This window comes from Enhydra lutris, unplaced genomic scaffold (genome assembly GCF_002288905.1).
Source record: "Enhydra lutris kenyoni isolate GAN:26980312 unplaced genomic scaffold, ASM228890v2 scaffoldscaffold12, whole genome shotgun sequence".
NCBI lineage: Eukaryota > Metazoa > Chordata > Mammalia > Carnivora > Mustelidae > Enhydra > Enhydra lutris.
In genome coordinates, this window is record NW_019154096.1 from 49,073,683 (window position 1) to 49,144,151 (window position 70,469).

The following is a 70,469-nucleotide window of genomic DNA, read 5'->3' on the forward strand; positions in this document are numbered from 1 at the left end:
AAGTTGGAAGAGAATATAAGCAAGAATGCAAAAAAGAATAAAAAATAAAGACAAGAGGGGCCTAAATGAATGACTGAATGAATGAATGACTAATAAATGGATAGATAGATACTAACATGGGAGTAAAGATGCTTCCCTACCTTCCTCATGAGGTTATTCTGAGGATCTGGTAAGATAATGCACAGGAAAGCAAAGTTAATTTACTGTTTCCATTATGATTTCCACATTGAACAAATGAGCTAGACAGAGATAAACATTCTTCATTGCTCTTCAGCAGGAAGCTGTCAGCAGGGCGGAGCCCAGGAAACCTTGCCCTGAATGAGAATCTTCTAGTACAATGACATCAGAACTCTTCATGAAGGAGGGCAGGCTCTCCCTCACTTCTGGAGACACTGCTTGATGGCACAGACAGAAGCCTCAGATGCCTCTTCCCACGAATCCTTTGCAAATGGTCCACTTGGGCCCTCGGAAGAAGAGGTCCAGGCAAATGGGTGCCTCGATGGTCTGTCCTTCTCATGATGTCAAATTTCAGGATTTGGTCCTCTATATTTTGGAGAAGAAAATGGGAACCACCCGTAGAGCCTTCCTCATGGAGCTGGCACGAAGGAAAGGATTCAGGGTTGAAGATGAGCTCAGGTAGGACATCACTGATTTCACTTTGTGAATAAGCAGGGCTTTTGTGAACAGCTTCTTTGGAACCCAAGGAAATTATGTTTTCTTCCACATACAGGAAAGGTGATACTCCCACTGGGAAAATGGGTTTGAAATCAAAGAACACATTTGAGCCAACTAATTAAGGGCAATAAGATGAGTGGGGACTGATACAATTATACTAAAACTAGTTGGCACCAAATATAGGGTTTGGGGAGTTTTTGTTTGTTTGGTTGTTTTGTTTTGCCTTTCACCATTATGAGATGAGTTTTCCAGGGATGATGACAGAAACTTAATTAGAAAATTTAATGCTGAAACCACTCAATTTTGTTCCTGACTAAACTGGACAAAATCCCACTGAGTTCAATAAAAAAATTTCAGCTACTCTGAGGCAGAAAGAATGGTTTGGGTTCTTGGCAATTAAACTAAATCCCTGGCTATGCTGAGGTGACCAGTGTCTGTGATGGGCTAGGATGAGAGACTGTTGCTGGCTCCCCACAGGCACCCAAATGTGGCCTTGATCATGCTTTTCCAATGAGCTGTCCCAGTGGGGTTCGCAGAGTGAGGAGCACTGGTTAAAGATTCAAGGATAGCTCTGTCCAGGACAGTCAGGGTGCTGAGAGTGACGAGGTCAGAGCACAGACAAAAGGGCAACTGAAGCCACCTCTTGGCCCCCCTAGACTCAATCACGCACAACCCCATTCATCCCAGCAATTAGTCTTATTGTTTTTCTAACTGTTAAATTAGCTCTTCACAGAACAGCCAGGGGCTTGCAACAGATAAAGGATAATCAAAGCAACTGGCTGGCTTTGATTGTCCAAGGAATGGACTGACCACAACTTTCTCAGGAAAAACTGTGAGAATTCTATGTGAAAATAATTTTTTTTATTTTAAAAATAGTCTTTGATATTCAAAAATAAAATTGACAAGCATTTCCTGCTGAAGAAATGCCAACTTCAAATTGCTAGAGAAACGTGTCAAAAGTCAATAATAAGATATGAATGATTTGCAAAATATTCATAATTCATATGAAGATTCAAGATCACAGTAACATTTTATTTATTTATTTATTTTACTAAAATGCCCTAATCAGAAATTCCCGGGTCTCCCATGGTCTCTCCCTCCATCTGAACTTTCTTGGTGTGTTCTCCTTTCCCCACCTCTGCCTCTTGTTTTTGTTTTAACCCCTATCTCATTTGGGATGTTAAGCCCCAAATCATAACATCCCTCCCGTGGAATTGTAGATTTCACCTAACTGTTAAGTCTACCTAATCTTACAATTTACATAAAATGTTGGAATTGGGGAAGAAGAGATGATGTAGGTAAAGAGGCTCAAACCCAGAATTCTAAAAAAGGAAATTTAAAAAGAAGAAATGAAAGCCTCAGCAAATATGGAACTGTTTTTTGTGGTAAAGAAATCTGACAAGGGCCAGACAGGAAAGCAACAGCCAGATGGTCAAGGTACCACTTACATAGAAAGCTCTCAGTTGAAAAGCTCTCGTCCACACCTCCAGCAAGGGCTGACTAGTCACAGGCGCAGTTACGAGTATAGACATGGTGGCTGAGGCAGGTCCTTGGAGAGACACAGGAGGCAAGTTTCTTCTTTTGGCCACAGAGCCAGAGAGGCAGCTCTGTGCATCCAATGCCCGCTGCCAAGGACCAAGCCCAGGGCTCAGGCTACAGAGGAAAGTGGTGCATGGTGAGCAAACGGCTCCCATGTGTATGATGGTGGCAAAGCTCCCAGGCTGACAGCCCAGAAGACACATTAAATACAAATGTGTGTGATGGCTCAAAAAGAAACCACAGGAAGTAGAAGTCCCAGCTCTCAAACGGAATTTCTGTGCACAAATACAGAGTCTTTCATTGGAAAGGGCAATAGAAATTGTGGTAGGGAAAAGTCTTGAGATAAGAAGTCTAGAGATCTCCAATTCTGGCTCTGACCCTTCCCGGCCATGAAGTGTGGAGCCAGACCCTCTCCCCACTCTATGAACTTAGCTTCCTGAAAAATAGTTTGTTCTATCTGAGATAATCACCAAATGTGATGATGGACATCAGTGTGCTCTGGTAAGTTAAAAAACAGTTACACAGATATAAAGTGTGATTGTCCTATTGTTAATAAGCTGGATCCACTGACCCTTACAGCAAAACCCTAATGAGAGGATTCTGTCTCCACAATATGGACTGGGTCAAATGATAAAAACAAACATAACAAAGACAGGAAGGAAACCTATCAAAACAATTTAAGTGGTTATTTTTGTAAGGAAGGGGTTATTAGGAAGGGATTATGGTTGCTTTTATTCTCTGTGTTTTCCAATTTTTTTTATAATAAGTATATATTTTAAATAAAAATGAAGAAAGTTGATATCTAAAAGAAAGGATACTTCTCAATAACAAAGACTATCCCTTCCTTTTCTAGTATATAAGATTCAAAAAAAGAGGAGCTAAAAACATATATATGCTCTGAAAAGAGGTAGCAATCTCCATAATTTCTAGTACATTCTTGGCTGCCAGGAGGATTACATATGAGGAAAAATCTGATGCCTACTTTAGCTGGATCTGAACCCATAGCTTAGAAATGGCATATCTGGGGCGCCTGGGTGGCTCAGTGGGTTAAGCCGCTGCCTTCGGCTCGGGTCATGATCTCAGAGTCCTGGGATCGAGCCCCGCATCGGGCTCTCTGCTCTCTCGGGGAGCCTGCTTCCTCCTCTCTCTCTGCCTGCCTCTCTGCCTGCTTGTGATCTCTCTGTCAAATAAATAAATAAAATCTTTAAAAAAAAAAAAAAAAAAAAAAAAAAGAAATGGCATATCTGAACCCACTGACCTATCTGGAGCTATTTCATTCTCCAGCATATGTGCCCTGTATCCTTATATTTGGAATTGGTTTCACTTATATTATATGTTATATTAATGTTATATCTCATTAATGGGTCAATGGCCCATAGGAAGTTGGGTCTTAAAATAGAAATCGGGGAGATGTCAAGTGATTTGGGGCATTTTGCACATTCATGAAAATGGTAATGAATTTTATTCCATGACTAACATTCTAAATTTTAGAGCAACTTCATAATCCTCAAATTATCTAGGTCAAGCCAGAGGAGGATGAGAATCTAGTGCCTGTCATGTTCTTATTTCATTCCTGGTTTCAGTACTTTGAGCTATTTTAAAACTCTGTCATCAACCCTCCTCTATGAACACAATAGTGAAATCCACTATGTCTTGACCTAAACCGCTGATGTCAAAGAAGAAAGAGCTGTGGCTAGAAAGGGTCGCACCCAGGGTGCCTCTCCTCAGCAGCCTAACACTCGCTCGGTTCCACTGCTGGAGCAGTAGAAACCCAGTGGATGATACTTTTGTCCTGCTCAGACCTCCTTAATTCACCCACAAGGATATCTTTGGAACATATTGTCTGACGTAAGATGTAACCCAACCTTGAATCCCTTCTCCCTACACTTCACTGCGTCCAAGACCTAAGACCCCTGGAAACCCTCCCAGAGGACAGAACTTCCTTCCCAGTACCTGGATGTAATCCATGGTACAGGGCTGGCCACAGCTCTGCCACTACTAACCTCATCCAATTCCTCCTCACTGGCTCCACAAGGGCAAGGGCATCATGGGGGCCATCCTGTAGAGCTCACCCTCAGAACTTTGACATTTTTCTTATACAGAGTAGCTTCAGGAAATATTTGCTCAAAGAATGATTTATCTGGTGAATACAAAACCAGCCAAGGGAACTTGTGATTACCAAGATTAATTTTTGTAATTAAAATTTTTTTCTATGATGCAACAGTATTACTTTTGTAATCAGCAAAATAATAAAGACTTTATAAATTCGAGAACATGCATTGTAAGTTCTAGTCCTTCTCTGGTCTAAATTACTCCACATTTCAAAATCTGTGGACTCTCAGTTAATGTTCATAATCTCATTCAAGGTGGAACCAAAAAAAATCAAGGCAAGACCCTTCGTTTTTAGGTATGTCAGAGCTGGAAATAGAAACCTACCTACTGGTGGTAGTTTAAGTGTGAGATAAAACCAAATAAAACTCTATTTTTCTATGTCAGGGACTCTGAAACAGATCAGTTGCTAAGGGAGGCAGGAGGGTTTTAAAATAGTAAACAGCTCAGTTTAACTGTAAATTATTATTTAAAATTATCATTTACAGGATAAGCCCTACATCAGATGGGAAGAATTGGGGATGACCTCTCTAGAGGGAAAAAAAACCATTTTAAAGACAAAGATAAAAGCAGGTGACCATCCAGGAAGGCTGGGGAAGTCAGATAGAGGGTCAGTCTGTCTCCAGACAAAGAAAGGTGGCTCTCTCTTTCTTCATGAAGAATTTTTCTAATTGTACTGTGAGGAAGGACCAAATAGGAAAAGAAAGACAGGAACAGTGAAGATACAGTTATCAGGAAAAAAAAAAAGGCAGAACCAAAATGGGTGAATTAATTCTATTAACTCAGGGCTTTCTGGACATCTGAATGCCACAGTCACGATTCTTATACTATCTTTTACCGCATGTGTTATTATATACTTACTGTGTCTCCTTCAATTGTCTCTAAGATGAATTGTTAAAAATAATTTAACCTTGTCTAAGGAATCATATAAAAACCATGAAACCCATAAAAACCATGGGTCTGATATGCATAATTTTAACATGTAGGTATAAATACATATGCCTTTTTAGTGTTCTGCTATGTACCTGCTAAAGCTATCTCACATACCTACAGAGGAATGAGTACCATGTTGGAAACATGGCTGCCATTGAGCCCTAGGTGCAGTGTGGGGGCAGTTCAAGACTTTTCTCCACAGCAGCACTTCTCAAAGTATACTTCTTGGGCTGCGGGGTAGTTTGGAAATACAGTTGCTCCCAAGAAGAGGCAAGGACTAGTCTCTGTTCCCTTGCATTTGGGAGGGCTTGTGACTACTTCAACCAATAGAGTGACACTATGTGACTTTTGATGCTGGGTCATAAGGGGCCCTGGGGCTTCTGCTGGATCACTTCCCTGGATCTCACAGCCTTGCATAAGATTGAGTCCCTGAGAGGCCACATGAAGGCGTTTAGGTTGACAGATGCAGGAACCCAGCCTCCCTGCCATCCTCACCAATGTGCAGGCACGCGCTGAGCCATATGGCGGGTCATACCTCCCTGGGCACCATACCCAACAGCTGCCTGAATTTTTGACCCACAGAATTGTGAGGTATAATAAAATTGTTGCTCTTTTTAAGCCATTTTGGGAGAGCTGGTTATGCACCAATGAATAACTAGAACTGACTACATGAGAATTACCAAGGGAGCATATATTCCTAGGCTCTAGGTAAGACTTACTGAATTTGAATCTGTTAATAGGGCCCAGGCATCTGAATTTTAACCCAGCTTCCTGGGTGTCTCTGGTAGACACTAGAGTTTATTTCCCTTAGAGTTATTGATTAATTCATTTATTCATTCATTCCATCAATGGTCTATCTATTCACTGTTGCTCTGAATCTGGCCACATGCTGGGCACCAGGTATAATTATCATCTAGACAATAACTAAGCAGATGATAACATTGTCCCTGCCCTCAGGGACACCAAGGGCCAAGCCAAGCACATTTCAGTTGAGCACTAGTTGAAAGAGAAGACTGAGAATCTTTTTCACTATGAGAAGCTGAGGGACAAATCCTAGTTCAGAATTGTTATAATTGATTCAAGCCCTCTTAAACCTAATCCAAGACATCAGTAATTGGCGCTGGCTCAGAAACTAGGTGCACTTGGGGCACCTGGGTGGCTCAGTCAGATAAATGTCTACCTTTAGCTCAGGCCATGATCCCAGGGTCCTAGGATCAGAGTCCAGGGATCAAGCCCCAAGTTGGGCTCTCTGCTCAGTGGGGAGTCTGCTTCTCCCTCTGATCTTCTCCCCTCTCCTGCTCTCTCTTTCTCACTCTCTCTCTCAAATAAATAAATAAAATCTTTAAAAAAGAAAGAAAGAAACAAACAAACAAACAAACAAACTAGGTGCACTTAAAGAAATCCACTGACATTTCAGGAACAGTCATCTCCACAGCACCCTGGGGTCTTTGGGAGAAGTTTGGGGCTACTGCCTGGGGCTTCTGTCCTCTTTTAGTATAAGGAAAGAACTGAGGACTCCAGGGCCAAGGCAGGTACCACCTCAGCCCCAGACCCAGATTTCGCCCTTAAAAATGACAATCATGTGTATTTTTCCCCCTAAGTAGAAAGTGATGATAGGTGGTTCATGACAGAAAGTGGGAAAATATAGGAAAAAAAAAAAAAAAAACTAAACAACACCTCACTTAGGGGTCTAACCACAGTCTAGTAGAACGTTAAGAGCTTGAGTCATGCACAGCTGGGTTTGAATCCTGGCTTAACAGAGCCTCCACAAGCCTTGGTTTTCCTCATCTGAAATGATATTGCTCACCTCTTAAGACTTGCGAAGACTGAGTAAGAATAAATGTGTGTGTGTGTGTGTGTGTGTGTGTTTTCCTAACAGTCTGGAGTACTGTGGAATATTCTTCTCTGGTCTTTTCTTCCGGGTACACCTGTATGTTATATTGTTGGTGGATCCTTATATAGCATCCCCACACATCCCCAGGCATTCTGGCTGCTCTGCTAGAGGCAGGGATGGGTCTAGAGACATCCCCAGCAAAGATAGAGCAGTGGTGGAGGTAAGAGTGGATGGCGAGGGGCCTGAACTTGGAAGATGACCCCCAGGGCTCCCCCTCAGCACTTTTGCCTTTCTGTGAGGTTTAGGTAAAATTCACCTAAAATTCAGAGCTCAGAGAACCTGACAGTCTCCGTGTGGCTTCTCCATCTTGGTGTGTAGCTGTGGCAACTATTCTTTCAGATTTCCTGGGACAGCTGTCCATGTCCTGCAGTCTCACTGAAGTCCACATGCATTTGGATATAAAATACCAACCACAAATTCCATGTGGCAGCAGCAGGGACAGTATGGCCAACAGGAAGTGTTACTGGTCCTCTGTTTCTGAGTTTTGGAGGGAATCGGGGTTTTTGATGATGATGATGCCCTTCCAGATGTTCTTCCTTCTGCGGAAAGGAGCAGCACTCTCCACCGCTGTGGAAGAAGCACAAAGTCACAGGGGGCAGCTCAGTGTAGCCCCACACACAGGCTGTGGATTAGCACAGAATGGGGACTGAACCCCTGCTCCAGCAATTATCAGCTGGGTGAACTTTTAATGTCTCCAAGGTCTCTTTTCTCATAGTGTTACTGACCGTTAGATGAGGGAATGCATGAGATACGCCTGCCATAGGGTCTGGCACATAGTGATATTCCCATATTATTAATATTTCCAACACTGGCATGCTCAGAGCAGAGAGAAAATTAACTCTAGCAGCAAAGAGACGAAGAGCCACCACAACACGACACTAAGAAATTGTCGGCAGAACACATGGGAGGCAGTGGCTCTCCTTAGTGCTGTTGCTAAGGGCTCAGAACTGAAAGTGAGCAAAGGCACAGAGACTGTGCATGGCCTGCAAAGGGCGCAGGATGAGCCTGGGGCAGGAAGGCTAGATGCAGCTGGCCCCCGGGAGCCCAACTCAGGCAACTCAAGAAGACAGGGGATGGAGACTGGCTAGAGCAGATTATTCTCCAGACCATGTTTCTTAAGTTACTTGTGGTAAAGGACCAGTTTTCAAAAACTTCATTACAAATCAATGCTTTCATCAAAAAACCACCTACAAGAAGCTACTACGATTGTGCTAAATTACAATGAAACTTTCTAAATGCTGACTTTCAATTTCTGTATTTACTGTGTGGGAAGCAGGCACAAGCAGTGCCGAACTCTGGGTAACCCTGTGTGGATGGTGAAAGAGGTCCTGTTTGATTTTGTGTGTGTGCTCTATTATTGCCCCCGTTGTTGCTATTTGGTTTTGTCTGCTAATTGCTTACCAAGATGGGGTTGGAAGTTCAATCAGTCTTCTTCCATAGGGTGTATGGCTGGTTTATTTGGAAATGTGCTTAAATGAATGCTGTGAAAAATTATGTGGTCCTCATCCAATAGTGTGAGCTCAGACATTGCCACACTGCCCCAGGGATAGCCACAGTGGGGGTGGGGATAGCAGGAGAGTGGATGGGAAGGGGCTTAAATTTGGAAGCTGAGCCCCAGAGCTCCCCCTCTGCACATCCTTCTACCCTGAAGTTAAGATAGAACCTTAATACTAATTATAATACAAATACTATAATTAACGATAATATAATAATAAAGTTTCCTTCCAAAGGTCAGAAGTCTAGATGGAATCACACTTCCTGTGTAGCTCTATTAACCCGTCTGTTGTCTTCTTAAAGTCTGCACATAAAGAACTTTTCAAGAAGCTTATTAAGAGTCACTTTTGGAATGATGAGGACCTAGAACAGGGATGCAGTGAGCTGTCTCCCCCAACTCTTGACAGATGTGGTTTCACCATGAAGAACTTCTGCTTTGGCCCCTGTGCCTCCTGCCATCCAGATGGCTCCGCTCCGGTCTCCAAGCCCCAGCTCTCTCCCAGGCCAGCCTCACATCCGCACTGACAACTGGACATTTTTACTAGGACCTCTGGCCGCCCTTCACATGCAGCATGCCTGAAACAAATTTCATTTCCACTCCCCACCCGAACAGACTTCTTAAATCCCTATTTCTACCAAAAGCACTTTTACTGTACTGTGACAGACAGAGGAAAGTAGTATTTTCTCTCTGCTTCAGCTGTTAGAGGAGAACTAATGCCAGACGCCCCTCCTATGTCTCCTCTGCCTTCCTTCCTGGTGCTACAGGAGCCAGACTGGGTTAGAATCATCTCACATGTGGTCATGATTTCATTCTTCTCCTTCTCCTTCTTTTTTTTTTTTTTTTTTTTTTTTACAATTTTATTTATTTATTTGACAGAGAGGGCACAAGCAGGCAGAGTAGCAGGCAGAGGGAGAAGGAGAAGCAGGATCCACGCTGAGCAAGAAGCCCAACATGGGGCTCAACCCCAGGACCCTAGCATCGTGACCTGAGCCAAAGGCAGTTGCTTAACCAAGCCACCCAGGCGCCCCTCATGATTTCATTCTAAGCAGCTCCCAACCCTTCCCACCCATCACTCTCCCCTCCAAATTACTGTGTGGACCAGATTAGCCTTATTTTTCTTTTTTTTTTTTTTAAGATTTTTTTAAAAATTTATTTATTTGACAGGGAGAGAAACACAAGCAGGGGGAGTTGGAGAGGGAGAAGCAGGCTTCCCGCTGAGTGGAGAGCCCAATGTGGGGCTCAAGCCTAGGACTCTGGGATCATGACCCAAGCGGAAGGCAGATGCTTAACGACTAAGCCACCCAGGTGCCCCCAGATTAGCCTTTTAAAATGACATACTGAGGCTATGCATAATCTGCTCACGAAATCCTTCACTGGTTCCACAACCCCAGAAAATGATATGCAACCTCCTCAACCAGGCTTCTAAGACCTTCTAGAACATGGTTGTCCTAACTGACTCAGCCCTGTCTACAACTACTTCCCAACATAAACTCTTCACTCTGGTTCAGCCCATTCTCTTACTTTCCTTCTGGTCTCTGAATCTTTTCTTCCAGGAGGGCCTGAAGTTCTGCCTTCCAGGCCCCAATTCCTCCCCATCCATCCAGACTGGACACAAACCCCTCCTTCCACAAAGCCATCCTGCCTCTCCCAGCTCACATCAGCTCTTCTCCTTCTCTGCATACCACTTGCAGATGTTGTCCAAGCCTCGTGTCTTGTTATATTATTAACTGTCTGCGTCACATAAGATACTAATATCCAGAAACTTCCCTTTTTTTTTTGGTATCCAACTTCCTACCACACCATCACAAGGAACCTAGGGCTGTGAATATAACAGTGAACCAAAAAACACCCAATGAATCCAAGAGTCAATCCAAAAAAGGAGAAAGAGAAAGAGGAAGTCATAGAAGAGAAGTGGGCAAGAGAAAAGAATTCTGTTTTTCTCTTGGATGCCTAGATATGCATCTTACTATCTCCCAGATTCATAGATGATTTGAATGGAAAAAGCCTTAAAAAAACATTGGATCCAATGATACAATGCTGACTGTGAGGACTTGTTGAAAACCAGAAATAATATACTTGACCCAGAAAGAGACAATCAAAAAGGATCAATACCATTTACTAGCTGTGTGACCTTCAGAGTGTCACGTAAACTCTGTTGTTTAGTTTCCCCATTTTTGAAGTGTGAATAATGTTAACACTTCCTTGAGGAGCTTTGGGAGTATTAAATGAGATGATAGATGAAAGATACCAGGATCGTGCTGAAACATGGTACAGGCTCAGTGGTTACTGGGGGAAAGTTTCCCACCTATCCTCCACCACTAGCCCATACTTTGACAAACATGGAAAGCAGTATTTCCTCAAAGCTGGTCACCATCTATTAATGTGTTGTGAGATCAATTTAATCAATTTACAAACATATCTACATGTATCTCTTTCTATTTTAAGTCATGATATAAAATGTATTTCTCACTGTGGGTCAGAGTCAGTCAGTTGGAAAGGCATCAGGCTGAAGCCCTCTACAAATAAAAATGAAATGGCCCACCAAAGCCACACGAAGAGTGCTTTTTTACTAACAATTTCTTATCTTCCAACTTCTCTGGACTTTGGTTTTCCAAAGACCACAATCTTGTTAATGTTTTCTTAATGTAACATAGACCACTGTGGCTTCACTAATTAATACAGAATCCCTTCCACGAAGGCCTTAAATTCTCTGTGCCTATGGTCAGGTCTAGTATGCATTTTTCTTCATTAGACAGAATGTTCCAAACACCCTGAGGTAAGAGGAGCACTCCTCACTTGAAATTCCCTTTAGCCCCTTAATGCTGCCTTGCCTTCTGCAGTGATTCCATCACCCACATTGTGGCAGAAAACAACTCGGGCTCAGAGGTCCTGGAGTGGCTGCAGGGACAGAATCATAAAGCCAGCTCACAGCTAGAACTCCTTGACGTCTCCTGGCTGATAGAATCCATGGCAGCAGGAACACCAGTGGAGACGACAGGGAAACACCAGCTTGTAAGTGTTATGGTTGTGATTTTCTTTGCCCTTCACTTGAGGATTAGGAACACGGGCTGTAGGAATCAACAGACCTGGGTTAGATCCAGGTTTTCTGCTTACTCCCTGTGTGACCACGGGAAAGTGACTCAGCTATTCTGAGCTTCCTTTTCCTCCTCTAGAATATAAGATAGCAATAAGACCTGCCTGGCAAGATGGTTATGAGAACTAGAGTCACATAAGGCAAAGCACTTACCACAGAGCCTGATCTGTGGTAGGGGCGCCTGGGTTGCTCAGTGGGTTAAAGCCTCTGCCTTCTGCCCAGGTCGTGATCCCAGAGTTCTGGGATCGAGCCCCGCACTGGGCTCTCTGCTCTGCGGAGATCCTGCTTCCTCCTCTCTCTCTGCCTGCATCTCTGCCTACTTGTCATCTCTGTCAAATTAAAAAAAAAAAAAAAAAGAAAGAAAGAAATACAGCACCCAATAAATGGTAGCTAGTTTTATGAATAAGACTATACACAAATATTTCAAAATGTGGAAGCCTTGATGTTCTGGTAGCCAGAAGAGCAGAGGGCACCTGTTTTTTTTTTTTTTTTTCTTACTATGATCATTCATAAGGAAAAAAATAAGGAAAGTTGGATCCTTAATTCCAAGTCCTTCACTATTCATGTTAGAACTGTCTGGAAGGTTCAGACCATGACTATTTAAGTTCATGGAAAAGGAAAATGGTACTTAATTGATTGTTCTTTTTCATGTTTATTTTTCTGATGCAAAAATATTACATGTTAACAATAGCAAATCTGAATATTAGAGATGTGCATCCCATAAACTTTGACTCTCCAGTAATTTTATCATCTCTCCAGAGACAATTGCCTTCTAACTGCTGCCAACTTTTTTCATAATATCTATTATTATTACTACCAATTGTTATTAAAAATGGACATTTATGCATTTGTTTAGGTGAAAAGAGACTATTCAGCTAGTCCCAACCCAGAGCTCCAGAAGACTCCACCACTTGTTATAAAAAAGATCTCTCAATACGCATGTCAGAGAAGAACCACTTTAAACAACTGTAACCAAATCTTCACGGTAAGGGGCTTTACAACATCCAGGGCAAATGAAGGGCATGCAGCTTCTTTCCACAGACTTACAAATCCAATAATGAAATCTGAAAAATCTAGGATTGTTTTCCCCACACTCACTAACCCCCTTTGCCTGATCTCTGACTCCTCTTTTTGTCAAAAATGGATCTACTTCTGTCCTAGAAATGGACAAATACATTTGGAAATATATGTATATTTTTTAGAGATGGTTTTAAATTACTATTTATTGAGAATTGACACTTTGGGGCACAAGAGTTGTCAAAGGCAAGTATTTGGAAAACCTGAATACTGTAATTAGTCTAAAACATAGTTAGAGCAAGTTCCAAAGAAACAACAATAATGCATAAACAGCCCTTCCTGGACAGCCAAACACAGAGACAGCAGATCTGGATTCTCACCTTTCTGATCTTGGGCAAGTCACTTCTCTTTGAGCCATATCCATTCAACTATAAATCAGCTAGATTGTCTCTACAGCCCCACCCAGCCCTGAAGTATGGCAATTGTGTTTCAAATGACCCTAACACGCCCACAGCTGTTTGTCTCCCAACCTAGAGAAATTAGTCAAGCTGTTAAAACATGCAGTTAGTCTATCAAATACAAAATTCTCATGTCTAGACTTCTGGCCCCACCTGTACAAGGAAGACCAAGGAACGGCAGTACTGGGCGTGAGAGCAGGATGGCACACAGCTACAGCTACTGAAATGCAAATGCGCCCTACTATAGACAACCTGCCCTGGGTCTGTGGCACTCTGATCACACCCCTTCGTTCATTCGATATGTCCATGGTAGGTGAGGACTGTGTTTTACATACAAGCTAAGAGATGAAAGTGCCCAGTGATCAAGGCAGAATCCTGGCCACAGGCTGGTGGGGAAGTCTCCAGGGAAAGAGGGCAGCATCTTGCTGAGTAAGGACTAGTAGGATGCAGTGAGCATGAGATTGGGCTTTGCTTAAATCACTCCTGAATACCTAATTACCTAAAGGCAGTGAACTCAAAGTTTCCTTAGGAAGTGCTCTGTGAGCTTTTTTTTTTTTTTTTTTTTTTTTGAGCTGTCTTTTCAATTCAACTCCTTTCATTAAATGGTAGGGGTGCAAAGATATGGGAGAGCCAATCTCACCCTCCAGGAGTTATTTCGACACTCAAGAAGAGCAAGAGGCATTTGCAGGTGACTGCTAGGTAGTTCAGGGGCCGGGAACAACTGGTGGTTTGCTTACCTGGTTTTATTCTTCAGGATGCCTTTGAGGTACTGGCTGAAAACTATGAGTTCAGAGAAAATGAAGTCTTCTGCCTGGCATTTATGAGAGCAGCTTCCGTACTTAAATCCCTGCCATTCACCATCATCAGTATGAAGGACACAGAAGGAATTCCCTGCCTGGAGGACAAAGTGAAGTGCATCATAGAGGTAAGGGTGAAATGTGATTTGTCCTATTTTCTAGGGAAGAGGGGTAAGTAAATGCAGTTAATAGATTTTCCTGTCAACTATGTAGATGTGGAATGGATGGATGGATAGATGGATAGAAAGACAGACAGAGAGAGAGATGGATAGATAGACTCCCTACTCCAGTATTCTCATGTAGCTGGGGCGACATGGGGTAAAGCTAGTGGAAACAGAACTCTCCCATACTATCACTGATCACAGTAAAAGACTCAAGTGTCTGAAGCGCTCGACAGCAGGGGATGGTCCGTCTTCAAACACAGGCTGTGGGAAGGACCTCAGTTCCTCTTACGGGATGCTGCCCTCCAGAATGGTGGTGGGAGTGACCAGGCAGTTTACCTGATTCAGCATCTCTCCCTGTGTGTTCCAACAAGAGAGCCAGGAATGGGGGATTATTTATGTAATAATAATGTTTAAGGATTCGCTAGCCAAAGGTGGCCATCCACGAGTAAGTTTCAATAAAGTTAAGTGCAAGGTAAAATATTCAAGGAAAATCATCTCAATTCTGTTTAGAGCTAGACGTCCTGAGAGCTTGAACTTGGATTGGTTTTTCAATGGTTCCAAAATTAACCTGCTCAGGTGAGAAGTCCTTTTGTCTCAGCTAGTTCATAGCCATTGAAGAGAAAATTATCACAGACATTTGGGCATACTATTGGTGAACATTTTGGTTTGGTTTCTGTGGAGTTGGACTCAGACCCTTCTGTGCCTTCATCCCTGATAACTATAAAGGAGTACTCGGAATGAGCTGAGATTTCTAAACTTACGGGAAGTCTCTTATTTTGTCTAGATTGGCTAGGGAAACATTCTGAGGGAACAGGGATACATTTCCTGAACAATCAAGCTACTAGATCTGGGAAATTGAGAGCCCTAGACTCTCTGATTTTTCATCATCACTACTGTAAAATATTTTTCAACCATCCATGCAGGAAATTATTGAAGATGGAGAAAGTTCTGAAGTTAAAGCTGTGTTAAATGATGAACGATATCAGTCCTTCAAAGTAAGTAATTTTAGATGTATTTATTGAAAATGTTTTTTCAGGGCACCTGGGTGGCTCAGTGGGTTAAAGCCTCTGCCTTTGGCTGGGGTCATGATCTCAGGATCCTGGGATCCAGCCCCATGTTGGGCTCTCTGCTCAGCTGGGAGCCTGCTTCCTCCTCTCTCTCTGCCTGCCTCTCTGCCTACTTGTGATCTCTGTCAAATAAATAAATAAAATCTTAAAAAAAAAAAAAGAAGAAGAAGAAGAAAATCTTTTTTCAGTTAATCCTATTACTTATTCTAAGTGGTTGTATCAGCTTGGGTTACCATGACAAAACGCCACAGGCTGGGTGGATTAAACAACAAATATTACTTTTCTTAGAGTCTGGAGCCTGGATGAGAGCGAATGCCAGCATGGTCAGGTTCGGGTTAGGGCTCTCTTCCTGGCTTGCAGATGGCCACCTTCTCAACGTGCCCTCACAAGACACACATGGAGAGGAAGTCCCCTGGGGCCTCTTTTTTGGGGGAAAAAAAAAAAAAAGATTACTTATTCATTTATTTGAGAGAGAGAGAGACACAGCGATAGAGGGAACACAAGCAGGGGGAGTGGGAGAGAGAGAAGCAGGCTTCCTGCTGAGCAGGGAGCCCGATGTGGGCCTTGATCCCAGGACCAAGGGATCATGATCATGACCTGAGCTGAAGGCAGACACTTAGCTACTAAGCCACCCAAGCACACTTATGGGGCCTCTTCTTATTAAGACACTAGTCCCCTCATGAGGGCCCTACTGTCATGACCTCATCTAAACCTAATAACCTCCCTAAGGCCTCATCTCCAAATACCACCACCAGGGCATTAGGGCTTCAACTAATGGATGGAAGGGGACACAATCAGTCCAAATTGTGGTCTAGGAAGCAGATGCCCAGATAAATACGGGTGTATGAGCTTACTGCTATGCTGAGGTACAAATTATCTTCTAGCATCTGTCACTCATGGGTACAAATATCATGGGGACACTGGGACTATGGGACAAAACAAACCTGCTGGTAAAGAGCAAACCTGTGTCAGAAGCTCCTCACTGCATCCTGCTCTCCCTTGAAGCAGGGCCTATTACCCCCCTGTGTGCCCCATCCTGGAGTTGCAGGTGACAGAGATTTCTGCCCAGCCCTTCGGTTTTGGGGTGAGGCACAGGCCTAAAGGTGCTTGTGGGCAGGAGCCAAAGCTTAGAGTACAGGCAGCTTGGATTCAAGTTTGGGCTATCAGCTGGGCGATGGTCAGGAATGCATACAACCTACATGAGCATCCTTCTTAAAATATGCAAAGCATGAGTGAGTGTAAGGGACCCTGGGCCAAGAGGAGTGCCTGACAGAGGAAGCTGCTGTCACTCATGGACTGCACAGGCAAGTGACCATCAGAGTACACAGAAGCCTGGGCAGGTGCCAGGCCCCGCCTCCTCACTTCTGTTCCCTTTCATAACATGTGTCAGGAGAGGACCCTCCTGAAACTTAAAGCTCTGTCCAAAGTTACCATCACCCACCTGCTTGTCATATTCAGGAGAAACTGGGTCAGAAATTTCCTTATGTGCTTTCCTAATCCCTTGACCTTGAAAAGTGTTGCTTCATTGTCATAGTGATCATTTCAGAAACTAAAGGCATGCCTTTCCCTGTTTCAGCTCTTTACTTCTGTGTTTGGAGTGGGACTGAGGACTTCCGAGAAATGGTTCAGAATGGGTTACAGAACTCTGAATAAAATAAAGCTGGACAAAACACTGAAATTCACGCCAATGCAGAAAGCAGGTAAACTGTCCTGTCTACAGATCTCCTGCTGTGGTCAGGGGCTCATCAGGTGGTGATAGAGCTAAGTCAGCTGAACTTCAACTCCAACCTTGGGAACCTGGGTCACTTGTTTGCTCTCTTTTTTTTGTACTTGGTTAAAAGCACAAGCTTTTGGAATCAGACAGACCTGGATCCAAATCCTGGCTCTAACACTGGGTGGCTGCATGATCTTGAGCAAGCTTGTTCAAGTTTCTAAGCCTAAGCTACCGTGTCTATAAAAGGGGGGTAACATTGCTAGTTAATGGGGAATAAATCAGATCATGCTGGCAAAGCCCTTAGCACCAATCCTGGCACAGTGCATAGACTCTCCGCAAGAGAGCCCCTGTCATTCCTGCATCCAGGCATCACACCGGGTTGCCCTGTTGATCTGGTTCATACTGAACTGGCTCTAGACGTTTGGTCCTGGCTGTCTCCCTTGGGGAAAAGGTGTGGGAGCGGAGTCAAGGGCAGAAAATGGATGTAAAGATTGAGGAGTAAAAAATATTTGAGCAGACCAAGAGTCATTGCTGGCACAAATGTGGATCTGCTTTAGAAACCACAAGACACCAGTAAATAGAAGGGAAAGTGTGCAAATCTAGACAGATGGTTGATCTAACCGCTCAGGACCCACCAGCTTGAGAAGACAAGACTATGGTGAGACAGCTGAAGGCTGGCAGGACTTCCTACAGGTTGAAGGTGGTGGCTTGGGTGTTTCCATTTACAGAGGGCTGTGGTACACTTTTTTTAATGAAGAAATGCAAATAAAGGCTCAAAAAAATGAACGTGTTTTAAACATTTACTTTCAACATGTAATAGAAATACGATAAAACTGCAATCGGAGAGAGCAAGCCACATCCAGCAGTGTTGAGTACAGCCATCCTGTAGTATATTACATCCCTGGTACTTATTTCTCTTGTAACTGGAAGTTCATACTTTTTTGACCACCTTCTTGCAATTCCTCCACCACTCACCCTCGCCTCCGATAACCACAAATCTGATTTCTCTTCTACGAGTTTTTGGTTTTAGATTTCACACTTAAGTGAGATCATAGGGTATTTGTCTTTTTCTTGACTTATTTCACCTAACATTATGCCCTCAAGGTACATCCATGTAGTTGCAAATGGCAGGATTTCCTCACTTCAGTGGTTGAATAATATTCATACAAACATACACACCCCACAACTCCTTTATCCATCCACTGCTGGATATTTAGGTTGTTTCCTAAGACAGCAGTCTTAGCTATTTGAATAACACTGCTGTGAACATGGTGCTGCATGAATCCCTTTGACATAGCATTTCCATTTCCTTCAGATGTATTCCCAGAGGCAGGATTGCTGGATCACATACTCATTCTATTTTTAATTTTTGGGGGGAGCTCCCTCCATGGGTCTGCGGGAATAACCAAATCATTATCACAACTGTGTCTGAACTTCCATCCACCACTTTCCAACTCCGAATCTTCCCCTCCTAAATCTATATGCATTATCTTTCAAGATTCATAGGACGCAGTTTATTGGTCAAGAAGGCTGGTTCTTCAATAAAAAGTCCTATATGAACAGCTTGCTTTCCAGGTGGATATGAAATATAGGCTCTTTCTTCATCAGGCAATTATAAGTCTCTTTCTTACAAGTCAGAAAGCAGCGTCATCGTTACCATGAAAAATTCACAACCAAAAGCATAGAGAACACACTCATCTCTTGGGAAAGAGTTTGGTGATGCCTGTGGTCATGTTTGCTCTATCTGGGGGCAGAATCCCCTCCCACAGAGGGCTGGTCATGTCACGTGTCACTCTCTCCATTTATCTGTTCAATGGCCCCTAAGGATTCCTCTATTATGAAGACCTCGTCAGCTGCGTAACCAGGGAAGAAGCAGAGGCAGTTGGCATGCTGGTTAAAGAGGCCGTCTGGGCATTTCTGCCTGAAGCCTTCGTCACCATGACAGGAGGATTCCGGAGGTAGATAATGAGAGCTCCTTTTGCCTCTCCTGCTCTAACACCTTCAGTGGCTCCCTATATTCAGAACTTCAGGCTTCCAAGCATGACACAAAGGCCTTTGGTGATCTGGTACCAGCCTGTCTCTGTGGTCTCATCTTTTGTACCTCACGTTCCCACCCCAGCAACCCCAAATGCCTTGTCTTTGCACACACAGAGCTGTTTCATGCCTCTATGACTCGCTCGTCAGTCCCTTCTGCTTGGACTAGCCTTCCTCAAATTGTCACCTGGCTGACTTCTCCTCATCTTTTAAGACTCAATTCAGATACCACCTCCTTCTCCAGGCTTGGCCAGACAGACTACCTCAGGGCTACCTGCCAAGTAATTTGTTTGTATACATCCTTTCCCTCACTTAGTTTGTAGTCGTTAGTGCTCTGTGAGAACCAGGAGCCTGGCATAAAACAGGTACTCAAGAAATATTGGCCAAATCAATGAGTAGAATGAACAAACTCTTCACAGAAATGTGTGCCTCCCGAAAGAGATTCCATGCCTCCCACCCCTCCACTCCTCCAGCTCTCCCTGTGGCCCTCTTACCTGTTTGCTTTTGGCCATCCTGGCAAGCCAAGTTTGAAGTGAGGGAGCAAGTGGGAGAGGAAGATCAAATCTAAGAAAATGCCTTCAGTCAATGTCCTAATTCCGAGAGCCCTCTCTTGTATCATAGTTCTTGGTTTGCTTGTCGACATTCTTGTCTCTGTATAGACATGTGGGGGTGAGTGCAGAAGAAATCATTTCCTTTGTTATTTTTTACCCACGAATATGTAATCACATACGTACTATGTGGGATTTTTTTTTCTGTCATAAAGTTATTCTACGAAGAGTAGAGTTGTACAACAAGGATATTTTTAAAAAATTTATCATGTGCATTTTGTGATGCTCAAAGCTTGAGCACAGGACATAGAAACAAAGGTGACTTTTAAAAATTGGGAGCTAAAAAACTAATTCATTTCCATTTTATACTTTTTTTTGTTCAGAGGTAAGAAGATTGGGCATGATGTAGATTTTTTAATTACCAGCCCCGGGTCAACAGATGAAGACGAGGAACAACTTTTACCGAAAGTGATAAACTTATGGGAAAGGAAGGTAAGAAGAAGGATCAAAAGTAGATGTTTGGACACTCAAGCAGTCCATTAATACCACTGAACTTTGCATACTGTTTACCTCATAATTTTGTAATGACTATCTGATTGTCAATGATTTGCAACAGCTTATACAATGGCACATGACACCCAATGAGACTTATCCGCCTGGGGTCCTAGAGTCCATGTTGTGAATATCAATCTTGCATATACACACTTGTCCTGTTTCCAATGGGGCCAAGGGTGTGTATGTCTCTGTATTGGACGTTCAGGAGCATTACATCTCCGAAACAAATGGAGAACATGTACAGACCTGGGAGGTATGAGATGGGCAGCCCAGTTTAGGCGTCGGGCAGGACTGCTGGTATTGGGATAGAAGCAGCCAGGAGGTTTCGCTGGTGCCTGGAACTCTCTTCTGTTCAACAACCACCTTGACTTTGTCCTGAGATGGGAAAAAAGAAACTCACGAAGACAAGATGAGCTCAGAAGCACTGACCCACTGAGGAGATGAGACTTCTCCTAGGCTACCTACTGCCCAGCAGAGGAGGTAAAGGATGGGCAGCAGGGAGAGCCTCCTGCAGGGCCCTGACTGGTGCCCCACTCCAGTGAGAACTCTACTTCCCAAAGAGACCAGAGGGCTCCACCCCAGGGACCTACAGGAGTGGTGGGCTGACAAGCCTGGGGCTGGTGTTTTTCTGGCCCAGCTGCATCCTTCCTGAGCAAGCTGGCCCCTGCTGGGTGTGGGCCATGCTCCCTGATATGGCAGAAAGAGAGAAACCTCAGATCAAGTGAAAGTAAGAGCCAGAAACACAACACCCTGGAAACAAGAGCACAAGAAGGGAGGACCCCACGTGGGAACCAGATCCAAATTCATCTGTAAGGCCATCCCCAGCCCCCTTTTCCTTCTCAGAAGAGTGGATCCAGGGACCCTGAGAGTGATCCTCACAGGTCAAACCAGGAGAAGGCAGCATGAGGAAGAGTCGGCCCCACCTACACGGGTCCCTCTGCTCTACTTGAGCAGGAAAGGTGGGACTGTCTCATGGATAGTACTCTAAGTACACTGCATAGACAGTGCACTAAGGCCCTGGGTGGGGATTGCAAGGCCAGGGTTCCCTGTGAGGACCTATTCAGCCTCAGTTTTTATTTACTTATTTATTTATTTATTTTTAAAAAGATTTTATTTATTTATTTTACAGAGATCACAAGCAGGCAGAGAGGCAGGCAGGGAGAGAGGAGGAAGCAGGCTCCCTGCCAAACAGAGAGTCTGATGCGGGGCTCAATCCCAGGACCCTGGGATCATTACCTGAGCTGAAGGCAGAGGCTTTAACCCACTGAGCCACCCAGGTGCCCCTCAGCCTCGGTTTTTAGACACCACGCTCCCCATGCCCTGAGGCTGTCCCGGACTAAGACAGAGATGGAGGAATGGGGCCATGGGGACAAGGAGCCTTCCTTCCTCTTGTCTTTCCTCCGTTTGAGGCAGTCATATGTCTGCCCTCCAAGCAAAGAGATGGGCCAGCGGGTGGAGGCCAACATTAAGCCTGTGGGTTTAATTTAGGACGTTGTCAAAGGACAACCCTGCCGTTTACTGGCTGCATGACCTGGGGCGCTTTGCTTAACCCTTCCTCATCTACGAAACAGGGATATCAAAGCTCTGCCATTTCATTAACGTGGATTAACGGAGAATCAGATAAAGCGCTTGACAAAGTGACTAGTAGGGTCGAACGCCTGCTAAACACAGGCTGTCAGCGTGATCACGCCTGCGCAACTGTCCCTTGCGCTCTGCTGAGAGCCAGGACCGGCGCCAGGTGAGGGGACCCGGAAGTGAGCGGGCGTGGCTGCTCTTCCCTCGCGGACAAACAGGCCTCCGGAAGCAGACCCTGAGGGCCAGCGGGGTGTCCCAGTTCTGCCCTCATCCCCGTAGCCTGGGACCTGTCCCTCCCACCCTGGCTGGGAACTCTGCGTGCATAACTTCCACCTCAACCTCTCTCCTCACTCCACGGACGTTCTTACCCCAACTCGCATTTCCAGATTATCCGGGTGATCGCCCACGCAGGCATACGCATGCGCATACTCACACAGCACGCACGCGTTACGTTACATCACGTCACGTTACATTACGCGTTACGTTACATGACTGTGAAGACAGCCTGGCAGGGCTGGTCTGAGCTGCCTGTCAGCTGACTCTGAATGCGAGCCTTCTAGAAGAGCCCTGGGTCAGTGCGCCGAGAGGGAGGAAAAGGAGCTTAGAGCACTGTTCTGTGGTGGGGGTCCCCATGGCCAAGGCTCCTTCATCCTGAATTCTCCCTGGCCAGCACAGCTCAGCCCAAGGAGGGGAGGGCTGCTGGAGGGAGGGACGGGGTTGGACCCTGGTGGGTGGGACTTTGGTCAGCGCTGCTCACTCCTCTGTTGGTCTCTCATCCCTGGAAGGCTGAGAGATTGAAAGTATTTACACTCTTTAGGGAAAAGAATATATTCACTCCTGCTGAGAAACAGATTTCGAGTAGGGGATGTAGAGTCTTCTGAGAAGGGGTTGCAGGGAATTAGAACACAAGGGCGGATGATTCGTGGCCCTCAAATAAGGGGAGGGCCTCACCTTCTAGCCTCTCAACCCTCCCTGCTCCGCTGGCGAACCTGATACTAAACTTGGGGTCACGGGGACTCCCTCTTTGTGAGAAGCGGAACCTCGGGAGCTGAGCGCTCCTCTCCTACAGTACCCCAGGGAGGGAGGGAGGGAGGAACAGGGGAAGGCCTCCCTCTCCTTTGTCAGGAGTCACTTAGTTTCCAGTAGGAAGAAAAGAACATGCTGGTAGGAAATGTTTACATCTACAGCCAGAGCCCGAAACTTCAAAGGAATTTTCAAAGAAGGAAAGAAGTTACCGAAGGGGAAATGGGGGGCAACAAGGAAAGAAACAGTAGAACATAGAGCCCCAAAACAGCCCAGGCTAGAGAATAGGAAGCAACATCAGGGGTGTGGGGGTGTGTGTGGGGTGTGTGTTTGACAACGGTTCCTTGCAGCAGACGGAGAGGGAAATGCCTAAATAAGCAGACAGCAACATTTTATTCCAGGATGCCTTCCCAAATGCCTTGCAAGATTCAAAGCAAACCCCTCCCAAGGATGGCCCATTGTCTAGGACCAGCCAGTGTGGCAGAAGTGCAAACACAGCTTACAATTATTAGAAAGCCAGTTTTGTGGATTTTGGCGGGAGGTGGGTATTTTTACAAATTTAACTTTAAAGAAAGACTTGTGAATATTTTAATAGCTCACTCTTCAAATGTACATAATTCAAATTTAAAGAAAGGCTGCTGTAATGTACTAATTTATTTAAGTTTCATTAAAAAGCAGAATTGTGTTTTCCTGAGCTGGTGATTAGATCACCCTAGGGCAACATTTGCCACCTTCCCCAGAGGGTCTCCAGGACATCAGTGCTTCCCTCTCAGTCCCCTCCAAATGCTGTGTTCTTAATAGCGTTCCTGGGGGAGCCACTGAAGGGCTAGAGTTCCCTCTTTTGAGGTCAGAAAAAGGATCCCCTTCAACGTTTAGCTGAACCAAAACAATGTCTCTTGGAGGGCTGCAGAAGAAATGCAAAGCATTCCTTGTAACAAAATGAACAGAACCAGTAGTGCTCAAACTGTGGTTCCTGGACTAGCAGCATCCTGGGAACCTGTTAGAGATGCAGAGTCTCGCCCTCCCTCCTTCCCTCCACTGAATGACTCTGGGCACAGGGCCCTACGAACTCTGCTGTGACAAACTTTCCAAATGCTTCTGATGATAAAATTCAAGAACATCTAACCTAAGGACAACAAATCACATACCCTAATAGCTATGATTGAATTCTTTCAAGGTTATTTGGTTTTTTAGTTGACACTCAGATTTAGCATTTATTACTGCCATCTCCCTGCCTGTCCACCGAGCAGACAATTGGGGCATCGCTGGGCACATCTTAGAATCACTTCTTATCTTTCTGACTCAGGAGCAGTAGGTGACATAACCATCACTAACATTATGTCACTCTCAAGGCGGACAGAGTGACAGTCTTTGTCCTCAAAGGGATAAGGCAAGTTTCTGAGCACTGACTTGTAATTCAGAAGTAAGGAGAGGGGTTCTCTGGAGCTTTGGCCTAATTGCTAAGTTCCTCTGCAGCAGAGAGAAGATAATACATCCACTTCCTGGCTTCCTCTCCCAGCGTGGTCAAGTGGACTCACACAGCAAGGACAAAACATGGCCACGTTCTGCTCAAATCTGTGAAGCTTCTGTTGAGAGCATTCATTAAGAGCCCAGTATAAAACGGCAGACCCTGTCCACCGGGGAGTCTTCCTGATGTCTTTCTGTTTGTTTTCAGGGATTACTTTTATACTGTGACCTTGTGGAGTCGACATTTGAAAAGTTAAAGTTGCCTAGCAGGAAGGTGGATGCTTTAGATCATTTTCAAAAATGCTTTCTGATTTTAAAATTGCACCATCAGAGAGTGGACAGTGGCAAGTGCAGCCAGCAGGAGGGGAAGACCTGGAAGGCCATCCGCGTGGACCTAGTCATGTGCCCCTACGAGCGCCGTGCCTTTGCCCTGCTGGGCTGGACTGGCTCACGGGTAAGTGCTATGTGGGTCCAAAAGATATGGGCTGGGTCTACTGGGGCCCAGGAGAGAGATAGCGGCAGTGGAGGCAGGGTAACAGGGAGGAGTGCCCAGAAACCTCCAGATCCAGGCATTCTACCTGCATGCAATCAAGTGAGACTAATTAATTTAGAACAGTATGGCCCCGGGCTGGCACCTGCTCACCTGGGAGCAGGTGAGATGTGTAAATCCCCCCCATCTACCATCCCCCACCCCACCATCCCAACCCGATCTCCTGAATCAGAAACTTTGGGGATGGCGCCCAGGAATCTGTGTTTGGAAAAAGCCCTGCACATATTTCATATTTCTGATGTAGCTAGAGTGTGAGGACCGATGTAGAGAAAGCAGCAAGGTGGCTGAGCACACAGGTTTGGCTTCTCCCAGAGCTGGTCATGAGGCACTGCTCTCCCTCCTACCAGCTGGGGGATCTCTAATGAGTTCCCTGTGTCCTTGAAGACTTGGTTTTTCCATCAGGTCCTAAGGACCTCGGCTACCTCCTGCTGAGGGGCTGCAGGGATGGGTCAGATGAAGCTGGCAAAGCCCTCAGTACCACGCGGGCCACGTGGTCGGTGCTGGCCAAGTGGCAGCTCTCACTCCCACCATGTTATATTCACAACAGTGGTGCCCCTGATTTGATTCTCATCAGCTTGAGCTCCCCCCCTGGTGTAAGCACCCCTCCCTTCTATCAGTGTCCCAGGGTAGCTAGCTATGACTTTGGTGATGTGTGCCTTTAGAGGGTTTTATGTAGATAAATGACATAACACAGATTAATTGTCCTCAACCTTGAGTTAAGTGCCCAGTGCCTTTGCTTGAGCTGCAATTATATCAACAGAGGGTCTTGGCCCTAGAATTTCTTACTCTCACCAAAAATATTGGCTGACGTTTTTCATTCATGAAAGCTGGAAAAACTGATGGAACAATATATCATAAATGCAGCTTGTTGACCTGAATCTTTGGGAACACAGAGTCTGTTGAGAAAGGGGAGAGTTCCAAAAAGAAGTCCAAGGTTATACAAGGTCAGGCCACTTAGGAATCACTGGCAGAAATGGTTTCCTCTTGTCCATTTTGTTTGAAGATGAGTGTATTTCCAGCACATTCTAGTCTCTTCTCTCAGAGTCCTTGAAATTACTGCTATTGGTTCTGCAGGTGTTGATAGAATACTAAGCTTTTTGCTGGGCCATTTTAAATGATTTGACCTCTTTAAGCCCCAATTGTGCCATCTCTGTGGTGAGTAACAGTGGTGCCTACCTCCAGTGTCACCATTTGGGTTAAATGAGAGGCTGCATGGGTTTAAATGTGGCATGTGCCCATCATATGGTAGCTACTCATGTTATTATTTTTATGCCCTATTTATGCAGTCACTGAAGATAGTGTGTTTTGTCTCCAGGTTGATACCTGTTGGTAGGTGACCAGAATTAGTTCTAGTCTAAAATTCTATAGGTGAGAAGTTCAATTTCACCTTTTTACCCAAAGGTTTCAGGGCCTAGGAATTACTCTCCACACATTTCATCTATTAATCTCACCTCAATTTGGGGCCTACAAATGTGAATGGTGCCCTTGAGAGTTTTGCAGTACACAACTTGCGCAGCTGTATGCAGCAGCTCTGGATCCATCTCTGAAGTCTGTTGTGACCAATGACACAGCAAGCCTGATACCATTACCCCTGCTCAATGTTCAGCCTTTCTTCATCTGAAACACAAGACATTGTCCTTGCCATGCCTGTTTCACAGGGTCATTTTGAGAAACTAAAGAGGCTTTAAAGCAAAAGGCAGAACTGTCTCAGGTAAAGTGCCTGAGCTTTGGGATGCAGGAGTCTAAATCCTAGCTCTATCATTGGTTGTGTGGTCACGGGTAAATGACTTAAGCTCTCTAGGCGTCTTTTCTTCATCTGAAAAACAGGCTAATAACAGCTCTAGCCTTACAGGATTGTAATGAGCATTTAACAAGACAATGCCCTCATCTCACCACAATTCTGAGTCCAACTGTGTACTTAAAACTGTTCCCTTTTAGGTACTTAAAGAGTCTTTCAGACTCTTGTAGAAGTTGTTAAATATTAACAGCAAAAGAGCACATCAGAAAATCAATATAAAGCAAGAAGTCGGCCCAGTGCCTGGCATAAGGTAAACTCTCCAGAAATATTAAGAAGGATATAATTGCCTGGTTTATAGCCATGGCCGTCCTGACTGGTCCTCATCCAGTACAGCTGAGTGATCCTGTTATAAATCAGATCAGGTTACTCCCCTGTCCAAAACCTTGCAGAGACTCCCCATTTAATTCAGAGTAAACGTGGAAGGTCCTATAGTGGCTCGTAAGACCCTGCAGGATCCTCTCACCCTCTTAATGCCTCTGAACTCCTCTTCTACTGCTCTCAGGGGCCAGGCTTACTTCTCGCTGAGGCTGTGTTCTAGCTGTTCTTCTGCCTGGAAAGCTCTCCCCCCAGAGTCTACTTGGCTAACTCCTTCACGTTTTTCAATTCCTTGCTCAAAACGCCACCTTCTCAGTGAAGCCTGCCCTGTATACAGCACTTACCTTTCAGCATATCCTATAATTTATTTATTCTGTTCTTGTGTCTTTTCTGTGTCCTCTGCTCAAATCCAAGCTCCACCAGGGTAGACATGTTATGGTCTAAGCACGGAGACCATACCTGGCACATAGCAGATGCTCACTAAATATGTGTTCAGTAAATATTATTATTCTCCAAATAAAAGACATTATTATCATTTCTTACAGCCTATGGGGAAATGTTCTGAGGTTTTAGCAGAGGAGTCCAGGAATACATCTGTCAGCACACATAACTGGGGAGCTAAGGACAGTCTCTCACTGTCCTCATTATCCCATTCCTCCCCAACCTTTCCCAACACATTGTGAGCAGCCATTGCTCTAAATCCTGGGGGCGGCAGCAGGGGTGGGGCCATGAAGATAGTGTCCCAGGGCTGGGAGGAAGCTCAGTGCCAAACAACACCGTCATATTTTCACAGACCAGCAGCTACTGCATCCAGAATCTGCTTCACCCTGTTTGTCCACAACCCTGGCTCCCCCTGTGGCACATTATCAAAGACTTCTGTTTGGAAAGTCTGTTTTCTTACACATGGGGTGGGGGGGGAAGGTCCCCACAGCAGCTTTCCTAAAGTAGGAGATGGCTCCTCCCACTAGAGGTCGCCATTATTCCACGGTTCCTCCTCTCACGGGGAGGATCAACATTTCCAGATATGTGCTGCTCTCAGATAAAACAACATGAATGTCAACTGTCCTCTATCTCGGGCTTCAGCTTTCACTCCCTGCAGCCTTAGAGCCCACCCTTGACCATAGGACATGCTATTCTGGGACAAGTGGCTCAAACCATCAGTTTTACAAAATCTCATCTGAGAGACTGTTACAGTGAGAGGGAACCTTACTTACTTCCTTCATTCTCCTGTTCAACAAATCAAGATCAGAGAAGCTGGGTGACTTGCCAAAAGATGCACAGCCAAATAGGGACAAAATCCAGGATGTAATTTGGGTCTCCTGACTCCTCATCCTCTCTTACAATAGTGATATTCCAAAACAAAACAAAAACAAAACTACTATTCATCCAGCATTTACTTGGGGCCAGCTATTATCCTGGAGACAACCCTCTCCAACATTTATTTATTCATTCGACAGACATTTGCTGTACATCTTCTATGTGCCAGGCACTATTAGAAAAGAGAATATGGTCATGAACAAGCCAGGCTCCTATTTTCAGAGAGCTTACATTCTGGTGTGGAAGGGCAATCACAGAGCTCTGTCATCACAGAACCTTGCCCTCAGGGAGAAAATTGCTTTGAGAATGTTTACTGGAGATAAACAGATATTTCACTGTAGAGAGTTAGATATCTCTAAACACATAATATCGAAGACATTCTAGGCTCGATAGTCACTTATTTTAATTATATCTCATCCAGCAGTTTGAGAGAGACATCCGACGCTATGCCACGCATGAGAGGAAGATGATCCTGGATAACCATGCATTATATGACAAGACCAAGGTAGAGTTGTCTACCCAAGATGGGCTTCTTTGATCATCATCCCAATGGTTAGCTCTCTGAGCACTTTTCGTGAACTGATTTTAGTGTCCAGGTTCAATTTCCTTTGCCCTGAGTGTCCTGTTCTCCCAGATCACAGTTGAGGACAGCTAGAAGAATCCTGATGGGACCATGCTCCCTACCTGGCCTGGAATGTACCTCAAGGGCTTTGGACTCAAAGATGATGAGCTTGTTGGGCCCTGAGAACCAGTTCAGCAGTGAACATTAGTTGAGTTTGGTATATCTTTGTATCTTTAGTGAATAATTCCAAAGGAAACCAAGGATTCCTCCAAATCATAAATACCACGCAAGTACCCCTTAAATGCAACGAGCAGTAACATTTTAAGTGATCACGTAGGTCATTAATGAGAGCAGTGCAAGAGAGAGAGCAACAGAGCTGCCCTGAGATGTAGACGAGCAGTCAGCTGGGCTTACTCACCAGCTATGGAACTCACTTGGTATGCTAGACGTACACTGGTCATGATCCAAATTCATGCCGCAGCAAAATGATAAATTACTCTATGAATTATGAAGAGTTAAATATTCATCTGTTAAATCTACATGCCAAAGTCTGCTGTTTTTACAGTGGTCAAGGACACTAAACTAAGCTCAGAGGGGAATAAGACACAAAATAACTAAAAGTAATGATCTTGACACTCTAGGAGCTTACAGTCCAGCTGAGCTGTATTATTTAGAGCTATCTCAGTTAAAAGTCAGAAACCCACTCCAAGATGGCATAGCAGAAAAAGGATGCTTGGCTTATAATTGCAGCATCTGGGGGTAATACTGACTTCAGGTGTGGCTGCATCCAGCTGCTAATGCAGGTTTCCCTCAGTGTTGGTTTCATTCTCAGGCACGGTCTTCCCACGATTCCCATCCTTCCAGCTTGACAGAGAAGAACCTCTTTCCTAATAGTTCTGGCAAGAGTCCTAGTTGATATTCACTGGCCAGGCCTAGGCTGTGTGCCCAATCTTAAACCCTTTCCTGTGGCTCTGATTGGTCAGGCTTGGATCACGTGGCCCTCCTTAGAGGGGGAATTAGCTCCACACCTGATCCTCATGGACTGAGAGGAGGGAGTGGTGGTTTTACAAAGAAAAGTCAAAGTGATGCTGCCAGATGAGAGGACTGTAGATTGGCAGGAAAGCCTCACATGTCAAGCATGTGAGTGGAGGCACATTCACATAACACAAATTAGGAATACTTACAAATGAACACATTCTAAATAGTCTAACATAACGGAGTATATCTTACATGCCCTACGCTGTGCTATAGGCAAGAAGGAATGATGGAGAAGTGGTGCTTGGTCTAAAAGAGATCATGGGCTGGAAGCCTGGTGGGGTTTGGGGTGGGGCAGGTGAGGAAGGCCAGAGGGAGAACCAGCATATACAGGTATCCTATAATTGCTTCTCCTCATTACCTAGAGCAGCAGTGCCTCATTTTGGCTGCGCATGAGAATTACCCGGAGCCTTTAAATAGACTGGTCATAGGACCTCTTCTGAGATTCTCATTTCACTGGACCGGGGTGTAGCTCAGGCTTCCGTGTTTTTTTAGAAGTCTCATCAGGTGGTTCTAATGAACAACTGTAGTTAAGAACTACAGATCTATAGAAAAAATACCAACTGCTTGTATGTAAATATGTAAAGTTGTCAAAATTTTACCTTAGTCTATGAAATATCATATTTTGGGGTTAGAAAATATAAAAATTACAGAAGTCAGTTAAGATCTAAAGAAAAGAAGCCAGTTAAGATGACTTTTTATACTCAGAAGCAGGGAATTATGTTTTGGTAACAATTCATTCTGCCAGGACAATTTACAAGTAAAACTCACTATGTCAGCATCAAGATGTTTAAAAATATCTGAATGCACATATTTCTTTTTATACTTTCAGAAAATATTTCTCAAAGCAGAAAGTGAAGAAGAAATTTTTGCACATCTGGGATTGGATTACATTGAACCATGGGAAAGAAATGCCTAGAAAAAGTTGTCAACTTTTTTTCAGCCTTTTTTTTTTAGGTTAAGTAGATTATGCTTCATATTGTAGTAAAGATGCCTTAGAAAAATATGAGATTCTTTAGGCCTTATTGAAATACAGATTGCCTTTAGAAATAGTTTTGAAAACATGATAAGGCATCACCTGGTAATGGGTTATGCTCTAGTAGGCCATTTGTATGACTGTGGCTTAGAATTCACAATGCATTTTTCCATAGAAATTATATTGAAATGGGTGGCTTATTTCCAGGGAAGCTCATCAAAGCCCACTTTGCCCGCAGGGTAGCTGAGATACTGTATATTTGGAATAAAAACAGAAGGAAACAAGAGATGGTGGAGTCTTCTTTTCACTCAAATACCATAAAATATTCTAAACAAAAATGTAACAAAATGAAAGAATGAAGATTGAAGATTTATTGAGGAGAGAAACAGGTTTAATGAGATCAGAGATTCTAGAAGGGGTTCTAGGTCCCTTCTGGAGCTTTTGGAGGATGGGGTCCTAACTCTAGACTCACTGCACTCAGGTCAAAGTCTGCTCCTCTGGTCACAGTGGAGCTGTGCTCTAGGTGTCCTAGCACAAGGCCACACACAGGATGTATTCCCACTGCTTTCACTCCGAAGTGCAATTTCCTAAATGCCAAAGAAATATCTTCCCTGTTTTCTGTCTCTGAGTCTCTCTCTGGATCTTAGTGGCCCTTTCTCTCTCAGGGAGATGCTCTTTCTTGATCTTTTCATCTTAGGACACCCAGGGTAAGTGAGGCAGCTTTGAAAGCACATGTTGGTAGGTGGCAGTAATTCATCGGGTTTGTAGAATGTGTACTTAGTTATTTGAAGAAGAGGGGACATGTTCATGAGCAATCAGAGGCCCTAAGTGAGAAGGAAGTGCCTCCACAGCATATCAAAATGGAGTTGGTGGATGGATCCTGAGACACTATGGACCCAAGTTCTTCCACTAGGAGACCCTGCTTTTTCACCAGCAATGGTCCTCCTTGCATGAGGGAACCAGGACTCCTGGAAGCCATGGTGAAGGCCTGACCTGAGCCAGTTACGGCTGTCCACAGACTTTCCTCAGATGGCAAGCAAATTGCTACTTAGCCCACCCCTCTGATCCTGTGTTCATCCACTCATGAGTCTTCTTGCTCTCTTTTCCTGGAGAGTGCAGTGGAGGCCTTTCTCTCCACTCCCACAAGTGGATATAGCCTTCATTTCTAATAATCTCTTGGAACAACACTTGCCTTCACTCCACCCTGTTTACCCTCAAAAGACACACACACACACACACACACAAACAGTCTTTTGTAGAATCACCTTTCTTAAGTACTGTCTGATCACAGACACAAATGGGAGCAATGAATCGTCCAGCCATGTGCTACCCCTGTGGGCAGGGAACAAATGTCTCCACATGATTTCTACCTTGAGACATTCAGAAATAAGAAATTGCTTCCTCTCATACATCCCCTTTATGTTTTATTTATAGCCCAACTTGCACCATACTAGCCCTGACCATCCTTCCCATGGAAGCCAGGTGTGATGGGTTTCAGGGTTTTTTTTTTTTTGTTTTTTTGTTTTTTTTTTGAGAAAAAAGATGTGGAAAAAAGATGGTAAGGCAAGACACACAGAAATCAAACCATTTTCCCAAAATCATAAAGAAAAGCATAGGTCAAGACTAAAATCCACAGGCTCCTTCTGGACCTCACTTGGTGATTCACTGCTTATTAAACAACAAGATCTGAGTGTTGGAATGAACCCTTAGCTCTGTGACCTACAGAGACAAACCAATCCAAAAGTTTTCAGATCTTCAAAGGAAATTTGGGTTGGTTAAGAAGCAGCTTGGCATTTCTTATCACTCCAAGCACAAATCCCTGGGTTTTCAGCTCTGTTCCAGCTCTAGATTCTGCTCCTTGATCGAACTGTATCATTCCAGGCTCAACCTGGGCATAAGCCACCACAATCCCCTCCTTCTCTCCATTTCGACAGTGGGACGGTAAGTGTCAGGCATGGGCTCCTCGCTTCCTGCTACAGTCTTCACATATACATGGGCTCCTTCTGCTCCCATCAGATTCTTCTCATGTGTGGGTGACCTCCTAGGATTCTTGAGAAAACAAACAGGTTTTTCAAAAATAGAGCAAAGACTTCTGCTTCTGACCCAAATGGGGCAACAGCAACCAGATTACCCTCCTACCTGAAACAACCAAAATCAGAAAAAAAAAATTAAAACAATAGTTTTCAAGATGCTGGACAGCAGGCAAGGAAGGATATAATTCTTGAGAGACAGAGAACGAATGAGAGGAGACCTACGATTGCCAAGTTTAATGCCTTGGCAGATGTTTTCTGGCCACTCAACTCTCTTCTGTTTAACCTTAGCTTGGTGTTCCTTTTTCATTTCTTTTACCTTTAATCTATTAGTGTCTTTATATATTAAAGTAAGTTTTTGCAGGCAGTATACATTTGGATCTTATTTTTATATCCAAACTGATAAAAAAAAATTTTTTTATGTTTATATCTCTACCTCTTAGTTGGGGTAGTTAGACCATTTATATTTAATGAAGTCATGGTTGGGTTTAAATGTACCATCTTCCTATTTGTTTTCTGTTTGTTCTGTCTATTCATTACTACTTTTTAAATTTTTTCTGCTTTCTTCCTAAAGATTTTAGGAGCATCTTATTGCGGTCCATGAAAAAAAATCCGTTGGGATTTATATTGGAATTACATTTATCATATAGATTGATTTGAGGTTGTTTGACATCTTTATGCTCTTGAGTCTTCATATCCAGGAGCTTGGTATGTAACTCCCATTATTTAGGTCTTATTTAATATCTTGAAGTTTTATTATTCTCTACAAAGGGGTTACAGCTTTTCTTAGACTTATTCTTTAGCATTCTACATATTTTTATTATCACTACAAAGTGGTATTTTTTAAAATTACTTTTTCTAGGTGATTGTTATTGATTTTTAGAATGCAAAGTACTTTATCATATCCAGGAAACTTGTTAAAATCTCTCCTTAATTCTAATAATTTATCTGTAGATAATTTGGCTTTTCTATGTAAATAATCATATCATCTGCAAATAATAACAGTTTTGTTTCTTCTTTCCCAGTTTTATACTTTCTTCTTCTTTTTCTTTGTATTTTAATCTGTACTGAGGTATAATTGACAAACAAGATTATAAGATGCTTAAAGAATATGATGTGATTTTTTAATATACATACACATTGTGAAAGGATTTCCCTTATTGAGTTAAGTTCTACTTCTTAACCTACTGCATTGACTAGGACCTGAAGTACAATATTGAATGGAATTCTATTCTGTATTGAATTGAGTATCCTTGTTTCCAATCTTAAAGAGAATTCATTTTACCTTTAAGTATGATGTTTGCTGTAACTTTTTTAAAAAGATGCCTTCTTTCCAGTTAAGGAGGTTCCTATTCTATTTTTCAACTTGCTAAGAGTTCACATAACAAATGGCTGTTTAATTTTTTTAGACTCTCTTCTCCTATTGAGATGGTCACACAATTTTTCTGTTTTAATTTGTCGGTGAAATAAATAATATTACATTGATTTTCTAATATTACATCAACCTTGAATTCCTATCCAGCCAATAAAAATACAGTGAGAACCTCCTTTGTGCCCAAGCTTCATTGGGTTGCCTCTTTTCCACATGAGCCCACATTGTACTTCTTCCATACATGGAAGGTTTAAAAACCCTTAGCTTTCATGTATTAATGACATACAGTGATTAAAGAAAAGGTTTATTTGAGAGAGAGACAGCACAGTGGGGAGGGCGAGACGGAGACAGAGAGAGAGAATCTCAAGCAGACTCCCTGATGAGCCTGGAGCCCAGTGTGGGGCTTGATCTTATGACCAACCCTGAGATCATAACTTGAGCCCAAATCAAGAGTTGGACACTTAACCAACTGAGCCACCCAGGCACCGCGTTGATACACAGTGATTTTAACCAAGAGTGCTTACCTCAGCAATCTTGGGATTGTCATAGATTTCTGAAATTTCACATGGCCTCTCACTTTCCTAAGTTGACAAAAAGAATTTAAAAAATGAAGAAATGAAGGGTCACAGAATTTCCCTATGACAATGATTGAAATCAATGGTTCTTAAACCTGCATGCACATAAGAATCACTAGAACACTTTAAAAATAAAGTAACCAAACGGATAATAACCATCCCCCCCAAAAAAAAATCCATAAATGAGAGATACCACTGTAAGTTAACTTCAAAAATAATCCAGGATTGACAGTGGAGAGAAGTGTGTAGGAGTAGAGATCAAACAAGATTGGCCACATTTTGATAATTGGGTTCATTATAATATTCCCTCTACTAGAGTAGACATTTAAAATCCCTCATGCCACAGCCCTTTTGTCCAGAGATACTAATTTAATTGGTTTTGGTGATTGGTATTTGTAATTATAGTATTGGTATTGGTAGCCTCCTAGATGCGTGTTAAATTGCACCAAAGGTTAAGAAACTATGATTTAAATAAATGACACCACCACCAACCACAATACACCTTACTATGTTTAAAGTTCACAGCTTGTCAACACATCTTTACAACCATGATCTCAGTCCATCCTCACAACCTCCTAAAATAGGGAGGGTAGCTTTTATGACTTCTGTTTTGGAGTAGAACTAACCAAGGCCCAGAAAATGTGAAGTCACTTGTTCAGAGTCACATAAGTCATAAAGTGGCAGAGCCAGGTGTAGAAGCCAGGTGGTCTGTCTCCCATTAATGCTTACCAGTGTTGAGAACAATCAGGACTGTTCACAGAGGATGGAATTAGAACCCAGAAACTTCTTGGGTATTGTCTGGGTGGCCTTTGAATTCTGAGCCTGGTCTCCAGAGCAAACCAGCATTTGGGGGGGGGGGGGGGGGGGTTGGTAGATTCCCTGGGGGCTGATGTGTATTCTGATGTAGAAAAAGGGCAAAGATAAACAGAGCCTATTCCTACCATATATCCCTCAGCACCTATTTGTCTCTTACTTTTCCTGAGATTGTCCCCACTCTCTTTACGAAGCTTAGGTCCTTCTGTCCTTAATTTCAGAAAACATACCCACAGTACAGGTGTGCATTTGCCATGGCAACACCTGTCCCTCTCCACAGTTACTTTCTGCCACCCCAAATACCATCCTTATTGCAGCAGATTTCCTAAAGTGAAGATTGGGTGACAGATCGGCTCTGCCCAGAGTATAGTAACATGAGTCTGAGATAGAAACTGAGGGGCAGGAACATCCACCATCATGTCCCACAGGAAACAGATGCGGATCCTGACACCCTCAGCCCAAAGCAAGTTCACTGAAATACTCCTGCCAACACAACGAGACCCAAAGGAGCTTGCTAATCACCTCGGCGGAATCATTGCTGCTTCTTCTTCGGCGGATCAGCATGAATAGTAAGGACACCAGCAGCGCTGTGGCCACCAGGGATGGGATGCCTGCTGCTAATCCAAGAGAGGGCCCACAGTCCTGCCATACAGAGAAGGGCAGAGTCAGGTTCTCCAAGCATAAAGGGAAAGTTAGGTTGATTAAAAATAAAACAAAACAAAAACCTGCATAGCCTCTAAGTGTCGTATACAAAATCAAAAGATTAATAAAATAATGCAGAAAAATATGTTTGAAATGTACATGACAAATGACTCATGTCATAGGACTTAATTTACATAGTTTAAATCAATGGGAAAAGGATGATAATCCAGGAGGAAAAATGGGCAAAGGATATGAACAGGCCATTCCTACAAACAGAAATACAGATGTCTCATCAACATAGTGAAAGCTGAGAAACAATTCAAAATGATTAGGTACTATTTTAACCTATCAGTTTGGCAAAAAGTAAAAAGTCATATCCCACATCATTTTGATGTAAATGTTTACATTTATTTGCACTACATTCATTAAGCAATTAATTTCAGATTACCTGGAAATATCAAAGATAATCTGCAGAATCCCTATAAATGCTCAACTCTGATATGTAACATACATACAAAGAAGTACACAAATTATAAATATACAGCTGGATGACTTCACATGTGGAACCCACGCAGCTAACCAGCACCCAGACGAAGACTGGTAGGGACCCCAGAAGCTGTCCCTATACTCCCAGTAAAGGCATGTGTGGCCACTATCCTGAATTCTGTCACTGTAGATTAGTTTTGGGTTTTTTTTTCCAGGATCACCTAGATGGCCATGAAAAATATGTATGGTTTCATGTCTAGCTTTTTCTGCTTAACACTTTGGGAAAACTGCTTGTGATTTCTGCATGCTCGCTCTCATTTTTGAACTGAGTTGGTTGTAAGAATAATTGTTGAGCCAGATTCTGTATTTGGTGACAGTTCGCATATTTGAACTTTACTCCTCAAAACAAAGATAGGAAATGCCTAGATCATTATTATTCCCTTTTTACAAGTGACCAAACTGAGGCTCCATGTGACATACTTACTGTTTCTTTCCCACTTGTAGCAGGTGGGGAGGAAGTCTGTGTGGAAAAAAAAAAATACATCTTAAAAAAATAAAACCACACAGTGCACATTATACAAACAGCTTATATAAGCTGTAATGCCTGAATGCCCTAACTGGAGGATCCAAGGTCCGTGCTCTTCACTGCTGGGCTACACTGCCATCCGTGACCCAGTTTTTGTACTTGACAGTTTGGTATGGCGCAGCAGAGACAGACTTGCATATGTATCCTTGTTCCAACCCCCCCTGCGGATAGGCTCTGATGAGCCCCGTATCCCCCTCTCACCTACTTCACTGGGCACTGGCCTTCTAGTCATTCAGCTGCACCAAAAGAGAAGAGTTATTTATTATTTTTTTTCTAAGTTTCATGTATTTATTTGAGAGAGAGCGAGAGAGAGAGAGAGCACACAAGCAAGCAGGGAGAGGGGCAGAGGGAGAGAGAGAATCCTGAAGCAGGGTCCCTCCTGAGTGTGGAGCCTGACCCAGGGCTCGATCTCAGAACCCTGAGATCATGACAGAAGCTGAAATCAAGAGCAGGCCTCTCCCACCTACTGAGCCACCCACGTGTCCCCAAAGGAAGGGATATGTAGTAGAATATAACTGCCAGATAGGGTGACCAACCATCCAGAGAACTTGCCCAGGATATAGGATGTGCCCTGCCAACACCAGACAGTCCCAAACTGGGATGGATGGTTGCCCTACATAGGTCCAAAGGGGGAGGGGACAGTTCTCAGAGAAATGGGCTATGAACAGAGAAGGCATTACACACGGTGATGACTAGCATTTACAGGCTTCCCTCTCACTCTCACTCACCTCCACGGCCCCAAGCTTCTCTGAGTTACCTTCACAGGGTAGGCCAAACCGGAATAAGACAGAACCTGGGGTCTCTACAGACCTAAGTTCAAGCAGCCAGGGGGAATGTTCCAGCAGGGACCATATCAAAGGTTTTGACAGGTACAGAGAGGGCTGGGGGTTAGGGGGAGTTGTGTGAGGGCAACAGTGAGAGGGTGAAACAGCTAGCCGGAGCAGGACCGGGAGATTCTGAAGGCAGGGCCCTACTGGGAGGGCGGAGTGGGTGGGACTGAGATCCAGGGCGGCCAGTAGCGGGCGCCAGAGGCCGGCAGTGAGCCAGGAGGTGGCCCCTTTCCGCGGCTCTCCAGGACTATGCCCCCCTGTTACGGTAGAAACGATCGCAGGCTCACGCATCCTCTTACCAGGTAGATTCAGTTTATTCTCTTTGAAGAACAATGTAACTTATCAGAAAAATTTGGCACGGCCAAACGTACTGAAAAACCGGGCCGGGAAAATGCCCGTCTCAATCATAACAACACTGCGAGTCGGAGAACAGCCCCCCACTTTATTATCTGCACGCAACGTGGGCACAGAAGACAGAAGATCAGCTGTGTACCGAAACTATATGCCTTCCTCAACTCACAGCCTCTGTCGGACTTGGAACTAAATGCCATACTCAAGAGCCATAAACCGTTCATCCTTGTTGACCCAACAACGCCCCTTCTAGAACACAGACAAAGGAAATCGCCTTAAAATGCAGACAAGGATTTAGCTGTAACTCTTTTTATCACCAAATGATTCTTGACTATGGCTAATCGATTAAAGAAATAGTTCACTCGAACGAATGTCATGTGACCATTCTCAGTTATGGTTAAAAGGACTGATGGAAAATATTCATCATAAAGTCTATATAAAATCACATGCAGAGTAAGAACACGGTGCAGGAGACAACAAATGTCAAAATATATGTAAAGTCAGAATATACGTAAACTCAAGCAGGACTAGAAGGAGCGACACTAATGTTTTCTGCTGCTCGGAATTTAGATGTTGTGTTTTTTTTTTTTTTCTTATTTTACTTTCAAAATGTTTGTGATTTTTATAGTTGAAGAACTTTGTCTCAACACCTCTCCCCACAACTGTAAGTGTCTGAAATCTTGCAGTTCATCCCTCAGCTTGCGGTCCAAGTGAGGGAGCTCTGCCCACCTCTCCTCACCCCTGCAGGCACCTCTGCCCACTTGCCCAGTGACAGGGAGCCTGCAGCACTTACCGTGTTGGCCAGCAGCGTGAAGTTCAGTGAGAAACTCTGGAGGAGAGAAGGAAACATTAATGCTCCGGGAATGGTCAGTTGGTCAGTCTCCTGACCCCACTACTGACTGTCACCCACCCTGGTGGGTCTCAGGAAAATTCACTGATTCCACAGGATCAGTCAAACCCCAACCTCTGCTCCCAATCTTGGCCCCTCTCCCCTTCTCAGAACCCCAGCCATGGTCCCGTAAAAGGGCCAGCCAGTGATTGCCTGATGGGTCCCAACCCAGAGGGCAGCAAAGACCACATTAGAAATTCAGCAAAGGGCTGAAAGTTTTGTTTTTCCCCCAGAAATCTTTTGAGGGAGGGAACGGTGTGAGCTTAGAAGTAGTTGGTACTTTCTGCTTGGGTAGGAAGTAAAGGCCACGAGGGGCAAGTTCCAACAAGAACACCTGCTCCAAAACCCCTCCCCAGGAGAGAGGGTGCGAGCAGGACAAGGCTTCTGTGCCTGCTGGGTCAGAGACAAAGCTTCCAGGCTGGGGCAGAGCTGCTTAGGACAACAGAGGAGAGAGTCACGCCCTGTTCCCTCCCCTCACTCAGCACCCAGCCTCAGCTCTCCCCCAGATATGGAGTCAATATCAAAAGATTGCGAGCTCCGTGGGACACCAAATTGTTAGCCTGTGCAGAGCCTCCACTGGCTCCTTCTTCTTCCCTGTCCCCATCTTCTGTCACTGGAGTTTGGGCTAGCCCATGCCAGTCTTTCCAGGCTTCTCTTCCCTGACAACAAGATAGACACTCTTCTAGGACAATGTTAGAGCAAGAGGAATATCTGGGCCACCTTAGGTCCGGGGCTTCTTACTCAAGGGACCCAGTCGCTGCCCTTTGCACTAACACCAACCAAGCCCACAGATGCTGCAAGGACACTTGGTAGCTACTGTATGGGACACAGCTGCCCAGAGCCTTATCTCATCAGTGAATACTGGGTACTGATGTCAGCAAACCCAAGACAAAGCTCCCTTTGGGGGGACAGCAGAAGGAGAAGAGCAGCAACAAATGGGCCATTGCGTGTGCTGTTTATCAATATTGGGATGACGAAGATTTTGGCCAATTTCAGAAAGACATTCATATTTTGTAGAAATAATGCTCCAGTGCTCTCGTGGAGAGAAAAACATCACATCAGTTTAGGTGGGGAGAATCCAAGGCAGTGTCCTTTAGAGAGCCTGCTGGGAGGGGTGAGGCAGCCCCGGGCTTGGAGTCACCTGAGGTGGATCCCAGTCCAGACTCAGTCACTTAGGAATTGTGTGACCTTGGAAAAGTGAGTCAGAGTCTCTGGTCTCCATTCCCTCACAGCAAATCTATCTTCCCAGGCTTCAAACAGGGATAATGTCAACCTGCCCTGCCCAGAAGCCCAAAGGGAAAAACATCATTGATTGCTCCTTCTGAACTATAAAATCCACGGCGGGGGGCGGGGGGGTATCACATGATGTCATGTTCTTCATGGTCTGGCCAGCACGGAGCAAGGCACAAAGAAGCCACTTGGGAAGTTCTCATGGTTGGAATTGTGTGCCTAGATGAGCAACATTCCGAGTACTGGAAGTTGCTACATTTCTTGCTAGTCTACGCGCTATATAATATCTACATAATGGTTCTAAAGGCACCTGAGGATCTCAGTGGCCAAGTGTCCCTCATTATGAGCTTGCCATTCATGAGGGGAAGGAGGGAGAGGCAGGATAATTACTCACTGTTATTGAAGGGATGCTGTGGGTCAGACACCGCATGCATAACCACCCTGTGAAAGGAACCCTATCATCCCTCCCTCATGGGTGTGGAGACTGAGAGCAAGATAGGTTGCTGGTAAGTGGTCTGGGTCTGGTTAGATCACAGATCTTCCTAACTCCAATGCCGGAATTCAATTCCTTTTCATAATCTCTTTAATAAAGGAACTCCCAGAAGCCTCTTCTAACTCAGCAAACTTCATTTGATTGAGTCACGCCCAAATACGTGTCACAAGCCAGGAAGGAAATCAGACAGTTTCCAATGCAACTTCTGAGTGTCTAACCATTGCTGATCGTGTAATGGAAGGCGGACTGAGCAGATGAGGACAAAGGCGGGGATGACACCTCCTGTTTCACCCGGGAAATGAAGTTAGCCGAAACATCTACTTAGTACCCTTGCTGTTTGTAGGGTTTTAAACACAAAACCTTAATAGTAAAATAAATGATGAGAGCAGCAAATATTAGATGAGAATTGTTTTAATGATTAGTATTTTGCACATAGGAAAATAATGTTTAAAAAAATCCCAAGCCCCCTGAAGTCCTAACACCGATGGTACAGTCATATTTGCATGAGATGTGAGCTTTCAATGCCTGGGAGTCGTTTCTTATAGTGAGAAGGGAAGCTTAGGGTGAGAAAAGATGCTAGCCTACTCACCATTTCTGATGCCTCCCAAGAACCTTCTCCAGCAGCACCCTCAGCAAGCTCCTTTCTTAGTGTTGCTGGCTTGTGCTTCCCATTTGTAGGAGCAACAGCCTGGGAGAGCCAGGGTGGCGGGGAAAAGGGGTGGCCCCATGAGAGCTCTGGCCATTTATGGGCAAGGGAGTAGCCGAGTCGTCTGCCCATCCCGCAGGGAGATGGTGTCCTGCTTCAAGGCCACTGTGGATGGCCCCATCACCCATCCCCTTTGTTTTCTTTTTCTCCTCTTACTTTCCAGGCTCCTTCCTCAGCTACACCCCCATCTCAGCAAAGAACCCACGGCTGGCTCGAGAGCTCAGTGGCTTCTGCGGCCAGCAGCCCTTTAGAAACAATGGGATCCCCACGCTGAGGCTGGCCGCTCCCTCCCCTGCATGGACCGCTGTCCCTGCAGCCATGGGTAGAGTGCGCCAACAGTGTCAACACAGAGGTTGGCCTCGTGACGGGAGTTGGAGCCTGCTCTGTGTCCGGGGCAGGGGCTGTGGCTGCCCCAGCGAACACACTCCCTGGTCTGTGAGCTGCCTGGCGGCATGTCTGGCCTCACCCCCTTTCTGTTCTCACATTTTGAGTGGGGACCCTCGTAGAGCTGGAGGAAGCCACTGACAAGGATGGCTTCTAGTTTTTATGAGGCCATTGTTAGGAGTTTGTTTCCTTAAAACAGTGAAGGAACTGGAGTCCCACGCCAACAAAACAACAGAATTCCAACCAATAAATCTGATCACTTAAATGAATGCATTCATCATGGTTCAACAAATCTTTCTTTCTTTCTTTCTTTTTTTTACAGATTTTATTTATTTATTTATTTAACAGACAGAGAGAGACAGTGAGAGAGGGAACACAAGCTGTGCGAATGGGAGAGGGAGAAGCAGCCTTCCTGCCCACCAAGCAGGGAGCCTGATGCTGGGCTCAATCCCAGGACCCTGGCATCATGACCGCGGGCACAGCCCGGAAGGAGGCCCATGTTCCTGAAGCAGCATAAACCAGGGGAGTGCCCTCAGAAGGAGTAAGGCAGCATGAGTTACATGTGTGGAGTTTAAGAAACGAAACAAAAGAAGGAAAAAAGAGACAAATGAAAAAAACAGCCTTAACTCTTGAGAAGAAACTGGTGGTTACCGGAGGGGGGGTTGGGGGAGGGGTGACACTGGTGACCGGGATTCAGAGCACACTTATCCTGAGGAGAACTGAGTCATGTACAGAATCACTGAATTGCTACATTGTACTATAACAGGGCATGTTAACTGCACTGGAAACAGACAGAATGTCTTAACAACAACAACGACAAGGGACAGACTGAGCTGGGGCCTGACTGGTGAGCATGGCAGGGCACAGTGAGACTTCTGTTGTGGAGCGGTGACATGGCTTTCAGGAGTCGAAGTGGGAGCAGAGCAGGAGCTAGGTGATGTTGGCGCAGATGACCTGGCTTCCCTGGGAAGCCCAGATGACAAGGGCCGCCCGGCTGGCCACGGACCGGTGAGCGCTGGTGGTGGCCGCCCTGGGACAGGGGGACAGTGGAAATGGAGAGCAGTGAATGGGTTTGTGACTTCCTGTGGAGCTAGAGACAGTCAGATTTGACAACGGAGCAAAATGTGCAGAAGGAAGCTGACTCCCCTGTTTGGGGCTTGGCTCACAGAGGGCACGGGGCCCTGTGTGTTCAGGCAGGTGATACTGGGAAAATGGATGTGGGGTGCAGGGATCCAGGCCTGAGGAGACCGGACCGAGCAAGACCCACATGGCCGGTGCTTCACGGGACTTTCAGGTCCCAAGACTCCACAGGAACACCTCCACTAACGTCCTGGTGTCTGGATATCATGGAGACAACAGTTCAGACAGGCCTGTGTTTAACCCATTAGCTGCCATTATGGAAACTTCGTGGTCTTAGGCAAGTAAAGTAACTTCTTCCAGTCTCAGTCTCAATCTGTAAAGTGGGGCTAATAAGGTTTACAATGACCAGGTTAGTGAAATCAGTACAACTGGAACAGAGTGTGCTTCTAACCTCACTTGGTGGGCGTTGACTCCCACCTGGACCAGAGAGCTGCACCGAGGGACTCTAGTTCATGGTCCACGCCCCCTCTAGCTAGGCTGTCTATGGTGGGTAAGGCCAGTGAGGTCCTTTTTGACTCTGTTAAAATTGTCAACATCCTCTGACCATCATCCCTCCTTCTAATTGTTCCTTTAGAAGAATTGCTAAGACCTCTTGTCGGTGGTACACTGGCCAAGTGTCCAGGCCAGTTGTGGTTCTTGGGTCACAGGCATTCAATGGACTGTGATTAACTTAAGAAGAAGGGGGCTTTATTGGCTGGGTAGAGCAGAGCTCACAGAAAGAAGAGAAGCCAGGGAAGCAGGCTCTGGGAAGGCGGAGCAAGGTTGCTCCTCAGGCTTCCACAGCAGAGACCCTCCACCGTCTTCTCAGGATTTCTTCCCAGGGAAAATGAGCTCCAACACATCTCAGTCCTTTTGCCCCTTGATCAAAACTTTTGCCCCTTGATCAAAACTTCAATTCCAGGAAGATGATCTGATTGGTCTGGCTTGGGTCATGTGCCCCAGGAGGCCACTCCCTCCCACTGAGACTAGGTGGTTGGTTCGACCAAAGGAGCATGGCACCATCACTCAAAACACGAGGGAATTGGTGAGATGAGTGGTCTCTCCTCCTCTGGCAGTGTTAGGCCTGGGAATTATCTTCTCAGAAACTGTAGAAAGCATGTCCTTTTGTGGGTAGGAGATCGTGGCCACCGAAGCTGAGATGCTCTCATCATTTGTATCCTGCCACCATTTACATTTGTACGATCACACAGAATGGTTTGTTAGGCAATAACTGGTTGGTTTAAAAACCTGGAACATTCTGAATGATAAATGGCCTTACTCTTGATTCTTTAAAATCTGTATCTAAAACATCAGTAAGGAAATAGCAATGAAGTAAAATGTTAAAACACACAGAAAGATTCTGATCATGTCTCTATCTATGAATGTCACATGTAAGAGTCATTAGTGTGGCCCACCAGATACTTCTATTTCATCTCATTCTTGACTCCCAGTTGAGAGCAGCCGTACGGGCTGCTCTGGCCAAGGACACGGGAGTGGAAGCGACGTGGCCCTCGCTGGCAGTGGTCAAAGACAGTGCGTGATCTGTCAGTTTCCCTCGGCCAGGGAAATCAGCAAAGCTCTGGGTAGCAGCGGCCCCATCACCCCATCCTGACCAAGGGTAATGTTGAAGAGCTTCCAGATGCCAGAAATGCACATATAGTAAGAACAAGAAGTCAGCCTTTCCCGTGTAATTCCTGATATCTGGGCGTTGCTTTTGATGCAGCCTGAGCTACCTTACCCTGACTAATCCATCAAGCATTCATACCCCTGTCCCATGGGGGCTTATCCTTGAGGTACTGGTGACAGCAAGAAAGAAAGTCCTAAAACCTTGACCCTCCACACACAGCAGAAAACAGTTGCAAAAGAGTTCTGCATTTAGATTGTTTTGCATTAAGATCAAGTTGAGTGGGACGCCTGGGTGGCTCAGTCGGTTAAGCGTCTCATCTCCCTTTGGCTCAGGTCATGATCCCGGGGTCCTGGGATCGAGTCCCACATTGGGCTCTCTGCTCAGCTGGGAGCTTGCTTCTCCCTCTGCCGCCCCACCCCCGCCTGCTTGTGCTCGCTCTCGTTCTTGCTCTCTCTCCCCCTCTCTGACAAATAAATAAATAAAATCTTAAAAAAAAAAAAAGACCAAGCTGAGTGTTTAAAAAAAAAAAAAAAACATACACAGTTCCTTATCACCATTCCCTGATAGGACCCACAAAATCCTAAACACACCCCCAAGTTCTCCTCAAGTGGTCAACCTGAGAAGACTGTCCTTGATTCGATGGAACTTCTGTCCTTGGGTTAAAAATGAGCCTGTATCACAGGAAATAAGTGAGATACAGATTTGCTGTGTTTGACGAAGACTTCTGCCAAGGACTACTTATAAGGGTCCTCCTTGGGGGATAACGAAGTGCCCCAGGATTCCACGAGCTGGTGTCATGACCAGCCCTAGGCCTGAGTGGGGCATAGGAGTGGCTGCCAGAGCCAAGAAAAAGAGAGAGAGAGAGCGAGCGCCAAGTTATAGGAGGTCTGACCTTTAGTTTTAGATGCCAGCTGTGGTCCTCAGGCACAGAGGCAGGTAGAGATGAGTAGAAAGAGGTGCTGAGGGACAAATGGGTGGAGTCTACCACCTCAAGCTTGGTCACCATAGCAACCAGTCCACAACAAGCGTGCTGTCAGATTTCCAACTTGCTTGGATTCAAGAAAGGGCATGACTTTGAAACCATCTTTAGCTTTGCTCATGACTTTCTGGGTCCAATAGGAAGCTCTGTTCCGGACCAGGCACTGGGTATGCACCAGAGAGTAGAAAACCAATGAGAAGATGACCCCTTTTTCTATCCTCAAGTCTGGTGGCTTTAGAGGAAGTTATCGCCAAGAGGACCACTCTTGTCTGAACTAGTGATACAAACCCAGGACACATCCATAAATCCACATTCTTTAATGAAACAATTCTTTCTAGACAGATATGTTAGCTCCTCTCCACTTTCTCTTTGAAACTAACATTTCATGAAATGCAAAATTAAACAAAATAAAAGGTACAACATATTTATAGATAGCACTCTGAACAGTTTTTCTTTTTTAAAAAGAAACCTTTTAGGCATTTGAGATTATTTTTCAGAAGTCCGGTCTACCAAGGAAACTTGAAAAACAAGGAAGCTGAAGCCAAGGGAACATTTGTTCAAAAACTGAACAACAATACGGCAAGTTATTTGAGACTCTTCGATTGGACCAGATCAGTGGCAAATCCCAGCGAGAATTCTCTAGTTACTAAGGTTTCACAAACAGTTTATACAGGCTGAGGGTTTCATGAGTAAGACAAAACTTAAGGAAAATGGTTTTAGAGTGAATCAATGCTCAGGCTCCTCATGTCCGTTTGGAGAAACCCCACAAGTTAGTTCCAGACCCTCACCCTGCCCTGGGATTCAGGCTCTAGCTTCTGTCAGACCAGATCACACCAGAACTGGACCAGGCCGATGACCTGGACTCCAAGTATTTCATCAGGTCACCAAGGTAATTCTGTGAACGTGACATCCCCAAGGCCTAGCACCCAATTACAGGACAAAGCGGGTTGGTACAATGTCCCCTGAGAGGACCTTCAGCAGGGGGCCTGGGTTTTCCTGCCGAGGGGACCTTCTGTTCCCAAGCCAGGGCATCAGTCCCCGAGTGAGCTTCCCGGGGAGCGGGCTGGCCAGCCCAGGCTGAATCAGGGCTTGTCTTGTCTGATGTCACTCGCAGAAGGCCTCACTAAAGGTTTTCATAAGCGTCCCATTGTTTCAAGCTGGCCAAGTTCGGTGTTTTTGAAAATATCCCTACTACAGAGATAAAAATAAGTACCATTGTTTCATGAGGGTGGCCAACCTTGAGGCAGAGCCAACTCCGTTTCTGACTCTCTCCCACTTTTCCATAGAATTTGTTGATTTTATTCAGATGTCTAAAATGTTGGAACGACAGGATTCTTCTGTCGCTGGAGCAAGACCTCTCGTAGCCACCTTATGTATTCTGGTTTCAGCTTCAATGTGGGCAGATATGATGAGACAAAGTAAAACCCCAGAAAATACAATACTCTGAGAGCTGGGATCCACCTTAGAGGGCAGGTTGGACCACAAGACAAGGGGCTCCCGCGGCTGAGCCCGAGTGCCCCTGGGGTAGGGCCTGGGAGGTGTCTGGATGTGAGAACACGGACTGAATCTTCATCCAGGGCCCAGAGAGGGACTGGGGAACGAAATGCATAAAACACAGGGCTGCTCCAGGAGGGCCCGCACGGTGAAGCTACGGTCAGCGGGTCGGCACTGGTCACACTGCGTCGATTAAGGCTCTGACAGCTGGTCCTTTAAATACATACATATATACACACATATATTATTATTAATAATAATACTTTGAATTTTTCTCTGTTTTAAGGAAAAAAATATTTCCATGCATTTCTTCTACCTTTCTATTATCCTTTGTTTGTTTTACTCCCAGCCATCATTTTAATTAGACAGAGTCCTCTGAGGGCACATTCTGATCTTCAAAAAATATAACTTTTAAGCTTTCACAAATACTTTGTTTACAATGACGTCGTATCATCCCAGAGGAATTCTGGTGCTCGGGAGCTATCTCGGATCTCACACGGGAAACACTCTCGTGTGCTGTCCCGTGCTCAATACCAACCCCACAGGACTTAGAGCTATGTAAACATTATTTAAAAATTATTCCAACATAAATACTCTTTTAAAGCTAACATACCACAGCTTTTAGCTCATAATGCCCATAGATGCCTTAATGAAATGCCATTCAAAACTACCTCACTGTTTAAAAGTACACGTGGAGGTTCTAAAATTATGTAAACAACATCCTCTACATGTCCTCTAGAATAAGTGCCAAGTGTGGCGAATTCTGATTGCAAGCTGGGGGTCGAGTACCAGTTGGCCTGAGCGAAGTTACCAACGCACTCCGCAGCCTGACTGGTGACAGGAAGTTAGTCTCAGGTTGACTGTTCCCACAGATGATGCATGAGTCCTACATGACTTACAATTCCGTTTTCAACAGTGTTTGCCGCACGGGGACCTGAACTCGTCCCTCATGGGCTGTCTTTGCACATCTTGCAAATGCAGTTTGAATCAGTTGTCTAGAAGTCAAGGTCAACCACAGCAAGTGTCTCCAACGCTGGAGGAGGAAATGGTCTTCCAAGTCCATGGAATCCCAAGCATAGGTGGCGGTCTTCTGAAGTCAGCCAGGAGGGGTGTCAGGAGAAGCCAGGATGTTTTCTTCTCAGCACACTGGGGAGTCTCACCAGCAGATATGTTGTTAGAGTTCACAGTGGCTGCTTTAGCCTCCCAAGGAGGAAGCCCGAAGTGGCAAGGAGAGCCAATGACCCAGAGGGAAGGCTTGAGGTCTACCAGTGTGGTGAAAGTGACGATCACACTCCAGCTCCCTCTGTGCACTGCCTCCCGCAAGTTCTTTTCCAGGCCTGAGATCCGTGTTCTCAGGTTTCCTGGTTGACATGTCCCTGGCAGACAGAAAGTGAAAGTCTCCAGCCAAAGCTGTGAGTCACAAATCAGCCATGGCCCAGCATTTATCCTCACTGCTCAGTGTGGACAGAAGATAGCCTGAGTCTCCAGGACACAGTCACATTGCCTGTCACCTGGCAAAGCATGTCCAGAAATAGAGGCGTGACCAACCCAAGGGCAGGCATCTTGCCCCACAGGAGAAAGGGACAGGAGAATGAGTATGACCAGGCATAGCTTGAGTGGCAGGTGATTTCAAAACCTTAATCTTCTCTCAAAGTCCATGATTGATAACATTATGACCCCAAAGAAACATCTTCCCTCCTTCTTCTTGGCTGAACCTTACCAGATACATACCTCCAAGACTAGATTTTGAGTTCTTGTTTGAGAAGAAAAAAAAACAAAAAACAAAAACACAACTCTACATTGGTTTAGGGCAGATTCACAAGGTGCTATTGTCATAAAACACATTCTCAGTTCCCGTCTTTCATGAACATTGACATCATTTCTTCATGTGCAAGGCATCCTGGAACTTGGTGCTAGTATATCGGGCATGAAAGCCTTTCTTGTTGATGGTGTCATCCGTGTGGAACTGAATCATCAGAGAATCTCCTGCAGAGTAGATCTCTTCCAGTGGCTGAGGAGAGGGCAGAAGAAAACCAGGGGGACATCAGGTCAGTTGGCTGTGGCTGGAGTTTTAAATACGGAGGATGAGACAGAGGTTACATGAGAACACAGGCAGGTCTGTGCTGCCACAGGGCGTCCCAGGTACCAGAGACTCTGAAAGGCACTGACACAAGCTCCTTTTCAAAGGAAAACATTGCCTTTTCTGCTCCAGAGAAGAGCTCCCCAGGCCCTATGATTTCAAAGACAGTCCTAGACCCACAGCTTATATGGACTCTATGGGTTATGAAGGGCACAGATGGGCTGAGGACTATTCCGACCGCTTTCAGATCTTACCTCATGTAAACCTGACCAGGGGGGTGTTATCTCCATTTTACACTTATGAAAACTGAAACTCGAGATCACACAGCTAATCAGGACCCCAGCTCAGGTCTTTCTGACCGTGAGGTCACTCCTGGGATAGATCTCCCAGCAGACCAAACACCAAAGCCCATGCTTGTGGCCCAGACCCTGTCCAGGAGTGAAATACGGCACGGAGCCTCTGTATTTGTCACAGAGGTGTCACCAAGGGCTCAACGAAGGGGAGCCAGGCTCTGAGGCTGCTGTCTTCCAGGGCGCAGTGGGACCTAAATGGGCTTCCCACACAACTCACTGGTTGGGACTCTCCAAAGTTTTCCTCTGCACGTAGGCCCCACAGTCTTTGAAAGACTTTATCAAAGGCATAGCATTGGTCAGGTCACACTTTATCATCCTTTCTTTTCAGGAAGGCGAGGGAAGATGATGGGAAATTATTCAGAGACCGATATAAACACCATTTTGAGGTTCGGATCAGCACGAGAGGCACTCTTGACTCCAAAATGAGCTGATGTAAATTCAGCTGACAGCAGAGAAGCTTGTGCAAACAGCCCCGGAGGCCAAGACAAGGAGAGGACAGGGGCCCAGTGGGAGCGGCGCCCCCTGTGGCTCAGGCAGAGCCTGACCGGGACCCCACACCAGCCGGTTCACACACTTGCCCCAGGTGCCAGCTTCTAGGTGAGGTACAGGGAAACAGTGACCAACCCAGGACTGCCCTGTTGGGGGTAGGGAGCTGAGGAGAGAGGTGACAATGAGAAAAATGATGAGGACCCGGAGCCCAAGTGTGTGTTTCCAGTAAGACTCATCATTCCCTCAGGCATTTGGATTGCCTGGGGAGAGACTTGTGAAGACGTGAGATATACAAAAGCATGACTTAAAACAAGTTTAAAAGCCTCAAAGCCCAATCAAAATGGAGGTGGGGGAGGATAGGGAGCCCTTTGCAAACATGGGAGGAAAAACCTCAAGGAATGCGCTCTGACAGGGCCTGCATCAGTCAGGGACCCTCCTGATGGGCTCCCAGGTTACTCCCCGCCTTCTCTCTGGACCCCTTTCCCCTTCCCCAATTCGCTCCAGCAGCAGGGGCCGCCCCCCGCCCCCCCCCCCCCCCCCCCCCCCCCCCGCCCCCCGCGGGCCCCCCCCCCCCCCCCCCCCCCCCCCCCCGGTCTGGCACCCGGGGTGTCTCAGGCACCCTGTGCACTCACCCCAGAGCCGCAGAAGCGGCCGAGCCTGGGCGCGGTGCGGTCGTAGCCGTCGTAGGCCTCCATGTAGTCGTACCCACAGTCGGCCTCCTCCTCCACCTCAAAGGTCCGGAAGATCAGCTCGACGCCATAGCCGTCCTCCGCCACGATCACCCAGTCGCAGCGGGCATGGCTCGGGTAGTTGTTGTCCCCAAACTGGGCGTGGGAATACAGCTCTTTGGTCTGCACTTCAGCCTTCAGCCTGCCCCCGCACTCTGGAGCAGAGAGACAGCCGCCCCGTCCCCTTGGCACAGAGACCCGTGGGCCACCCCCGCCCGCTTCCCGGCCCGGGCCTTCTCTCTTCAACCCTGATGCTAGCCTACTTTCTCTAGGGGACCTTGCGTGTGCCCTGTAGGAAAGTCTGGCAGGTTCCCTCATCCCATTTTACAGAGGCGTAAACAGAGGCCGATAGGTCTGAGTTTTAGGGCTTGCTGGGTGGGGTGGTGGGGGGCGGGGTCCAAATTGGCCCTTCGCAGCCAAGGTCCTATGTTGCTGGATTGGGTCACATAAGGCCTCTGGGGAATTCCTGAGCAAGCTACTGAAAAAAACTGGCTGGTTGGATCTCTACCACCTAATTACCTGGAAGTTCTAGAAGCACCAGGGGGATCTTGAGCCCCAGCGGCTTACTGTAATTTTAACTGCTGCCAACAGAGGGCACCCAAAGCACATCAGAACCACCGGTCACTCTCAAACCCAGAAACCTCAGATTAGACACTAATTTGCTCCAGCATCTGACAGTGGTGAGAATAGACTGACTTTGAGGCTCCTGGGGGTGTCACGAGTGAGGTGAGCCTCACACTTTGGGCTTGTATTCTGCAATGCTGGCTTCTGAGTTTGTGACTAAGACTATAACTCTGGTTGGCCTGGGTCCCACACTATCTTGTCTAGGCCACTAGAGGCCACATAAAAGAAACGGATAAAGGAGAGTGAGCACCAATTAGAAAGTGGCAGAAATTCTGAAGGCAAGTTCCTCCACTGCCTGTCCTCAATGTGCTCCACGCCTCCAAGGGTCCGAGCTCCCCATGGTGTGGCTTCTGTGTGGTCCAGTCCTGCCTGACTGCCGACTCTCAACCCCACATGCTCTTGCTAAGAATTGCCTCCAGGTCTGAGTTGTCTTTGGGAAATTTCGAGTCCCTGAGATGTGACATGTTAAGTGGAAGGAAAATAATGGGTAGTAGAAACATTTTCCATTTTCCAGAACTTAGGAGATGACAGGGGCTGCTCTCTGCCCCTCAGCTCCCAGACTTTGGGATTTCATGGACCAGCAAGCTTACAAATATGTTTTGGAAAGAGGATGGGAGGGAGGGAGGGCGAGAGAAAAGAAGTGTGCCCCACAAAGGGTTGCCCACTTTAAATGTTGATTAAGGACATTCAAAGAAAACAACTCTTCCCCCTACAGTTTCACTGTTACAGGGACATGTGACGGCGCACCTCCCACCCCCTAGCGTCAGCAGGAAAGGCGTTTGTCTCCCTGCATCAGTGGCCATCTAGGCCTAGCCCCGTGGGCCTAAGCGGGCTGTACCTGTGCTGTGAGTCGCCTGGAAGCCTTTCCTCTGCACAGACGCATCTGAATAGAACCTGAGAAACAGGCTGCTGCCTGAAGCCACCACAGGGTCCGGTTTCTTGCTGCCGCAGAAGCGGCCAAGGAGGGGGGCCCGGCTGTCAGGCCCGTCATACAGCTCCAGGTGGTCATAAGCACATTCTTGGTGCTGCTCGATCTCAAACTCGTTAAATGTCTGGGGATGGAAGAGCAGAAGGGAAGCAGGGGCCTGGCACTCAGCCAGGGCGAGGGCCACCTCTCCGGGGGCTGGGAGAGGATGGGGTGCATGGGACACTCTCTTCTGGTTCCCAAAAAACCCTACGAGGTAATCACAGGAGCTACTGCTGCTTGAGCACTTCGCAGCTGAGATGGCCGGGCTCCTCTGTCCCATCACAAGGATCCTTCTCACTTAATGGGGACAACAGCAAAGATCAGGTACTCCCTCTGGGTCAGGAGCTGTTTAGAGTGCTTTACAAATATAACCATATCATCCTCACATCCCTGTGCTGTGTCTACCTCTACCATCCCCACTTTACAGATGAGGAAACTGAGGTCAGAGCAGTCAGGTGACTTGCCCAAGGTCACCCACTGGTAGGGCTGGAGGTCCAGCTGCAGAGTCCCCGCCCTCCACCTTTGTGCTGTGCTGTGCAATCCTTCAGTACAAATGATGGGACAAGGCTGTATGAAATGTACACTGTTCCTCGTCTATATCCTCATAGTGGCTGGCATTTGAGGAGTTTTTCCTGTGCCAAATATTCATGAGCATTTTCTCACTTAATTCTGGGACTAAGAGGGAGGGACTAAAACTGAGTCTTAGAGAAATATCTTGCCCAAGAGTATTGCTCCAAGCTAGAGGAGGCAGGAACTGGACTTAGTCCCCAGCCAGCCTGATTCCAGCCCACAATTCTAACCTTCACCAGGCTATATTGCCCACCTCCTCCCTGTCCCCCAAAGCTGGCCAGGGGAGCCCCTCTATTCCAGGCCATACACCAAGCTTCACAACTCCAAATGCAGAGCTTCTTAGGGACCGGGCAGCTGAATGACTGATGGCCTGCCCACAGCTGCCAGGAAGATGGGACAAGTGAGAGGCGACAGGGTTAGACGAAGGCTTGAACCAAAGGACAGAGCAGGAAGAGAAGACATTAGTGGGGGGTGAGGGGAGTCTGAATTCATAAAAGAGTTGCTGGAGAGACAGGACAGGGATGTTGGTAGAGAGGGATCATTAGCAGTGTGGGCTTTCACAGGAATGACAAACAGTAGAAACAGGCAAAGCTCTTCACACCTTATAGAAGGGGAGCTGGGATTGGGGGTGGTATAGACACAGTGGGCAGAAGCAGGAGGGGAGACCTGCAGCATCAGGGTGGGTGATGCAATGGGAGAGACACCCATGGGACACCCTGTTGCTGCCCCCCCTTACAGTGAAACACCAGCTTTTTGGGAAGTATTCAATTCACATATTCTGGTAGCAAAAGAACATGATCAAGATATCCACCATGCACTTCCCAAGGAAGTTTTTTTTTAAAAACTAGCACATATACGTATGAACGTCATATAAATTTGGCCTAACTCTGGCCCCAGTGATCAATTGTCTTAGTTCCTTAGCGTAAAGAAGGGGAAGACGTTGGGCTGCTACAAAAACCTTGAGGCCCTGGGACAGAAGCGCTGTTTCCCACTGCACAGGCTGCGCGTTCCCACTTCCAGGGGGCGCCATTCCCCCGCCGAAGCCGGAGCTGTATGTTGCCATTGCGAACCTTCTCCAGCAGAGGGCAGCGTTGGGGGGCGCACGACACCAGCGCACTCTGGGGGGTTCCCCAACCCCCCAGATTCAAGGCGGTTCTCACACCCAGGAAAGCCACCGACAGCACTTCCCACATGGGCAGCCGTGCATATGAGGTGCTTGCTGTGAGCACCCTGTGGTCACGGGCTCCGCCTTCGCCACCGCTCGCTGCCCAGGGCCTGGCACAGACAGACCCCAGCACCAGCGCTCTATTGTGGGCGCCCATTGACCCACCTGTCCTCCGCACCGCCCTCACCCGCCAGTAAACGCCCTGGCAAGTCCCCTGGCCATCGTCTGCTTATTATCACGTTCTCCTCTGTTCCCTTCCATTCTCCCTGCATTTTTGGCCCATACTTCAGAGGAACATCCATATGCTTTCTGGAGAGCTTGCAAATCGCCAGAGTCAGAAGAACCAGTTAGAAACCGTCTGTCTAGGGTTCACCTCCTCTGGCTGGCGAGAGGGTTTGCTTTATACTCCAGGATCCGGGAGCCTCTGGGGGCTGAGAAACGAGACTTGGACCAGAGACTCAGTTCTCCTCTGAAATAACCGAGCACAGTGTGCGCACCGACAATCGTATGCACGAGAGACTTTAATTTTTTAATTCAAGAGAGAATACGTATGAGTAACCTAACCTCCCATTGTTGATTTTTTAAAAATGTAAGTTATAGAGGAAGATGAATGATAAGAGTCCATTCAAGAAGTCTGGGCAAGAAAAAGGATATATATTTTTCCCATGCTTGTACGTACATTATTGTATTTGCATAGGAAATGTCTGGTAGAATTTACCAAAAAAGTTCAGAGAGTTCATTTCTGAAGTGGGCATGGGGGGTCTAGAAGATTTTGAGTTCCACTTTCCAATGTTCTGTACTGTTTACTTTTTTTTAACCTTGAGAATGTATTGTTCCATCAAAAATTACAGCTGGAAACAACTGAACGTCAGCTCTTTCAATCTGTGCAGGGAACGCCCCCTCCAACCAGTACCACTTCGAATAGGTGCTATTTAGAGAGATTTCCTTGCCCCCCTCCCCCCTGAACGCTGTGCAGCGGCCCCACGAGGAAGGCTTCATCAGCAACACCATTTTCCAGATAATGAAACCAAGTCCTGGAAGGGTTGAATTTCAACTTTCTCAAGTTTCAGAGCCCGGAAGAGGCAGAGCAGAAATGCAACCCTACCACCGCACCCCCCCCCGTGGGTCTGAAACCAAAGTCCGTGTTGCCCGTCAACTATGAAAATGACTCACAAGTTTCACACGGTGGCCCGCGGTGGAAGAGATGTTCCAGGTACACTCCCTCCGGCTGGGGTACTTGTCGGGCCAGTTGGGGCTTGCCAGGGTCCCCTCCGCACTGCTGATCCTGTGGGCACAGCCAGCTGGAGGGGGGTGCGGAGACACATGCAGAGAGAAGCAGGTCACTGGTGGACAGCCCCAGAGGCCCTCGGGGGGGAGCCTCCATCTTTCATTCGTGATGGGGTCATTATCAAATGTGGGGGCAGGGGTCAGCCTGAGTCAAGTGTCCTCTGGCTAGAGAGTTTATTTGGATTTGCTGCCTTCCTGGAGGCGCTCCAGTGGCCCGTTTTCCCCACTATTCCTATTCATGTCATGGTTATCCTTGGAAAGAGGGTAGGTAGTGGTTGAGACCACAGGCACTGGGGTCAAATGGACTTGGGTGCATCGCCTGCAAGCCGTGGGACTTGGGCACTTACCTAAGTCTCGGTGTCCTTATTTGTAAAAGGGGTACCCACGTCGTAGGGGGATATGTGGACTAAATGAGACAATGCATGTAAAAGGCTTAGCAAGTGCCAACAGAGGCCTTCATCACCATGCCTCCCACGTATATTTGTTGTAGATTTTTGAAGCAGCTTCGTTTGAAGGCCACAGATGTTGCCTTGGCTATGGTGTTGTTAGCAAAGAGGGTTCCCATGACTTGCTCAGTGTGCAGTGTCTCGGTCAACCGCTAGAAGGTGTGCTGGGCACGACGCTAAGCATTTTGAATGCATTCCCTTATCTGCTCCTTAACACTTTGCAAATGAGAAAATAACTTTAGAGATGGAGAGTGACTCGCTGGTAAGGGGTGGGAATGGGACTTGAACTTGGGCCCGCCTTTGGTATAAAGGACAGGAAACAGAGGGAGCTGAGGGCCTCATCAGCCCCATCACCCTCACTGCATCCCAACGCTGCCCTGCGGCTGCAGGATGAGGTGCCAGCGCCAGCGGGGGCAGTGGAGGGCTGGTCAGGGGAAGGAGGAAGGGGAGGGGGCAGGCAGCAGCTGAAGGGAGGTTCCTGCTCATCGCTGCCTCGGCCCTGCAGCTACACAGAGGACAAATGCCAACAGGGGCAGGGGCTCAGCGTCTGGGACATTTGCTGCTACACCCCTGTCCCACTCCTGGAGGAGCCCATAGGAAGGCAGCCAGTGTTTGGATGGCGGGACCTTAGTCCCTCCTGGCCTCCCCCACGCCACAGGGGGCAAGCCTTATACCAACCCACGACCACCCATGTCTATGTCACAGGGCTGGGGTTGGAGGGTGGCCGCACCCTGCTTCTGAAGCTGTCTCAGCTCATTCTGTAACACCCCAGGCCGGCCTGACCATATGTTGTGCACCCCTATCAGATCTCCTACCTTGGAAAGGCTTATCCCAGAGCGGGGGGCCTGAAGTCTTTACTACTTCCCTCCCAACCTCCTCCTCTGCAGGGCACTGTACTGGGGCCAAGACCTTAGAGGCCTGTGTGCTTATCAGAGATGCTCAAACTCCCTTCACAAGGTAAGGTGAGAACAGAGGGAGGCTCTTTCCGGAATGACTGGACATTTAAAGGCATCTGGCCTTGAACTCCCAGTGGTAAATGAAGCAGGAAGCAATCTTTTTAGAATTCTATTTTACTATTAGAACTGTGTATGAGAACAAATATAATGAAATAGATGGTTGATATTTATTGACATGTCAGGGTCTCTATAGGTGCCCAAATTGTCTGAAATTCTTTGTAGGCATGCTTTCATCTACTCCTCACACACCTTTAAGAAGAGGGTCTGTTTAGTCCCTTTTAAACAGAAGAAATGGAAGCTCAGAGAGGTTAAAGAACCTGCCCACGGTCACACAGCTGGTAAGTAGCAGAGTCAGGATTTAACCCTAGATAGTCTGATTCTGGAGCCTGGGGGTGTACCCGCTTTGTAACAGTAACCCCAGGAGGGTGCCTGAGGCACCGAAGCCTGCGGAAGGAGGGAGCTGCCCTGGGGAAAACCACGCTTTGGGAGGAGGGAAATCAGAGAAGGACCCCTCGCTCACACTCTCACACACACGTACTCTCTGGAGGCCAAGGTCAGCCTGGCCTCCCAGGTGCGGTGCGGCCTCACCTTCCTTGCAGTCGTGCCCGTTCTCATGGAGCCGGTACCCATTCCTGCAGCGGCACAGGTAGCTCCCAGACGTGTTGACACACTCGTGCTGGCACCCGCCGTTGTCCTTGGCACACTCGTCCTTGTCTGAGGAGAGTGACAGTCTCTCAGGGCAATCCCCTCGTATCTTGGAGCTCCACTCAAAGGTAGCCTCCACCAGGGAGGCTCCCCGATTGCCCAGGGGTGGGCGGGGGCAGCATCTGGTGGGTGGTCCTTGGTCCTGCCGTGTGCTGAATTCCCTGTACTCCTAAAACACTTAAACAAACATCTATGTCCTTTAATCCTGCTGCCTGCCCTGACAAGGAGCTCCTTAAAGGGGAGGCTAATATTAAGAATAGTCCTAGGAACAATAATACAAGTAACTGCCGTGAATTGAATATTTATGTGATGGGCACTCCCCGAAGCAGTTTCATATAGCATCTAAGTCTGTTCTCATACAACCTGAGGAGCCAGGTGACTCTGTCCCCATTTTACAGATAAGGAGACTGAGACTGAGGACACTAAAGTGCTCAGGGCCACTCAGTGATTGAGCAGCCTGCGTGACCCGGAAGCCTGGGCTCCTTCTCCCTGACCCCATGCCCCCTCTGGCCTGTGGAGGAAGGAAGCATGTGGGCCCCAGGCAAGACGGCCCAACACCGGTCCTGCTCTACCGCTCCCAGGTCTTGTGCCCTTGGGCCGTTCTTGACTTCTGTGCCTCAGTTGCCTCACCTGTAAAATGGAGTCAGTATGTGTCCTCACCTCATAGGGCTGTTGGGAGGAGGAACTAAATTGGTATGGGGGCTTAAAACGGAGTCCAGCTCAGAGTAAGTGTTAGCTTGTATTTGCTCTACTGTCCCAGCTCAAGTCCTAGCTGTTGTTGTCACTGCGGTTTTTGTAGCTCAAGCCACCTCCTTCTGGCGACAACCAAGCACAGGCCTCCCTCCCCAGCCCTCGACACAGGGATCACTCCGGGGCTCACTGGCGTCTCCCCGCCCTCGCCAGACCTGGTGATAATGTGTCACCGAACACTGTGTGCTTTAGTTTCATGAGGACAACGAAGACTTCTTAAAGAATAAGGAGGTGAAACCCACCCAGCACTTAAGCACAGGGACCACAAGCTAGTTAGAGGCCAGGAAGGACTGTGCTGAGAGGAGTAGGTGGGTGCCCCAGAGGCTGAGAGCCTGCCCAGACCTGCCCCCTGCAGCCCGTGACCTCGCCTCCAGACCTGCACACCTGAGAAGAAGTGGGCTCTGAAGCCACGCTTGGAGACCGTGTTGTCTGACTTGAACTCCACACGCATGTTGTTGCTCTGGGAGGTGATGACCTCGGGCATCTCAGAGCCACAGAACTTGCCGTGCAGCCTGGCATCAGGGGACAGGCCACTGCGGACCTCCACAAAGTCATACTTGCAGACCTACAAGACAGCGTGGTAGGGAGCCCTCCGGTACTCCCATGGCTCCAGCCCAGACTCCCTACAGGACCCCTTCCTGACAGCCACACCCTCCGCCAGTCCGGGGGAGCATCCTGTCAACTCCTACTGGGATCCCTCTGGCCCAAGGTATAGACATGGGGCACTCACGCCGAGCACTCCGGGGGTGGGGGGGCTCTACCTGGGCCTTGGTTGACTTGCTAATCCCACAACCACTGCCCAAGGGAGGGGAGCGGCCATTCCTACTATCCCGGTCCCCAGCTGCATCTCACCCCGGCTGTTCCCCTCAGCTGGACACTAACCCACAGACTCCAACCTCGAGGGGACATACTTGTCATGACCACCTCCCATCCCCAACGCCTGCCCCCTTCGCTCTGGTCCTGCTTCTCCTTGGATTCAGCCCCCGACTGTAGGAAGCAACCTCCCTGCCGGCCGAGCCCCTCACGGCTTTGCAGCCCCGAGCCACCGCCCGACACAGTCAGCTAGAGCGCAGGAGCATACATCATTGCCTTCCAGCTCAAACACTTCAAACTGAAGGGAGATCCTGTGCTGGGCAGGGGCCACCACCTGCCAGACGCAGTTCTTGTTGGTGGGGTACTCCTTCGGCCACCCTGGGCTGGTGATGGTCCCGTTCAGCTTGGTAATAAAACCACCACAGGCCACTGCATGGGAGAAACAAGAGGAAAATTCATTTGGTTTTAGTTCCAAGTGACTGCGATTTCCCCCAAGCAGCGATGAGCCCTGCTGTTCTTCAATAAAAATAAAAATAAAAAAAAGTTTGATAACCTGAACAGATTTATCCAGCATCTTTCCCTCTAGTCTGTTTCCACGGAGGATCTGGAGGGATGACGCTGAGGACAAGTCTTTGCCACTTTGTGAAAGGATGACCATACTTCTGTGCTTACCGGTCACTCAGTGGCAGAGATGGGGACCAAGTGACTTGGACCAAAGGTGACTGAGGAATGTTTGCAGGAAGCTACGCACCTCACCTGCTTCTGTGAGCAAGCAGCGTCACGCCGGTGGGCAAGGGAGACAGAATACCATCCCCGTAGAAACGGAATGAGTGAAATGGGCTATTAGTTGCATCCCTTGAAAGTGCCTGCAGTTTTCCTTTTGTTTTTATTTTTTATCTGAATAATCGTGTGAATGTTTCACGGCCGCAGAAACTAGACTACGGCTCCGGCTGCCGTGTCTGGGGTGGAATTCTTATAATCTGGGCAGCCCTCTCACATTGGTGACTCGATGGGGTTGTTCTTCCTTCCAAGAGCCAGGGGCATCCCCCACCATGGATCCCATCAGCTTGCCCCCAGCCCACAGCCCCCTCACCTCCCCACGTCTCCTGAGACTTGTCCCTGACCCCTTCCCATTCTAGCCTTGCAGGTCCAACACCAACCTTCACACGTCTTCTTGTCGGCGGCCAGCTCATAGCCAGGATCACAGGAGCACTTGTAGCTGCCCAGAGTGTTCACACAGCCCTGCTCACACCCGCCGTGATCTGGCCAGGAACACTCGTCCACCTCTGTTGGAGAGGAAGGGGACCCGACTAGATCGTCACCAAGCCGCCTGGTCTGCTCCCCATCCCATTCCCCATTGCAGGGTCCCCGGAAAATGTCCTCTGAGAACAACAACAGCTTTTGGTGACCCCCTCCCCAGGAGCCTCACATCAATGTCTCAGAAACCAGAAGCAGCTCTAGCCAACACGGAGGTCTTGAGAACAGAAGAGTAACTTGTTAGCCAGAAGCAGGGCCCCTCTGGAGGAGATCAGGCCTGGATGATTTTGTTCTTTGAAGGGTTCAGTCAGGGAATACAGTGTGATTTTTAAAAAATCCCACACCAAAAACGTCATCAGTTTTAATGCCATGGAACTGGGATTTTCCCCAAATATGGAATTTCGTAGGGACATTAAGCGAAGGGTAAGAACAAAGGGGCACATTTCTAGATGAAGATGTAGAAGTATTTTCTAGAGATAGAACCAGAACTTGTGATTTAGTATTTTAGAAATAATCTGAAACAGTGTGCTCAGGGAGAACTTCAAGGTTACAGAAAATGCTGAGCTCTTAGGTTAGCCAGAACTCCCAGGAGAAAGTACAGGAAGGGGCCACAGTGAGACTGAGTTAGCAGGGGACTTGGACGGGATTCAGCGCTGACAAGTACGTAGTGATATGTTGGGGGCAATTGCAAACAGCAGGTGGGATGCCAGGAGAGTCATCCGGAGAAGGAACCCGGGTCACTGGAGAATCTGCCCGGAAATGTCAGTCCGTGCATCCCTGGAGGAAAGAAAAACCCGGGCCATGGGCATCTCCAAGAAGAGGATCAGAAATAAAAGGAGAAACTAATCATTTTCAGTTGCCAAGCTTGGGTGCATCTACCCTTGAGAGGAGACACTGTGGCCTCACCAAGCCAGAGAGCGGAGCAAAGGGACAACAAAACCCTGAGGTATCTTCCAACATAAGACAAAACCAAAAAAGCCTGATGTGGGAGGAAGAAAGGGAAGGGGTGGCATTGGTTCCTAACAGCACAGAAGGAATACAGCGAGCACAGGGTTGGCCACAAAATCTTCAAAAGCCCACATTACACATAAAATGAGAGAAATCAGGACATCTTAGAGTTGGTGAAGTCCAGGAAAGACCCCCCAGTCCTACCCTTATGCCATGACCCTTTTATTAATATTTCTTATGGATGGCTTTGCAGACCCTGCTTGAAATCACTAAGAGCTAGGACTCTCCCTGCTTTCCAAAAGTATTTCTCATCCTTTGAAATGTGAATTTTCAAAATTCTGGCCCCTTGCAATGTCCACCCCACTGGTCCTACAGCAAAAGCAAACCCTGCAACCAGGCTGGCTCCCTCTGCACTGCTCTTTCCCCACTCAAACAGACCCGTTTCCTTCCAGCCTTCCTCATCTATGGGGCACAACACAATCGTCTACCTACTCACTCTTCACTGGGTAAAGAACGGCGTGTGAATGTCCCATCGTGACACACAGTGGGCAGTAAACTTGGGTGATTCTAAGAGTGATGTGTTGTTGGGCTCAGCCAAAGCTTAAATGAACTGGCCAGTAGGGGAACTGAGTGTAGGAGACATGCTCTAGGCAGGGGGTTGAACTTGTCCATGGCCTCAAATAAATGTAAATATGAAGTATGCTAAAATAGTAACAATCCTCCGATTACTTATTGCTTTACAAGAGGCAAAGTGCTTTCTTTGGCATTTGCTAGAAAGAATAGGAGGAGGGAGAATCAATAATAAGGAGAAATGGGGAGTGCAGGCTTCTAGGGTGAGCCAGACAGACCTCGGTTGGATCCATACTGGATCATGCCCCCAACAGATTGGATGATTTAATCTCTCTGAGCCTTCTTCCTGCTTTAAAATTAGAATAGTATCTGCTTTTAGCATGGTCGGAGCTGAAAATGACATCCAGTACACAACAGATCTCACTACAGAAAACAGTAGGGCTGCTTTCAAAATCCCGGTGGGTGGAGAGACACAATGATGAGGGCAGTGAAAGGGATAGGGTTACCTGGGCATACCTGAATCAGGTGAGAGCAGAGTAGTACAGGCCTGAGGAGGGGAAAGGGACAAGGCAGAAACAGAAAGAAGGACAGTGTGTCAAAGATGGGCCAGTGGAGAAAAAAAAGAGATGGGCAGAAAGGCAGCACAGCAGAGTGAAGAAACTGGCAGGTGGGTGCAGGGGGAGGGTAGAAAAGAATGATGGGAAAAGCCCATCAAAATACACCAAGATAAACACGGATCAAGTCAGGGGCCAGAGGGAGACTCTGATGCCAGAAGGCGATATGGCTATGGGAAGGACACACGATTGTCATAGGTAAGAAAGGGAAGACCACAGATGAACAAGTGTCTAGGGGCCATCTTAACCCATGTGCGGGGAGAGAGGATGGTAGATTGGTTTTGGGACTAAGGCAATGGGAATATAGTTCCTCCAGGGAACTAGAAGGGTAGGATGTTTGTTTGCCCCAGGAAGGTGGGCGAAAGCTGTAGAGTCACATCTGAGCTTCCCCCAGCAAAAGCAGTCGCATGTTTGGCCATTTTCAACCCTACTTCAACTTGGATGGATGGCGTGGAAGTGTACCAGGGGCCCTGCTCTCAGTGGGAGCCTGGGTATCCTTGGAATCACCTCCACACTGTGATGAAGCGGCATCTGTTCCAAGCCCACAGATTCATGCTTGCTCTGGGCCACAATGGTCAAGGCCAAGCCTCCTAGAAAAATCTGGGAGATGGTGAGGGGTAGGAGAAAAAGCAGAAAGGTAGGGCTCAGTCTTACCGCGTCATAGCTCTGTCTTCTCTGCCTTCTTCAAGTGGTATTAGTAAAAAAAAGAACCATTCCGTGTTTAGATAATGAGATGGCTCGGGTAAGATGGCAACAATTGTTTGCAGAGAGAGAGAGTTAAGGAATGAGAAGGCAGGACACATCCCTAAGCTTTTGAAGAAACACCTGAAGGAAGCCGGTCCCCCTTATCAACCCCCCATGGGGGTCCGCTGGCACTGGGACAGAGGAGTGTGGGGGTCAGTGTGGAAATCATGCGACCAAAATGGCCAACCCTCGAATGCCGCCATCTCCTAAAGTAAGCGGAGTTGAGCTCTGCCGGCTGCCAGGCCAGCGGGCTCTGAGAGAGACTGCCATCTGGCACCGGGAGGGGCGTGTGGAGGCCAACTGGCACGGTGGCCAGTGCCATGCGCCAGCTGGGCTCCGGGCAGAGCCTCCTGCCAACTGGCACCAAGGCAAGACTTTCTTTCACTTGGTCCAACTCTTCTGCGTGGACTTTGTGGTTCCTCTTCCAGTTTCTTTCATGGGAGAAGTCCTGACACACGCCCTGGGCACTGTGTGTTCCCAGGACAGCCTACCGATGGCTTTTCCGGAAAAAGACTGGGCAGAGGAAGCTGGCTGTGTCCAGTCCTGAGGCCTGTACTGACCAACGTGGTCGCCCTCAGCCCATGTGGCTGTCCAGCACTCGCAATGCAGCTTGTCCAATTTCAGGTGCACTGGCAATGTAAAAAGGCACCAGATTTCCAAGACGTAGAATGAAGAAGCCCATAAAATATGCCACTAAGGTTGTGTATATGAATTACTATTAAAACGACAGTCTTGTGTGTGATGGTAAATGATCATAAAATTGATATATTGGGTTAAATAAGATACATTCAAATAATTGCACCTGTTTCTTTTGGTGGGGAGGGGGAAGGGTGGCTGCTAGACAGTTGGAAATGACATCGGGGGATCACCTTTGTGACGCCTCCTATTTCTGCGGGACAGCACTGCTCTAAAGTGTGGTCTCGCCTCATTCCTCCTCCTGGGAACCCGGAAAAGGAGGCAGAGAAATCAGCAGGAAGCACAACCCACAAGTGAGGAACCTGAGCTTCATTTACTCTTTCATGTATTCATTCCCGGCGCAGGGAGTACCTACTGAGCCCGGCACGGGCCAGGCACTGGGAGCACGGTGGAGCATGGAGCGGGTACGACCCAGTCTCCGAAAGGAAAATGACCGCAGACACCTGTGAGGGATGAAGGCAGGACAAAAATCCAAACCTGGGGTGCTACGTCCAAGGCCCTTTTCCCCATGTTTCCATGGTGTCCGGAGGGCAGAAAGGCGACCAGGGTCAGAATCAAAGCACAAACACTAAGGAGAAATTCAACCACCCCCCCCCCCGCACTTGACTTGCCTGTGACGGCAGGTCTCTCTTGGGAAGAAGGCACTGGGGGACCCTTCAGATCCGGGCTCTGTTTCTGCTCTGCCCCCTCAGAACTTCCATTTCCTCAACTGTCAAAGGCGGGATAATACTAATGCCGACCACGGGGCTGTTCTGAAGAGAACGTGAGATCACTCACGTGGTTTCTGGCACACTCAATACAGTCCTTTCTCTCCCCTCTAAGAGGTCCCCCAAAGCTTCCACCAGTCCTGGTTCCTCTTTTAGGATTCAGGGTCAAGCTCACTAACATAAAAGGGACGTCAAGCCAGGCCTGTGCATTAAGTTAGTGTAGATGAGCCTTGGGTAATGCCTTCATAGGCATCTAAGGAGAAGTTTGCAAGTTGAGAATTGAAATGCCCTTGGAGTCCGAGGCTGGGCACGGCGGCCCCGCCCCCAGGCTGAAGGCCTCTGAGGTCGCATGTCTGCAGCCAGGCCACCGCCGTTTGCCTGTAGTCCTCTTTCACTGGCCTGAGCTCTCGAGGACAAGGACTGTGCTTTCCTCTGTGTCCCCAGCGCCTAGCACAGCACCTGATGCATGGCTTGATGACCGCTGAATGAATGCTGACTGTGGCGGAGGGAGGAGGAGGGATCTTCCAACCTGCAAAGGCAGCTGAGTCTCGTGGGTACCCAGAGGAAGCTGACTCAGCGCCTTGCACGCCAGCGTAGCTACCCTGAGGGACGTGTGCCTGACTGCGGCCTCGCTGGTAGGGTTGCCACAAAGACACCCAACAGGCTTGACTACATTTGAATTTAAGATGAATGTGTCTTATCATTTCTTAGCCACGTGTGCAATATTTGGGACATGCTTATACTAAAAGATCATTCTTCATTTTAAGTTCAAATTTAACGGGGCATCCTTTTTTTTTTTTTTAATCTGGTTGCCCTTATCTCCAGCGTTAGCCAGTCCTCTCAAAACCATGCACTGCAGATTAGCAGCAGCACCAGGAATGAGGTGTGGGTGGGTCGGTGCCACCGGATTACTAACTCCGCAACACCTAATTTGACAGAGCGGAGGGTGGACGTTAGAGGAGAGGGACAGAATTAGAATAAATCCTTCTAATCATTCATGACGCGTGCTAAGCAAAATCAGGCCTCCGGCAGCCGTCCACATTCTAGTCCCCGGAACCTGTGAATCCGTGAGCTTACTCGGCAAAAAGGACTTCACAAATTTGATTAAATCAAGGATCTTGACATAGATTATCCTGGGATTTGGGGGTGGGCCCAGTGTCAGCTCACTGGTCCTTATGACTGAGAGAGGGAGGAGGACAGAGAGGGAGGGGCAGAGAGAGAGAGAGGTGCAGCCGTGGAAACAGAGGTGTGTGACACTGCAGGAGACAGACTCAACCGGCCAGCCCTGGCTTGAAGACGGAGGGGCACCCAAGCCAAGAAATGCGGATGCCTCCTCTAGATGCAGGAAGAGGCAAGGAAATCTGACCTCCAGAACTGGAAGACGAGAAAGTTGTGTTGTTCTAAGCCTCCACGATGGTGGTAACTTGTTACAGCAGCAACAAGAAACTGATACAGGGTGACCGCAAGAAAAAATTGTCACTTCCTTTTTGCCAAAGGTAACAATAACCACCTCAAAGTCTCCTTCTTTAGCAAAGACAGTTCCTGGGACTAACCATTAGACAATGTGCATTTGCCTACATGGTTTCCTTTTCTCCCAACAGCTCTACAATAGCCTTGTATGTCATTTCTAGAAGCGGACGATTTGGGGTTCAGAGACTTCGGGTCACTTGCTTCAGGCCACCCAGCAAGCGTCGCTGCTGCTAGGTCACTAGGCCCCTGCTGCTAGGCTGGGGCGGGGGGTGGGGCGGGTCGCACAGACTAACTTTCCGGGCATCTCAACCACAAGCAGACCTGTTGCAGCCTGGCTTCTTTGCTTGGGAAGGAAGGGACCACATTTTCTCCTCCAGTTATCCACAGCCTTATGATTCTTGTTCCGTTTCTGCTTGGGTTTCGCTCTCCCAGATGCCTCGAGACGAAAGAAGATGCCCCACACATCTGTGGGGCCCTTTTCAGCTTGGAAAATGTCCCCGCAGCCATCACTTTGGGGGGCTTCACAATGGGTTAGGTAAAATGGGCAGATTGCTTCCCCTTGTTTCACAGAGAGCAAACCTGGAGCTTCAGTAAGGACCAAGAGCTGCTCAGGCCCACACGACTCCAGATGGGTTCCTCTGACACCCATGCACTTACGTAGAACCTGGGATAAAGGGCTAAAGAGGGGGCAGATGCGGAGAGTGGGAGTAAGAGAGGGACCAGGATTTCTGGACTGGCACAGCCAAGAGTTCCTGGAGAGGAGGGAAGGAGGGGAAAGCGGCTTCTTCCCAGAGGTGAGTGGTGCTACTGAGCCACAGAGCTCAGAGGTGGCTTAGATAACACTATTCAGTGGCTGCTAGTGTGCCACCAGGCACCCGATCACAGTGTGCTGGGGAATACCTGGGCCCCCCTTTTACAATGTGGTCTGAGGGGCTTCCAGGGCCCAGAGAGCCGGGAAGGAAGACCTGTCCCCAACAGAGGAGTCCCGAGAAGCCCCTTCTGCAGGGACCAGGCACGCTGTGCTTCCCATGCCATTCTGGGTCACTTTCATCAAGACTCTGCAACACAGCAGGTCCCCAAGACCACATGGAAATTTGCTCCCTGAACCCCTCACTCTCCTCCCCACTCAAGGGGAGGTTTGTACACCGGGGCCTGCTACATCAGCAGCTGAGGAGGGAGGCTGCCTCTCGGGCCTACATCAGGGACTGCAAGGCAACACTGCCGAAGGGGTTTGGGCTCAGGAATCAGACTGCACTGGGCTTCTTGACCTGCCACTTAATGATGTGAGTGACCCCCAAGCAACCCTTCTCAATCCTAATCAAACGTGATCCAAACCCAACTCAAAGGGTTATTTTGGGAATTAAGTGACATCATGTCCACCAAGCACCTTGCAGTTTCTGACACACAGTAGGTGCTCAATTAACAAGAGTGACTATATGAATATTTATTATCAACACTCAGTTTCCCTGAGGTTTACTAGGGGTAAACTTATTAAATCTAGTTTCCAGCCACAGTGGCAGAACTTTCTGCCCTGTAGCCACCCAGGCCATGCCTGCTCATGAATCAGTGGTGAACTCGGTAAGAGGCAGCTTGAAAATGGGTCACTGCCTTCTCCCTGCAGGGAGCCTTGTTTGTGCTAAGGTTCCATATGGGTTTTGTGATTCTTAAGCCAGGGGGGCAATACCTCTTCCTGTGACTAAAAACGGAAACAAGCTGCTAATTCATACCCTTGAAAAAATTGGCTGCAAAGCCCGCTTTATTGATAGAGCCGTCGGACACAAACTTCATCCACATTCTGTGGGAGCTCGATCTCACATCTTCCGGCTTCTCATAGCCACAAAAATGGCCAATCAGAGCGCTCTCCTCCGTGGGGCCGTCGCGGATCTCCAGGTAGTCGTAGGCGCAGCTGTCATGCCTTTCGATCTAAACAGAGAAACAGAGGCAACGTGGAAGGTGACGGATGGTCTGGCTTTAAGGCTTTTTTATGTGAGAAGGGAACCTAAGCAACACTCTCAAAGATCTAATCAGGAGGCAGAGGGACCCAAGTGTGTCCTGGGCTCTCCAAGCTGTCTCTTACTTGTGGAAGCCCAGGGAGAACCAAACTGTGCGGACTAAGAGACGATACACACGGAGGACCGGTTCTATTCAACTTCCTGAGATCTGCTCCTAGACCTTCATAACCGCCCCCCCACCCCTGGATGGCTGTTGGAAAGGAGGCGGATGCAATTTCGAAGTTTGCAAAGATGTTGAAGCCAAATGTCCATGAGCTTGAAATGGTCTCTCAGGTTCTTGTTTGCAACCCACTCAATGGAAACCCATTTTTTTTTAAAGATTTTATTTATTTATTTATTTGACAGAGAGAGATCACAAGCAGGCAGAGAGGCAGGCAGAGAGAGAGAGAGAGAGAGAGAGGGAAGCAGGCTCCCTGCTGAGCAGAGAGCCCGATGCGGGACTCGATCCCAGGACCCTGAGATCATGACCTGAGCCGAAGGCAGCGGCTTAACCCACTGAGCCACCCAGGCTCCCTGGAAACCCATCTTTATGGAGCAGAGAGCGTCTAGAAGAAGTTGACAGTTACTTCATCCTTGGGAAAATCCGAGCGGTACTCACCTCAAAAGCTTGGAAGGTAAGTCCCACGTGAAACCCTTCTGAAACCGTAATCCTCCAAACACATTCCTTGGAAGGTCTGTAGTCATCGGGGTAGTTGGGAGATTGAATCTGACCAGCGTCTTTGTTAATGTCTCCCCCACACGTAGCTTTAGGAAGAGAGCCAGGAGAGGATGAATGGGGTCCCTGGTCAGACCTTGGGAAGGAAATGAGTGACCACACGGATCACCACTAGGTGGCTCCACGTGGCAACATTTTCATCTCCACCTAACGGGCACTGTGCCTCCGGAAAGGCACAATTTGATCTGTTGGCAACTCGGGACTTTTTTCCATATAGAGAAAATAACCATGTAAGGCAGTGGTTCCCCATCTTTGCTGTGCATCACGATCACCTGGGAAATGGTCTGAGCTGTGGAAGCAGGGGCTGCATCCCTAGAAGTTCTGACGCAAGGAGGTCTGGGGGAGCTCCAAGTAACAATGATGTCTGAGTTCCCCGAGGGATTCTAATGTAGAGGCTAGGGGACCACTGACACAGAGGGACACACACACACACACACACACACACACACACACACACACACATGTTATTTCATTTATAGAAACAAAACCTTGGCCTCTCCATAATTACAATTTACCCAATATGTGGAATGAACTTTAGCAGAAATGCCCTGGTGGCAGCTGCCTAGAGCCCAGACCTATTTGTTTCCTCAACTCAACCCCATGGTGGCCTCGGAGGCCCTTTCAAGAAATGCGGTTGTAAATATCCTGATCTTTTCTGAACAGAGGCCCAGAGTGGTTGGGTCCTTTGCTTGGGCTCGCACAGATTCAGAGGTTGCTTTCATGTCCTTGGGTTCGCTACCCCGGATGGGCCCCCCAGCTGCACTGAAATGGGGTTCAGCGGGGTGGTGACAGGTAGATGATGACACCTGTTCTGAAGGAGGCACAGCTGCCCTCTCTGCTTCCAGCGTGTGGAGGAAGGGGCCCCGGGGGGACACCTCGGCCCAGACCCTGTGGTGGGTGCCCCGACCCCCGGGGCTCTAGCAGCTGCCATGCAGGCCTGGGTGCAAGAGGGATGGGGGCTGCAGGGGAAGGTCAGAGCACAGCCAAAGCTCCCCTGTGGGTTTCTCTCGTCATGAACCAACCTTCGTACACCGCGAAGAAACCCTTGCCCAAGATGCTGCTGCTGCTCCGGAACTCCACCCAGAGCCGGCTGTCTGTGGAGGTGAGGGGCTCCGGGACTTTATTGCCACAAAACCTACCTGGGAACGGAAAAGACAGGTCAGGCTGCCGGCAGACAGCGAGAAACTCATTACAGAGAGAGGGAGCGGCGTTTCTTCAATGTGGCACCCTGTGAGCAGGAGCCTTGGCTGTGGCAATTCACCCTGTCACGCAAAGAGGAATAAAGGACCGACTTCTAGAGGATTCCAGACACCAGTCAATCGAAAAACTCAGAGTGTAGCCCAGACACCCCCTCCTCTGCCATATGGGTCTGGTACAGGTGTGGTGGGTAATGGTCTGAGACAGCGATGGACGTTCACCCCCTCGGTATTTCTTACTACATACATGCCCTTCTTCTGCGGGCGGCATGCCTTTGGGAAGACATTCT

At 47.2% G+C, this 70,469-nt stretch overlaps 3 protein-coding genes across 3 annotated transcripts in view; 1 reads left to right on the top strand and 2 right to left on the bottom strand.

The window, feature by feature from the left end:
• Positions 1-421: 421 nt before the first annotated feature.
• On the top strand, positions 422-31,046 carry LOC111145199 (DNA nucleotidylexotransferase). Its single transcript, XM_022499926.1, has 11 exons — positions 422-636; positions 11,486-11,657; positions 12,596-12,724; positions 13,969-14,139; positions 15,099-15,170; positions 16,819-16,942; positions 18,782-18,914; positions 19,922-20,030; positions 24,367-24,612; positions 28,560-28,643; positions 30,568-31,046. Exons 1-11 carry the CDS (start codon positions 422-424, stop codon positions 30,652-30,654), a joined length of 1,542 nt encoding a protein of 513 aa, XP_022355634.1. The 3' UTR covers positions 30,655-31,046.
• Positions 31,047-32,258: 1,212 nt separating this feature from the next.
• On the bottom strand, positions 32,259-41,972 carry LOC111145334 (oligodendrocytic myelin paranodal and inner loop protein). The gene is made up of 6 exons (XM_022500173.1): positions 41,598-41,972; positions 39,190-39,225; positions 37,114-37,149; positions 36,024-36,143; positions 34,638-34,694; positions 32,259-32,760 (listed from the first exon to the last, which is right to left on the bottom strand). Exons 1-6 carry the CDS (start codon positions 41,784-41,786, stop codon positions 32,584-32,586), a joined length of 615 nt encoding a protein of 204 aa, XP_022355881.1. The 5' UTR covers positions 41,787-41,972; the 3' UTR covers positions 32,259-32,583.
• A 7,221-nt stretch (positions 41,973-49,193) lies between these two features.
• Positions 49,194-70,469, bottom strand: part of LOC111145202 (tolloid like 2) — a 116,249-nt gene continuing 94,973 nt past the window's right edge. Inside the window, exons 11-21 of the mRNA XM_022499930.1 lie at positions 70,006-70,122; positions 68,867-69,012; positions 67,984-68,179; positions 60,411-60,536; positions 59,519-59,679; positions 58,822-59,002; positions 57,571-57,696; positions 55,467-55,594; positions 52,430-52,643; positions 50,872-51,122; positions 49,194-49,328 (exon numbers count right to left, since the gene is read on the bottom strand). Coding sequence (XP_022355638.1) covers positions 49,194-49,328; positions 50,872-51,122; positions 52,430-52,643; positions 55,467-55,594; positions 57,571-57,696; positions 58,822-59,002; positions 59,519-59,679; positions 60,411-60,536; positions 67,984-68,179; positions 68,867-69,012; positions 70,006-70,122 — 1,781 coding nt within the window. The remainder of the gene's footprint in view (positions 49,329-50,871; positions 51,123-52,429; positions 52,644-55,466; positions 55,595-57,570; positions 57,697-58,821; positions 59,003-59,518; positions 59,680-60,410; positions 60,537-67,983; positions 68,180-68,866; positions 69,013-70,005; positions 70,123-70,469) is intronic.

Excerpts from the sequence above, each read along its gene's own strand:
- LOC111145199 (XM_022499926.1), top strand. The coding sequence starts at position 422 with ATGCCTCTTCCCACGAATCCTTTGCAAATGGTCCACTTGGGCCCTCGG. Across the intron at positions 637-11,485 it reads AGGGTTGAAGATGAGCTCAG|TGATTCCATCACCCACATTG; the intron begins GTAGGACATCAC and ends TGCCTTCTGCAG. Across the intron at positions 14,140-15,098 it reads AAGTGAAGTGCATCATAGAG|GAAATTATTGAAGATGGAGA; the intron begins GTAAGGGTGAAA and ends CCATCCATGCAG.
- LOC111145334 (XM_022500173.1), bottom strand. The coding sequence starts at position 41,786 with ATGGGCAGACGACTCGGCTACTCCCTTGCCCATAAATGGCCAGAGCTC. Across the intron at positions 37,150-39,189 it reads TCACGCTGCTGGCCAACACG|ACTTCCTCCCCACCTGCTAC; the intron begins GTAAGTGCTGCA and ends TTTTCCACACAG. Across the intron at positions 34,695-36,023 it reads GCAGCAATGATTCCGCCGAG|GAAAGTGAGAGGCCATGTGA; the intron begins GTGATTAGCAAG and ends TTGTCAACTTAG.